Source organism: Vanacampus margaritifer, chromosome 20 (assembly GCF_051991255.1).
Source record: "Vanacampus margaritifer isolate UIUO_Vmar chromosome 20, RoL_Vmar_1.0, whole genome shotgun sequence".
NCBI classification, from domain to species: Eukaryota; Metazoa; Chordata; class Actinopteri; order Syngnathiformes; family Syngnathidae; genus Vanacampus; species Vanacampus margaritifer.
In genome coordinates, this window is record NC_135451.1 from 13,972,657 (window position 1) to 14,043,446 (window position 70,790).

The following is a 70,790-nucleotide window of genomic DNA, read 5'->3' on the forward strand; positions in this document are numbered from 1 at the left end:
GGTCAACGCCGCCGTGTGACGCAAACATACACACACACACAGGGAGGGGGGGGGGGGGTTGTGGGTGGGGGTCTGTATGTGCTACTTTACTTTTTCCTGTCACATCAATTTGAGGCATTACGGTAAAAACGTGTATCGTGTACCTTTAAATTGTGGTCCACTCTGTATGCAAATGTGAAGTGGCGAGGTTGGTAAAGCGGAATGTTTAATAGGGTGATGATGATGATGATGATGATGATGATGAATATGGCGCTTTTTCTGGGAGACGACGTAGACGGACGGCGGCCAAGGTGTGAGGAGCGACTATAGTTGGAAGCTTTTCAACTGTAAATGTGAATGAATAAATGCCTCAATCAAATAAATGGGGGAGCTGTTGGGGGTGGAGGTGGGGGGGGGGTCATCAGGTGGCTGAACTGGGTTGAAAATCCTGACGAGATGGCGTCGTTTAACTCATTCACTGCCATTGACAGATACAGACTTAAAAAAAATTTCATTTGAACTATTAATTAACTATTAACATTTTTCCCCCCATTTTTGTTAACAAGAGTATGAAAACCGAGATTTTTTTTTTGTACATTTAGAACATTTAAAATTTGCGAGTTAACTAGTGAAGTCATGCGATTAATTGCCTGACGCCCCTAATTTTTTAAAATCCTTTTATATATATATATATATATATATATATATATATATATATACACAATATATATATATATATATATATATATATATATATATATATATATATATATATACAATATATATATATATATATAGTAATTTTTTAATTATTTAAAAAATATATATTTTTTATTTTTTAATGAATTGGTCTGTCCAAAGAATTTAACTCATTCACTGCCATTGACGGCTATAGACGTCAAAAATTCATTTGAACTATTTCTATTCGTTTTAACATTTTTTCCACACTTTTGTTAACAAGAGTATAAAAACCTAGATTTTCTTTTTAATTGTATTAGAACAGATATAAAATTTGTGATTAACTGTGAGTTAACTAGTGAAGTCATGCGATTAATTATGATTTTTAATCGTCTATTTTTAATAATCTTTATTTAGAATTTTTTTTTTTTAAAAATTTAAAAAATGATTAAACATATTTTATTTATATATATATATATATATATATATATACTGTATATATATATACTGTATATATATACAGTATATATATATATATATATATACTGTATATATATATACTGTATATATATACAGTATATATATATATATATATATACTGTATATATATATACTGTATATATATACAGTATATATATATATATATATATATATATATATATATATAAATAAAATATGTTTAATCATTTTTTAAATTTTTAAAAAAAAAAAAATTCTAAATAAAGATTATTAAAAATAGACGATTAAAAATCATAATTAATCGCATGACTTCACTAGTTAACTCACAGTTAATCACAAATTTTATATCTGTTCTAATACAATTAAAAAGAAAATCTAGGTTTTTATACTCTTGTTAACAAAAGTGTGGAAAAAATGTTAAAACGAATAGAAATAGTTCAAATGAATTTTTGACGTCTATAGCCGTCAATGGCAGTGAATGAGTTAAATTCTTTGGACAGACCAATTCATTAAAAAATAAAAAATATATATTTTTTAAATAATTAAAAATAAAATTGAAATAAATAATAATATAAAATATTAAAAAAAAAATGCATTAAAAATAAAATAAACTAAAATAATAATAAACAGAATTTCATCAGAAAATGCGTAGAAATGCTGATAGCTGAATGCTTATGAGGTAAATTGACAATTACAAAGTATTAAATGTAGTTGAAAGATAAATGATTAAAAAGAACACTTGAACCCGGGAGGCGTGAAGTTTTGAAGCAAGTTGAAATTGATATAAAAAAAATAAAAAATCTCAACGTACCCTCCATTCATTTAGATGGAAAAGTGGAAGGAATGACATCCAATGGAAAAAATGCGCACACACACAGCAAAAAAATAAATAAAAAATCACTCTATAGCGCCACCTAGGCATGCAGTACCTTCCCGATTCTAAAAATTACACAAGCAGCGATCGAACCCGAGGCAAACAGTCCAAGGTTGTTTGAAAGACAGGAAGTGAGATAGAAAAGTCGTTTTTTTTTTTTTTTTTTTGGGGAGGGAGTCTTCCTCCTGCGTCGCCGTTTGTCACTGTGATAACCGCTAAACGTGATAATTAATACCCTCATTTTTGCTAGCGAGCCACTCGGTGAGGGTCCTAATTAAAACTGATGTAGCTACTTAGCGCAGCCAGCATCACAGGTGGGCCCAAATTAATCAGCAAATAGAACTAAATTGCTCTCACTCTGCATTTTTTTTACTCTTTTTATTTTTTATTTTTATAGGGCTGGTTAAAAAACTTCTTTTTTTTTTAAATCGAATAATAATAAGAAATAATAATAACAATTCTGCCACACTTGATTAGCGCTATCAACTTGTGTGGTTTCTCAATTATTGCCAGTCGACAAAACGTTCAAAAAAATCAAAAGATCCACAATTGATGACGAGAGTGGAATCAAAGAAGTCACCGCGTGCGTTTATGAATGTTTCATGCGGTCACGGCGAATAAGGCGAGTTAATTGCGAGTTTCCATAAATTAGCAAATTGTTATTTCATGTTAATCAGCGTTCTTCGGCTGCTTCCTTCTTCATGAATAATTTAACAACACGCACATCAAAAGTTTGTTTGGGGAAAGAATGACGACAAGAATTGTTTTGTTCACTAGCAACTCGGATTGTCTGAACGAGAGGCCAAATGTGTTGTTGATTAATTATTCAATTGATTAATCAGATTAATTTAGATTTCGCATTTAAGTGCATTACAAATTTTTATTTATCATTATATTTTATTTATTTATTGATTTCCAAAGTAACAATCAGTCGTCTTTCATGAACGACTACAGAAATCAGTAAATAAATACTGTTGATATGCTGAAATAAGAGGATTAGGACCATTTCAAATTGAAAAAAAAATGTCTCCAAACGATTTCCCGATTATGAAAATAGTTGTCGATTAATTTGATAATCGATTACTTGCAGATTAATTGATTCATTTTGATAGCTCTAATTTCAATTAAATAATAACTTTTGACATGCTGAAATCAGAGGATTAGGACAATTTCAAATTTAAAAAAATGGCTCCAAACGATTTATCGATTATGAAAATAGTTGTCGGTTAATTTGATAATCGATTACTTGCAGATTAATTAATTTTGACAGCTCTAATTTCAATGGATTTGGACAATTTTAAATAGAAAAATGTCTCCAAACAATGACTTTATTATTAAAATAGTTGTCGATTAATATGATAATCAATTAATCGAGTAACTTTGACGGCTCTAATTTCAATGGATTTGGACAATTTTAAATAAAAAAAACGTCTCCAGGCGATTACTTGATCATTTAAATAGTTGTCGATTAATATGATAATCGATTACTTGTCGATTTAATCAAGTCATTTTGACAGCTCTAAAATTTTCAATTCAACAATTACTGTTGACATGCTGAAATCAGAGGATTAGGACAATTTCAAAATTAAAAAAAATGGCTCCAAACGATTTATCGATTATGAAAATAGTTGTCGGTTAATTTGATAATCGATTACTTGCAGATTAATTAATTTTGACAGCTCTAATTTCAATGGATTTGGACAATTTTAAATTGAAAAATGTCTCCAAACAATGACTTTATTATTAAAATAGTTGTCGATTAATATGATAATCAATTAATCGAGTAACTTTGACGGCTCTAATTTCAATGGATTTGGACAATTTTAAATAAAAAAAAACGTCTCCAGGCGATTACTTGATCATTTAAATAGTTGTCGATTAATATGATAATCGATTACTTGTCGATTTAATCAAGTCATTTTGACAGCTCTAAAATTTTCAATTCAACAATTACTGTTGACATGCTGAAATCAGAGGATTTGGACAATTTCAAATTGAAAAAAATGGCTCCAAACGACTTCTCGATTATGAAAATAGTTGTCGATTAATTTGATAATCGATTACTTGCACATTAATTAATTTTGACAGCTCTAATTTCAATGGATTTAGACAATTTTAAATAAAAAAATGTCTCCAAGAGATTACTTAATAATTTAAATAGTTATCGATTAATATGCTAATCGATTACTTGTCGATTTAATCAAGTCATTTTGACAGCTCTAAAATTTTCAATTCAACAAATACTGTTGACATGCTGAAATCAGAGGATTTGGACAATTTCAAATTGAAAAAAAATGGCTCCAAACGACTTCTCGATTATGAAAATAGTTGTCGATTAATTTGATAATCGATTACTTGCACATCAATTAATTTTGACAGCTCTAATTTCAATGGATTTGGACAATTCTTATAAAAAAAAATGTCTCCAAGCGATTACTTGATAAAGTGTCGGTCTTCACTCAAGGGGTTAATGTGGAGGCGGAGGAGGGCATCCAGTCAGAAAACAAGCGCTAAACAAATCTGCGATGTGGAACATGGAAGTGAGCGAAGAGAGAGAGAGAGAGAGAGGAGGGTTTAATGAGAAGTGGGGGGGGGTGCAATGATGTGGCCTTTGAGTGGAGAGAATGGCCCTAGTCGAGCATGGCCCCTGAAATGAGGTGAGACCAGCGTCACCTGATCCACAATTATCATGGCTGACAAGGGGGGTGGTGGGTGCGAGGGGGGGGGGGGGGGGTCGACAGAAATGGAAAAAGAAAAAGAAAAAAAAAAATCACAATTCACTTTATGGCAAATTGTCAGCGCCCTTGCGGGACTCAATAAAAGCTTGTTAGAAAGATTGATACTTTATAAGGGCAGCCCAGACACATGCTGGGGAACCGTTCTCAAAAATATCATTTAAAATTTGATGATGTCATTATTTGTCATTTTACTTGGGTCATTTCTTTGCGGAAAGAGGGATTTATTTATTTATTTATTTATTTATTTTATACACTTTTTGTTGTTGTTTTTTTTGTTTGTCATTGGAAGCTTAAAAATGAGAAACGTCCACGTCGAAATTTAGCAGTAATAAATAATAATAATAATGCATATATTTGTGGAGATCAAGTTGTATTTTACAATTTTAAAAAGGTTACTCCAGGTTAAAGATTAGATAGCTCTTAATATGAAAGGAAACGCCACCAACGTCTTATGAAAGCAATTATGCCATCTAGTGGCAGAAAAATTATCTCAACACAAATCAATGTCACACTCTTTTTTTTTTCTTTTTTTTTTTCAGTACAGTACATCTTTTTCATTTTAACTCAATTTTATGAATTATTATAAAATGACTGCATCAATGATTAAAAAATGCAGCCATATTTCTTTTGGTTAAAATTTTCCCCACTTTTATGTTAACAAGAGCATGAAAACGTTGAAAAAATACTTTATTGTACATTTTGAACAGATATCAAATTTTTGATTAATCGCAAGTGAAGCAATGCGATTAATTACGATTAAAAAAATATTTTCCTGACACTAATAGTTTAACCTTCCCCCCCCACTTTTATGTTAAGAGTATGAAAACTTTGGAAAAAAAATACTTTGTTCATTTTGAACAGATATAAAATTTGTGATTAATTGTGAGTTAATTATTGAAGTCATGTGATTAATTACAATGAAATTTTTGATTCAACTAATGTGATTTAAAACAAAAAAAGAAAAGATTATAAAAAAATTAGGGGCGTCAGGCGCTTAAAATGTTAGTTGTTAGTTGTAATTAATCGCATGAATTCACTACTTAACTCACGATTAATCACAATTTTTTTCATCTGTTCTAAATGTACAATAAAAAATCTAGGTTTTCACACTCTTGTTAACAAAAGTGGAAAAAAATGTTAAACAGAAGTGGTTCAAATTAATTTTTGGTGTCAATGGCAGTGAACGAGTTAATCGTGAGTTAACTATTGAAGTAATTGTCTGACGCACCTAGAAAAAAAATTATATTAGTTTAACATTTTTCCCCCACTTTTATGTTAACAAGAGCATAAAAACTTTGAAAAAATATTTTACGGTACATTTAGAATATATAAAATGTGTGATTAATCGTGAGTTAATTATTGAAGTCCTGTGATTAATTACAATGAAAATTTTGATTCAACTGATGTGATTTAAAAAGAAAAAAGAAAAGATTATAAAAAAATTAGGGGCGTCCGGCGCTTAAAATGTTAATTGTAATTAATCGCATGAATTCACGAGTTAACTCACGATTAATCACAATTTTTTTTTCATCTGTTCTAAATGTACAATAAAAAAAAAATCTAGGTTTTCACACTCTTGTGAACAAAAGCGGAAAAAAATGTTAAACTAATAGAAGTAGTTCAAATGAATTTTTGCCGTCAATGGCAGTGAACGAGTTAATCGTGAGTTAACTATTGAAGTAATTGTCCGACGCGCCTAGAAAAAAAAAATTGTATTAGTTTAACATTTTTCCCCCACTTTTATGTTAACAAGAGCATAAAAACTTTGAAAAAATATTTTACGGTAGATATAGAACAGATATAAAATTTGTGATTAATCGTGAGTTAATTATTGAACTCATGTGATTAATTACAATGAAAATTTTGATTCAACTGATGTGATTCAAAAAGAAAAAATTATAAAAAAATTAGGAGCGTCCGGCGCTTAAAATGTTAATTGTAATTAATCGCATGAATTCACGAGTTAACTCACGATTAATCACAATTTTTTTTTTCATCTGTTCTAAATGTACAATAAAAAAATAATCTAGGTTTTCAGACTCTTGTGAACAAAAGTGGAAAAAAAATGTTAAGTAGAAGTAGTTCAAATGAATTTTCACGGGAAGCGCGCGAAAGGTGGAAACAACTTGATTGCGCTCGGGAGCGGCTGCGCGGCGCAATAACAGGAGCGCCGATGATTAAGTGGTGTTAGGGAGCGGCAACGCTTGTTTGCAAGGACAATCTTTGTGTGCTTTTGCCACGCGCCGGCCGCCTCCATCTTTGTGCAAGCATGAAATGTGTTTAAAGAGATGAATCGGGATCGGACGAGCCGTCCTGACATGATTATGAGGGATTCATCTGCAGCCATCTGCCACCGTTATGAAGGAGGGGGGGTGAGGAGTGGGGGGGGGGGACCTTCTGTTCAGCGAGTGTGCCACAAAGGCAACGCTACACAGGCCTCGCTGCTCCACTATTTAACATCAACACGTCGTTATGTGAAGGTGCGCTTTGGATCCTGTCAATTCAAATACACTCTTTTTCAATTTTTTTTTTTTTTACACATTTCTGGAGACTATTGCTTCAAATTATATTCCATTTCTCAGGTGTTATCATATTCACACACCATGTGGACAAAAGTGGGGGCACAGCAGATGGGCCTCGCTGCTTAAAACAACGTCCACTTGTCTTAAGTTGTGTAATAGCCAGCGCAAATTTTAACTCACACCTTACTTCTTTTTTTATTTTTTATTACCCTCGCTCGGATTTTCACACGGCAGCACATGAACAACATTTGGACAATGCGGAATAATACCAAAGGAAAAATTCAGAGAATTATCAACTCAACGTGCGAAGAAACATTTAAGTCATAAAATGCTGTTTTTTTAGATGAATAATTAATCAAATATATAATGAATAATATAACCTTTTTTTGTACCTCAATAGAAAATAATATATCAGCAAAAATCAGTAAAAAAAAAAAAAAAACGTTAAAATGTTTACCGATTTTTAATAAAACTAATATCGGCCGATTAATCGGTTGGACCCATGAAAAGAAAAAACAAATCCTCTCATATAATTATCAACTCAACATGCGGTGTGTTATATGTGACATTTCAACATTTCGGTCATACAACAGTTTAAAAAAAAACAAAAAAACATGGTAGATTAATTTATAAAAAAATATTATGAATAAAATTGCTTATTTTTTGGTACCTAAATCCCAAATAAAATATCAGCAAAAATCGGTAAATAAAACAATTTTTTTTACCGATTTTAATAAAACTAATATCGTCCAATGAATCGGTCGGACCCAAGAAAAAAAAAAAACATCCTCTCATATAAATTATCAACTCAACATGCAATGTGTTATATGTAACATTTCGGTCATACAACAGTTAAAACCCATGGGAGATTCATTTATAAAATATATAATGAATAAAATAGCTTATTTTTTTGGTACCTTAATCAAAAATAAAATATCAGCAAAAATCGGTCAATAAAACACAATTTTTACCGATTTTAATAAAACTTAATATTGTCCGATTAATCGGTCGGACCCAAGAAAAAAAAAACACATCCTCTCATATAATTATCATATAATTATCAACTCAACATGCAATGTGTTATACAGGTATGTGACATTTCGGTCATACAACAGTTAAAAAAAACAAAAACATGGTCGATTAATTTATAAAACATAATGAATAAAAAAGCTTCTTTTTTGGTACCTTAATCAAAAATAAAATATCAGCAAAAATCGGTAAATAAAACACAATTTTTACCGATTTTAATAAAACTAATATCGTCCGATTAATCGGTCGGACCCAAGAAAAAAAACACATCCTCTCACTGCTAACTTTAATGGTAGCACCGCAAAGACAAAAATAAATAAATAAATAAAGCAAAGAAAAAGCAAAAAATACTTACCAATCTCAAGTGTCACGTGACATGAACTCAAAATCCACTTTTACACCTGGCTGTAAAAAAATCCACATCATTCATGTATTTATGATTGAAATCGTGCATGTGTGTGTGTTTTATTTTTGAAACAATCCTACGGCAGGATAGTGAGCTTAATTACGGCGCTCTAATAACCTGTCACAGAGGCAAATGCGAATGTCACAGCATATTGCCGGCCGCTAATGGCGGCAGGCACATCCGTTGATGAGCAGTTTTGGGACAATTACGCTCAAATCTCAGGTTGGGTGTGTGCGTGTATGTATGTGTGTGTGTCCAGCACACACACGTGCTGACTGACGGGGCCTGTACGTGCACGCACTTGTTGGACCTTGAACACCCCCCAACCCCCCCGCCGCCGCCGCTTTTATTATCTTCCTAATCCACATATCCGTCCAGATATGCATAATATCGTGAATTATTTTGACACCGGGGACCTTTTAATTCTCAACAGCCATAATTCATCCCACCAATCGAGTGCGCCTGGCGGAAGTGGTCGTGTCACGGAAAGGGGGGGGGGGGCGCCACCCCCACCCAAGTCGTCCTTGCCTTCCTTCACTGGTTGAAGCCTAATCATCCAAGGGGGGGTCAATAATGAGCTATGACCACAATGATGAACTTTGTTAGTCAATCTCATCAACAGTCACATGCCAGCAGCTGCTTCAACACATTTGCAGCCTTGTTGCTAACCAAAACAGCAGCTCCTAGTGAAGCCAGGTGTGAAGACAAAAACTGGGGAACAATCTCAGCGACCCATAAAAGAAGTCGGCCATTTTGGTTTGAAGCTGTCATTTTGATCAAATTCCAGGGCGCCATCTTAGCCTTTAGTGTGCGAGCTAAATGCTATTGCTAACGCATACATACGGCAAGCCTTTAAGCACCTGATATTTAAACACAAATGCAGTAACACAAGTCAAAATGAGAGTACTCACGGTCACGTGTTCTTTATCCTCTGCAAAGAGCTGAGGTTAAGCATCATTTGCAAAATGTACACAATACTATTATTAATGTGGAGTATCGGGGCACTCGCTTTTATGATCAGGGGCCGTTATTAATGCAACAATCGGACAAATGTTTATTAGATATTTTGGGTGCTTTTTAATCAGGGCTGATGAAAAAAAAAAAAAAGTCCCCAAAATATTTGATTTAGTTGTAATTTTTTAAATAAATGTCATTATAATTAATGAAGCCAAAAAATGAAAATAAAAACTACATTATATTCAAATTAAAATAAGCCCCTGGTAAAAAAAAATAAAAATCTTTTTTTTTTTTAATTAAAAAAAAATAAATGAAATGAAACCGAAAATATATTCTAATTTTAACTCCATTTATTTTACTTTTAAGTGTTGTTAAAAAAAAATTGTTTAGCGGCTAGAACGGATTAATAGCATTTCCATTCATTCCTATGAGTAAAGACGATTTGAGACTATATTTCTCCAACAGGGTCCGAAGCCTTCCGTCTAGCCGACCATGTTGCGTCTTAAGCGGGGCCACTCAAACAGTCGGCGTGACCTTCGCTCGGGCGCGATAAAGAGCGAGCTACATGACATCTCAACAACACAGATCAAGAGAAACGTCTCAATTAAACCTCCCGGGGAAGCAAGAAGAAGAAGAGTTATCGCTCCCGCCGCGCTCGCCACGTCCTCAAAAGTTATTTGACATCAATTGCCAGAGTCACATCATTTCCTGCCATGCCGACCGCCGCCGCCGCCGGGATTTACGGCCGATAGCGTCGACTCGGCCCGCCATCTCGCCCTCGCCGCATGCAAATCGTCGCAGGCGGCGCAGCCATCGCAGGACGCTGATTGGCTTTAATCCGACACGAAGGCCAAGTGTCCTATGTGGACGTGTTCTGGCTAATATCATATATAATGTGATTATACGGAAGCATACGAAGCCCCCCACAACGTCATTTAATGCACTATAAAGCGCTTCGCTTTCTGTATTCACCAGTAAAAGCAAGCTTACGGCTGCATGGATCCTGACGATGATGATTGCGAGGAAGTCAGGCCGATCATTTATTGTAGATTGAAATGCGGGTTCAGCAAGTGCAGCTCCATTTGCTTTTAAAACATACTCAGTTAATACGTTATGGATTTTTTGTTTATGATAACTTGGCGTAGTGGAGTGACAGTAATTGTATTTTTTTTTTTTTATCATATATTCTTACAATTTATTTTTCGCCATAAATTTTACACCTTTATAATCAGAGGTGGCAAAACTCTGCCACAGTTAAGTTTTAGCCCCAGGTGCTAGCTAGCAAGCTCCTGAGCTAGCTCGTTTACCTGCTAGGGAGCTCACTAGCTAGCACAAGGGGCTAAAGCCAAAATGTGGCAGGGTTTTTAGGTGCTAGCTAGCGAGCTCCCTAGCTAGCTCATTTACCTGCTAGGGAGCTAGCTATATAGCACAAGGGGCTAAAGCCAGACTGTGACAGGGTTTTTAGTTGCTAGCTAGCAAACTCCAGAGCTAGCTCGTTTACCTGCTAGGGAGCTAGCTATATAGCACAAGGGGCTAAAGCCAAAATGTGGCAGGGTTTTTAGGTGCTAGCTAGCAAACTCCAGAGCTATCTCGTTTACCTGCTAGGGAGTTGGCTATATAGCACAAGGGGCTAAAGCCAAACTGTGGCAGGGTTTTTAGGTGCTAGCTGGCGAGCTCCCGAGCTAGCTTGTTTACAAACAAGGGAGCTAGCTAGCTAGCTAGCACAAAGGGCTAAGGCCAAACTGTGGCAGGGTTTTTACTTTCTAGGCATGGATTTGCCGCCACTGTTTATAATAATAGTTTATATTCATTTGTATTTATTTTAGAATTTGTAAATGACTACTATATTTTTTGTACCCATAAAATGTTAAAATACATTTTGTCGACAAGTACTAAAAAGTTAAATTAGTTTATAGTGTTTTGTTTTTAGTGGAGGGTTTGCCGGCGCTACGTCATTGTATTTTGTTCCACATTTATTTTTAAAATGACTTTTTAATCAACAATGGTGCATTTTTATGTATTTATTCTATATTTGTTTATGATTTTTTTAAAATATTGCGGCAGCCACTTCCAAAACAAAAGTCTGTTTTTTGTTTTGTTTTTTACAAATTTTGTATTGCATCAAAATACTTCATTACAAATATTTATTCAAAGGTAATGTTTTTTTTTATTTTTTTGTAATGTTTTTTTTTATTTTTTTAAGTGTGTTGTATTAATTTTTCCCCCAATTTTATATTTCAGTGCAACTAAAAAAAATTAAAATAATTGTATAAAAAGTCATCATTCTCCGATTTTTGTGGGGGATTAGACGGCGGCGTGTGTACCTAATGAAGTGCCGCAGCAGGAAGTGACATCACTACTCCTCTTGCGGTCCACCAGTGTCGCTCCAGGGCCTGCATCTGGCCTCAGCTGCTGCCTGCTGCCTGGCCACCAGCACCATGCAAAAGCTGGGGCTGCTGGATTGCCTCCCCTCACTACCCTAAGGCACCGCTCATTTAAAAAAAAAAAAAGAATTAGCTCTAAGAAGAAGGGAAAAAAAAAAAACTCACACAAAAACATTGAATTTGAAGTTTATGGTCATTTGATGGGAATGAGCAATACAGTATATTACACAGGTGGGACGTTCGGATCTAATATGAGGACAAAACCCGAGGACGACTACTAGCAAGTCAAGCAAATACGGATCCTAATAACGCAATGTTAAAAAAATATAGATTATTGCTTTACCAGGAAGTAGCCGCCCACCGCTAGATTTAGGTCACGCCGCCGCATTCCGACCTCAACTAACAAGAGACGAGACAAGTGGCCTAGTCAGCAGTGCGCTGCGTAGCGTTGTTGTGTACAGGACGTTAATTATGCGAGACATAATGCCGGGAAGATAACGGGTCAACCTGGGATGTGAGGTAAGCACTTTCGGCAACAGAGATCTCGTTTTTGTGGAGCAAAAACAAAACAAACTAAACTGACAAAATGTTTCAAGATTACTCGGGTGGGAGGGGTTAAGCACCATTTACAAAATGTACACCATACTACTATTAATGTGGAGTGTCGGGGCACTCACTTTTCTGATCAGGGGCCATTATTAATTCCACGGACGAACAAATGTCTATTAGATATTTTGGGTGTTTTTTGTTTTGTTTTTTTATTTAGAGGGACTGACATAAATGCCCCCAAAATATTTAATTTAGTTGTAATATTAGATTTGTTTTTAAATAAATTTTATTATAATTAACTCATTCACTGCCATTGACGGCTATAGACGTCAAAAATTCATTTGAACTATTTCTATAAAAAAAAAAATGTTTTCTACTTTTGTTAACAAGAGTATGAAAACCTTTTTTTAATTGTACATTAAAAACAGATAGAAAAATTGTGATTACTTGGGAGTTAACTAATGAAGTAATTCAATTAATTACGATCAAAAAAGGCGATTAAAATTTTCAATTGTAATTAATCGCATGACTTCAATAGTTAACTCATGATTAATCACACATTTGATATCTGCTCTAAATGTACAATGTTTTTTTTCCAGGTTTTCATACTCTTGTTAACAAAAGTGGGAAAAAAAGTTAAACTAATAGAAATAGTTCAAATGAATTTTTGACGTCTATAGCCGTCAATGGCAGTGAATGAGTTAATGAAAACAAAATGTTCTACTATATATTTTTTTCATTTAATTTTTTTGAAAATAAAAACTAAATTACATTCAAATTAAAATAAGCCCCCTGGAAATTTTTTTTTTTTTAACTGTCTTTATTTTTTAAATTAAAAAAATTAATGAAATTAAATTAAACGCAATAAGGTGTTCTAATTTTTCTTTACTTTCATTTGTATTTTAATTATTCTTTAGCACAATTATACAAACAAAAAAAATCAGAAATTATTTACATTTTCTAAATGTAGTTTTAATTGTTTAATTTTTTTTCTTTCTTAAATAAAATAAGCCCAAAATAAACATTTGTTCGCGCCGATTTTTTTTAAATTATTATGGCCCTAAGAGGACTAAAATGGCCGCCAAAGCAAAAAGCCACGTGTTCTGCGCTCTCTAAGGACGCTCCAGCAATGAATAAATAATAATTACAGAGAAATGTCCCAAAAAAAAATAAAGGCACGCAAAAGAATTAGGGGGGCAAGATAGGCACTAATACATGCTTAAAAAAAATTTAAAAAAATGACATAAATTGTGAAAATATTAGTATGATAAATATTCTAGAAATGGTGAGGGCGGTTGAAATCATGCACAAAAAAAAAATCATCTCCCAACGTAACAGAACGAGCGTCCTTGGTGTCAGCTGATTTCAAGTCCTCTAGTTTGGGGATATACAGTAGCGAGCGTACTCTTAATATACACACACACGCTTGTAGCTCTGTGTGTGCGTTTGTGTGTGTTGGTCAGTCCAGGCTAAGCCCACCCAGCATGGTGGTATAATGTGGTGGTTGTGGGGGGGGTCACCAATAGAAAGAACGAGTCAGGAAATTGGCGGCCGTGTTGAGCCAGCCCATTCCGTCCGTGACGGAGCCCACGCGTGTCACCGCCTTGTCGGGATCCTGCGACGGACTCTCCTCCTCGGGCAGGTAGTCCGGGATGTCCGTGTTCTCCTCCACCGCCGCCGCCGCCGCCGCGCCCTCGCCCTCCTCCTGGAATGGCATGATCAGCTGCGGGCGACACAAACAAGACATAGTGGGTTGGATGTTTGGCACAAGGATTCCAACATGGCACATTTACATTGATTCCAAAACACCAAATCTGGATCGTATTTGGATTAAACCGTACTTCCTTGTAACTATTAACTCTTTGACTGCCAGACGTTTTCAGAAACGGGATGTCGCCAGTGCCAGCCGATTTAAGCGTTTTGACTGATCTTTCAAGGTCCACAGAAAATGTTGTGTTTGGACTATGGAAACACACATACTACCAAATGAAAGATTGAACTCTCATCTTTTCTCAGAAAAAAAAGTTTGTTTCTACCTTATTCCGTTCTTCAGTAATCAACAATAGAAAATGGTTACTTTCACCGAAATTCTCTGTTTTGAAACAAAAAACGGAGAAAAAGAGCTTTTTGTGAAACAATGTTATTTCATGCACTCTAGTGAATTGTACACTTTTTTTTGTCCATGAATGATGCCACAAACACCTAAACAGTGCTTTACTTCTGTAAAACGCTTTCACCAACAATGAAAAAGTGTTTTCTGGTTGCAAAATACGTTTATTTCCATTCAACAGTGTAACAATTTGACAAAACAATTTCGCAAACTATTTACAAATGTGTGCAACTGTGGTACTATTTACAATTATGTGGATGTTTCAAATACAGTTTTTCTTTTTGTAACACTCCCCTGCGTGCAAGGAGAGGGAGCAGGATTTGCACAACAGAGTAGTTTCACTGCGATTGTCCGTTTCGCGTGCAGACGTTACACTTTCTTGGCGGCCTTTTTTTCCGGGGAATAGCAAGTAGCAGACTGTACCCAATGAATATGCATTGGACTCGGGGCACTCTTCGTCGTCCGATTGAACGTCCGCCTGAGCGTGCTCGGTTGTGCTCCGCGTTTTCCGGTGTTAGCATCGCTAGCCGGTGAACCTTATTGACGTTGTCATAGCCGCCGCGTCAGCGCTTCCAACTTCGAGTCACCATCATCATCATCGATGATGATCATCGTCGTCATCAATGTGCTCTTTAGCGTTGGTCGATGCTTTTCATCTTTGAAAAATACTGCTCGAGCATGAGATGCTTGCAACCGGTCGCCATGTTCTCTTCCCTTCCCCAGCCATTGTCCCCTCTAGCTCCGCCTCACGTCTTCTACTGACGCCTACCCAATCTTGTCAAAAGAGAGTCATTGCTGCCATCTAGGGGCCAAAAATAGTCATTAGGCTAACTAGATCTGCTTGAAACTTTCACCACAGCTGGCCAAGGCTTTCCTCCACTCGTTTAAAAAAATAAATAAAAATTGGATGACGTCTTTTAATGTCATTGGCGGCCCTCCGTAGGTTTTTACTTGACGTCTTTTAACGTCCATGGCAGTCAAAGAGTTAAGATGGTTAATAGTCTGTTGACAACTAACCGAAGCGTTCGAACTTGAGTGGGGTTTTTCTAAATTAGATTTACGCTGAACTCAAAATGCCTAATCTGGATCAGATCTGGAATAAACCCGTACTTGCTTTTGGCTTTTAAAATTCTGCAAAACAAGCTGCTCCGATGACGCTTGATAGCTACGAGCGTTCTAACTCTTTAAGTGAAATTTTTCCATGTTGAAGTTACCCAATCTGGATTTGAACTTATTTTTTTTTTTTCAAAGGGAGCATCCTAACCATCATTTAAAAAAAAAGGCATATTAATACATCAACCAGTAGTTGACAAAAAAAACAAGTAGACAAAAACATGAGCGCCTTGCTTGAAGTCATGACTGAGCCAAGCCTGACACCTGCTGGTCAGACCGGGTACTGACATGTAGCAGACACCAAATACTGTTAAATACAGTCAAAAGCTGCGTTAATATAATATATATGATCAATTTTCAGAATCCTTAGACGTGCTTAAAAGGATGTGAAATCCCCAGCTGGCCCTCACCTCTCCTCCGTCCTCCGTCCTCAACACCTGCTGGGCTTTCATCACTTTCGTGGAGTTGATGGCTGTGCCCAACGCCTGTCACACATTCAACATTTTTTTTTTGTTAACATACAATATTGTATTTTTGTTAATAATAACAATAACAAGTGAAGATCCTGAAAGGTGGCCAGCATGCAGTGACAGGTTTCATTCCTGAGGTAATAAAAAGCTATTTGAATGACACTCAGTCTGTTTCCTTTAATGATATTAACTCATTCACTGCCATTGACGGCTATAAACGTCAAAAATTCATTTGAACTATTTCTATTAGTTTAACGTTTTTTCCTTACTTTTGTTAACAAGAGTTTGAAAACCTAAATCTTTGTTAGTGTACATTATAACAGAGCAATTTTTTTTTTTGATTAATCGTGAGTTAACTAGAAATCATGCGATTAATTACAATTAAAAAAATAATGACGCCCAGAATTTTTAAGAATCTTTTCTTTTTCTTTTTAAACAAAAGAATGCAATTTTTTTTTTATGATGGCTACAAAGGCAAAAAAAAATGCATTAAACATATTTGAAGTGAATTAAAATTATGATGAAACCATTTTTCACTTACATTTTAAAACACAAAAATAAAATTGAAATCACAGTAACATACATTAAAATGTATACTTTAAATACACAAACAAGCCAATAAAATTATTGAAATAATGACAAAATATTTTTTAGATATTTTCTGTTTTACAAAAAGATTAAAATTAAAACCTTGCAAACATTAATATATATATTACTACAAAATATTGAAAATAAACAAAAATATATTATAATAATTTATTATAAAAATAAAATAAAATAAAATACAGCAGTAAATGCAAAACACCATGATATAAAAAAAATCTGTCCCTTGGAAGATTTTCGTAACTAAAATGGCCCCTGCTAGGAAAAACTTGCGTGTGAGTCACTTGCTTACGTCAGCTTTAAGGTCGGAGCGGATCCTCACAACACATCTTTTGACGGCCATCTGGAAAGTGAAGCTGATGACGCCTCGGATCTTCAGCAAGGCCTCCTCGCATAGGCTCCTGCGAGTCTGCACGCCAAACAGCATTGCAAGACGGGATCAATGTGTAAAGATTTGAAAAGTCAAAATGCTTCAAGTTAAATACAACTGAACTGTACATCTTTGTTTTTTTATTTATTTATATTAAGCCAGTGTAACATGAAGCTAAGCTTGAACAATGAATTCAGTTATTCTTTCTTGTACCACTAGAGGGAGCCCAAACTTTGACTACGGACACCTACCGAGTCGTCAAGTCCGTCGATGTGCAGCACTACCGTCTTGGCCCTCTTGTTGTTGGAGCCCAGGAAGAACTGAGCCTTCCGCCGGCAGGAGGCCGCGGCCGCCTCGGCCTGCTCGGCTTCCTCTTTACCGGCCGACTGGAAGATCTCGTAGATTTCCGACGCCAGGAGTTTGGTTTCACCGGGCGACGTGCTCCTTAAAGGACGGACGGAGAAGACAGGTTATAAACCACCTCTATTTCTACATTATTACTTTGTAAATGATGCTCTGCTCCACAGTGTCAAGTTTAAAAAAAAAAGCCTTCTATTGAAAATTATAAAGAGGAATTTATTTTAAAAATCACAATGACTTTAAATTAAATTTATATATATTCATCATTTTCATTTATTTGTATATACTTTTTTTTAAATCATTTATTATACCAGTTTCATATTTTATTATTTAAGTACATTTACTAAATGTTGATTTATTATTATTAACAGCTACGTTAATATTTAAAAGATTGTACTGAATTTAATAACCTAATTAAAAGTATTTCATTTGCAGAACTAAATTAACTCATTCACTGCCATTGATGACTACAGAGGTAAAAAAAAATAATAATCATTTTAACTATTTCTATTTGTTTAACATTTTTTCCCACTTCTGTTAACAAGAGTATGAAAAATGTATTGTACATTTCGAAGATATAAAATTTGTGATTAATCGTGAATTAACTAGTGTAGTCATGCGATTAATTACAATTTAAAAAAAATAATAATCGATTGACGCCCCTAATTTTTAACTCTTTGACTGCCAGACGTTTTCAGAAAAGGGATGCCGTGGGTGCCAGCCGATTTTGACTGATCTTTCAAGGTCCACAGAAAATGATGTGTTTGGACTATGGAAACACACGTACTACCAAATGAAAGATTGGACTCTCATCTTTCATCAGAAAAAAAAAGTTTGTTTCTACCTTATTCCGTTTTTCAGTAATCAACAATAGAAAATGGTTAGCTTCACCTCTGTTTTGAAACAAACGTCTTTTAACGTCTTTGGCACTCCTCCCTAGGATTTTACTAAACGCTATTTAACGTTTTTGGCAGTCAAAGAGTTAATAATCTTTAATTGATTGATTTATTTTTAAAAGAAAAGATCATTAAAAATTAGGGGCATCGGGCGATTAAATTTTGTAATCGTAATTAATCGCATGACTTCACTTGTTAACTCACGATTAATCACAAATTTTATATCTGTTCTATATGTACAATAAAAAAAACTCTAGGTTTTTATACTCTTGTTAACAAAAGTGGGAAAAAATGTTAAACTAATAGAAATAGTTCAAATGAATGTTGACATCTGTAGCAGTCAATGGCAGTGATTAATAATTTAAAAAAAATACTTTATTTTGTATGATAATTTGGGGGGTTAAAATCTTGTGAGCCCAACAGGACGTTACTAAAGAAAAAAAAAAATGCGGCCCATCTTAAATGGTTTGATGCGGTGTGTGAGAGTGCCACTTGCTTCTGCATGACATTTTGCAAACTCAGCATCATGCCCAGCTCGCCCTTCATCTTCTCCCTGTTGGCTCGACATTCTGCCAGGTAGCGCACGGCCTAAGAACACACACACGCACAATGATCAGACACTTACAGTAGGTAGCCATTTTGTGGCGTTATAAAACACATACTGGTGTTATGTAAGCAACCAGAAATGTGCATGTCGTGGCAGCGTGTTTAGTTACGCTTCGCAGGCTTTTGTCGAGCAATTGTTATTCCATAAAACACTTCAAAGTGTGTTAACAATGCTCAAGTTAAATAGACAAGAACACAATCAATCCCTCAGGGTAGTTTTGGCTTCACTGGATTTGAAGAACCCCAGGAAATGGCGGAAAAAGACAGTAAAATGGCCACTTCTAACCTAATTGGTTGGTTTCATGACAGAATTGCTAGGTTGGTAGCAAGGTTTCCCGTTTCATCAATCTGAAGTTCTTTGAACAAAAAAAACAACAACTTTAAAACACCTACCAGCAGTGCAGAGTAGACCACCTGCGGGTTCGGGTGGTCCAGGAAAAGGATGAGTCCCGGTAAGCATCCATGATCCTCTACGATGGCCCTGCGGTTGAGGGGGTCTGCGGCGAGGTCCCGCAGCTGGTTCACCACCGCCAGCGCATCCAACTCCGCACTCATGGCGCCTCCCGTCCGGCGGCCACACGCATCCAACCAACCTGCACTTGGCTGCAACAAAAAACACATTTATAGTCAATTAGTTTGGCTGACTTTTTCAGATAACTTTTTTTTTTTTTTTTTAAACGACATTAGCATGTGGGGTGCAGGTATTATTGTCGTCATCTTTGGGGTCCCCTTAATATTTGTGAATTTGAATGTATGTGACTTTTCAAAACAATACTTGGCCTGGTGAGTGACGTGGGAGTCAGAAAGAAAGTGTGGAGCTGGCTGTCAGGTTAGCCGCGAGATTTTAGCTGGCTAACTGTTAGCCATTGTAAATGTGCTATTTGTTCTGTTTTGCAGTAGACACTGTGCTTTGTTAAATTGTTATCTTCATTTTTTTTTCAATGTCAAAGCATCTGTGAGCCATTTATTTGAAGGGTAATGATAGTTTAAACTATTAATATAAGAATTTAGAAACATTTCGGGTGGAGCATCTATTATTTGCAAAGTTTTGCCTTTTACGAAACTGAATCATGATCAATTTATGTTTTTCAATTTTCTACTACGTTAATATGAAATAAATAGTGTCCTGTTTTTGATAAAGGGATGGAAATGACACTTTTTTGTAAATCATCAAGCAATCAAAAAAATAATTGACACAATCATTTATTTTTCTTTAAACAATCTTTAGTTCCGGTCCTAGTTTACTGTAAATAAATATTTTTTATACATATTCTATGTCCCTCAGAGAATAATGAAAGCTTTTAATAGTAACAAAGCGAAGCTTTTGAGTTTTAAAGTAACAAAATGGTGTAACAAGAGATTAGGAACTAACCAGAAAAAGGTATTTAAGAAGCTTAAAGCAGCAATTGGTTGACCTATTTATCATAAGAGCACTTGTATAACACAATAGGCCGCCATGAATACCGCTAATAAAGTAATAAGTAAATTTCGTAGCCCTTCAAAACAAACGAACAGCTCATATTTCATATTTATCCCACCTGACAAGCTGTTATGCTTCATTGAATGTCTTTTGCAGCGTTAAACACGTCACGACGTCCATACATGTCAATTTGAAAGGACACACAGCATTTGAATGTATTCAAATGTGGATCTCTCATGACGTTTTGTTCGACCCTGAGCGCCTCACCTCAAATCTCGCCCTGTTAAAAAGACCGAGACGCTTCGCTGCTGGCTAGGCTAGGCTAAGGCTAAGGCTAACACAAGTCAACCTCACCTTTCAGTCAGTATTCGGCGAAACCATCAAACAGCCGCGGGCGAACCTTGGTGACACAAGACGCAGAGGTGTCGCACCGAGAGGCAAAGTGTCGCAGTTGTAAAAACAACCTTTTATATCATAAGTTAATTAGCGATGGGCCCTCCGCCTTTTCTTCTACTATGCTCGTTCAAGCTAGCAGCTGTGCACACTGTTTTGGCTTTTGGGGCACGTCAGTGGGTACGGTAGTTTAAACGCCTACACCTACCGGTTCCAGTGGTTCCCAGCTGTTAAAACACGATAAGTTCCACCGGGACATGAAGATAAAGAATCAAACGCACACTAAAAATTCCGCTACATGATTGGACAGTCTTCTTTGAGCGACTAGAACGAAACCCAATCGCAAGATAACCTTGTTAAAATGCCAACATTTTATTGGCTACAATAGGTGACAATCAATACTATTGTCCAATGGTGGTGGTGTATTGCCACAGCGTGACGATTATAATTCCCATAATCCAATTGGTTCAATGATTTTAATGACTACCTCCACATCAGTCACCTCTTTGCGGGACATGTCCGACGACTAGACAAGGTGGAAACATTCGGAAAGTTGTCAGAAAACCTTCCAGTTAGACTTCCCAAGGTATCCGAACACATATTTGACATTTATGCACTTTTATATGTTTTACGAGACAGGGAACAGATGCGTCAAAGCGTTCCTTTTCCTCGATCTACACCGTTGACGTTTTCGTAGCCCCAAAAAGTTGGTTCAATCCGGTTAGCCACGCCGGCTAACTACTAGTTAGCATTAGGTAGCCACAATGTACGATTAAAAACGAGCTGATAATGATTTTCAACTCTATTGGTGTTTTTTAGTGTACCTAAACGTGGCGATATAAGATTATTTATTAGTTTTCATAGTGTCATGTTGAAAACGGCAACCAGGTGATGACCACAAACGTTTTATTATTATAATTTTCAAGCGTAAAATTTCACATCGGGTTGAGCCGATATTGTTTAATGTAAAGAGTTTGCACTGCGATAGCTTTAGTGTTATAAATTAGACGTTTTTGTTGTGGATTGTTGTTGTTTTTGCAAATTTGCGAAGTCATTCATATCCATGATGTTTGACATGATGCAAGTGCGCCTTTGAAACAGTTCTTTAAAATAAATAAAATCAATTAACACGGTAACATTCTGTCATTTCGTAGACGTCATTCAACAAACAAACTCCATTTTTACAAATGCAACAATTAATAAAAGTGAATATGATTGTAACCGCAATATTGTTTCTAGCGGTATTTAAAAAAAAAATAAAATAAATGTCTTTGTCCTTTAGATTCCTGTTCGGTGATGACGTCATCCCCATTCGGGCATGTGTCAATCAGCCCGTTTTCAGTGCCGCAGGAGCAATGAATAAACACTATGAACGCATCGAAATGGACCTGGTAGGTAAACGGGCAAATTTGAGTTTTCTTTGTATGTGATGGAATTGTAATTGGAAAAAAACAAACTCTTTTTAGTCTTTTGGATCAGCCAAGCCCTACGGGTCCACGAGGAGTATCGTGAGGAGGATAGCGAGCAATCTGCCTCTCAAACCATGCCCAAGGGTTCACTTTCAGGTAAGACAATGGCCGCCGTAGGTGTCTGATATCAAGGGTTTCTATAATCTGATATTGCTTGGTGTAATAGATAAATGTATTGCTTGCTTGTTTGTTGTAGGACCTTGAAAAAAAAATTACCGAACAAAGAAACTGTAAACATTTGCCGCGTCAACAAATGCTGGCGTCTTTTCCAAGCGCTGTGAAACTGTCATGTGACTTTCGCCTGCGTGTCAACTTGTTGACATCACAGTTCTGTTGACATGAACTTGTGCGCGCGACCGCTGTCCTTTTCCAACCATAAACAGTTGCCGAGGAGCGCTACAAGAGCTCTTTTGAAAATGTTGGCATGTTGCTTTTGCATCTTTCAACATGCCTTTTCTCTCTCTCTTTTTTTTCCCCCCCTCTTCTCCTTTCCAGCGAACCCACCCTATGCTATGCGGAATGCAGTATGTCTGCTTTAGGTCAGTTTGTTCGCGATGAGACTCGACTGTCATCATGAATCCTTTCCTCTTTCTTACTTCGTGTGTGTGTGTAAATACTAGGAAAGGCATTTGGAGCAAGAGTTCACAACATTCATCGTATATTTAAAAAAAGAAAAAATGTGCTCAGGCAAATTGATAAGCACATTGTGTTGCAAATAAGAATAGCTCAAATGCTAACATGCTGACAAACATGTAGCACTAATATGTTTATGTGATTTAATGCCTTGGCTACCATTTCATATGGGTCAAATGCTAACATGCTAACAGAGGCTGTGCTAACATGTCGCAAGCTAGCAACCCGATTAGAAAAAAAAAATGCTAATGCAGGTTTATTAGGATTTCACATCAATCCCCTCTAATTGGTAAGGATGGGACACTGCGACGGTCTGACATGCTAGCATGTAGCAAGATGGAAACCTTAGAAGATTGCTCAGGATTTTCACATTTGATAGTTGGTTGCCATTTCAAACGACAATGGGTGAAATGCTAACACGCTAACAGTTGCCATGCTAACAATATGGCGGATGTACCAAACATGGCTTTTTTTTTCTTTTTGTACCAGCTGTATCCATTTGGCGAGGATGCCGACGTCCTCAGGAAGAAGGAGCACGCCGTGGCCTCACTCGCCGACGTCTCCTGGATCGACCAGGAAGAGGACGAGGATGACGAGGAGGAGCAGGAAGATGAAAGCAGACCTCGGTGAGAAATTCATAATCCTACAGCGGCCACAGCAGTCATCAAAGCCTTACGTTTACGAAGACTGTCGCTAACATTTACAGAATCTCAACATTGCCCCAAAAATAACTAACTCACTATTTCCTAGCAAATCGCGGCCTCCCCGAGGCCTGGCGTTCCGGGGTCGCCTGCCTCGGCCCCGGAGAGTCCGCCTTACCCGGCGACGCTCGCTCCCCAGCCTCCCTCAGAACCCCCCAGACCCTCAGGGTCCGGCGGCCGCCAACGACGAGGCCATCCAGAAAATCGGCGCGCTGGAGATGGAGCTGGCCAAGCTGCGGGCGCAGATAGCCCAGATCGTGCTGGCCCAGGAGAAGAGCGCCCAGTCAGGTAGGAAAATTCCCCCTCTTGTCGTCATGATGTAAATTGTCCACTAGATGGCGGCAGATTGCCACAATTTGAGCATTCTGCTTCCACTGGCCTCAGACGCATCCACTGGGTCAAGCACTTGCCCGCCACCATGTAGCGTTGGGCCTCCTCCACCCCCACCTCCACCTCCTCCCCCACCCCCGGGAATGCAGCGCACCTTTTCCGCCATGGACCTGATAAAGGAGCGGCGCGGGAAAAAGACGCAAGGCCAGACGGAGACAAAGACGCAGGTGGAAATGCCAAGCATGCTGGATGTCCTCAAGGACATGAGCAAAGTCAAGCTGAGATCCGTCAAGAGGTAAGTACCACGGATACGTCGTCATGAAACGGCGAGGACGGGAGTTGAAATGCAACTTTGACGTTTCGACTTCACACTCACCAAATTTCAACCCGATCCCCGTTCATCTCGTTTGTGAGCAGCCAGCCGGCGAACGCGGGGCAGGGCGACAATCTGAAGGAGCCGACGGACGCCGCCGCGCTCATCGCGCAGGCTCTCAAGAGGAAGTTTGCGCACACGTATCCGCAACACAATCAGCAAGGGGACCAAGGGGACCGCGTCAAACATCCGGCGGAGAGCCCTCTGGTAACGATACACAACACTGATTTCACTGCTACTAACAGGGATGTGATTTGACCAAAGTGAAATTATCTGAAAATTTAGCCGGGGGTCTGGGGGCCGCTGGCACCCAGCTAGGTCCAGGGCAGTGCCCTGGTGGGGGGACAAGGGGGGGCTTCCCGGAGCTCATGGGTTTTCCGTGTTTTTAAGTACTTTCAATGCACTCACATGACAAAGAAATAGACAAAACAACAGCATAAATTTTCAATGTATATTGAACTATCCCATATAAAATGGCAGTTTTAGTCAACTCAAAATCAGTCACATTCAAAAACATTGGACTGCCTTTGCTTTTAAAAACTATCACTGAGAATATCATCATATCTAACTCATGTGATTACTAAGTTAACACATAAATAATGTTGAAGAGTTCAAATTTCATGAACAAATAATTGTATCATGACCAAATGAAAAGTAACTCATATTAGAGCATACCACAAATGTCTTTGTTATAGCAGAAGATGTTAACTGTCGGAGTCATGTGCATACACAATGAACTACTAAAAAAAAAAAAAAAAAAAAAAAAAATCGATTTTTTTTTGGGGGGGGGGGGGGGGGGGATAATAAAAGCGGAATTCCGCGAATTAGCGGAAAAATCACATCCCTGTACTAAGTCAAAATAGCAACAGATGAAGTTGGGGGGATAACGGGGACAAATTGCTTTTTCTTTTTTTTTTTTTTCTTTTTTTTACAAGGATAAATTTTTTTTTTTTAATTGGCAATAAAAATCGAGTCTTGTGAAATGAAAGATCCATTTTTTTCCTTAATATTCCAAGTTCCATCCAACCTTTTCTTGCAATATTCTAACCTCGTCATATTGTGTCTTTGAAAATGTGCCGTTATTCTCATTCTCCATTTTGTGTGTCTTTTTTTTTTTTTTTTTGGCAGTTTGGTCAGCACATGTTGAGATCAACCGGGAAGCTCAAGCTCGTCTAAAGGAAAGAATTGCAGCTTACTGACGAAGACGTGGAGGAGAATGTTCCAAATGGACGCTATGACTTTGTATTTGTGGACGCACAAAAGGGATATTCCGCTCAATTCTGTCCCCGTGTTGACAGTTTGGTGCACTTTAAGTTATACAAAGCATATTTGTTTGTTTTTATATATATAAATATATATATATATATGTCAGTATAGCCATTCTAAAATGTATAGTGACACTCAACTGGTCATAGGTAAATTATTTTTTTAATTTTGTAGTAAAGTGCTTTAACAGTATAGTTTTTTTGTCCTAAATGTGTACCAATTGTTGCTTTAAGACGAAACACTAACTTGCCAAAATTACAAGTAAAATGTGATTTTTTTATTTCTTTTCAATGAATACCTCATTTGATGGTCAAATGTCATCTTGATTTTATTATAAACAAGTGTTACATTTTAAATTGTGGTACAATCATTACTGACATGATTTGTTTTATTAATTGTTAGTTTTTGCAAGGAAAGAGGGACCATTGTGATTTGTTGAAAATCTTTTGCAGCGGAATTGTGTTCCGTTAGGATACTGTCCAGTTGTAACTTATTAAATAAAACGATCAAGTCTGGACAAGTGTGTGTGTCAGTGATTTCAAAAGAGGAAATAGCGTAAGGACAACGTGGAAGTTATCACACAAAAAAACAGTATTTGAAAAACAAGAAGTGGAAAAAGTCAAACATTGTGATATCGGGGGGGGGGGGGGAATAATATTCCAATAAAACTTGTAATTTCTTAAGGCTATAGTGAGTATTTTACAAGAAATATCATTGCATAAGCAAAGTTGAAATATTAAAAGAAAATATTGCAAAAATAGTTGAAGTCAAAAAGTTTTAAAACTAGTTAATATTTGATTTTTATTTTTTTTTTACCAAAACAGTCACATTATGACAAGTCATTAAAAAAATATTTTAATTTAATAAAAATAACTTTCTAAAATGACTGCAATAAAATTAATTAAAAGCTTTTTTCCCCTTGCAATGCAATGTTTTCCCCTCAACTTTTTTTTTTTCAAAATACAAAGCATGTATTGTTTTTTGTAAGATTATTATTATTTTGCGTGCTTTAAAAAAAAAATAGACTACAGTGATAATTTAAGAAGAATAAAGTCGAGGTGTTCCCGGGAAGAATATAATTTGAAAAACTCAATTTAAGTAAAAATAAATAATTGTGCAAATAAACTTTTTTAGTACACAAGAGGTTTTCTTTTTATTCTTCCAAAAACAACTGCAATGGGCACGTATCAAAAAGTGGAAAAAGAGCGCGAAAAGCCTTTACAAAAAAACTCCAGTCTTGCCCCTCCCTCCCCCTTTTCCCGACAAAACAAAATGGCTGTCGCGACAGAATTGTAAACAGTTTGCCAAACAAAAAAACAACAGTCTTACAGCACTTTTTCAACAGCGAGGGAGGGGGGGAAGGGGGGGGGGAAACAAACACCTGCGATCTTCACGGGAGGGTTTCACACCGTGGAATGTGGTTGTCATCTTCATCGTCATGGCGAGTTTGGTCACTTAGCTTGTCGCTTGTGCATAGTCGTAAGGCATTTGTCTGTACAGCTTGCGTGTGTGAGAGCGAGTTTGTGATTGTGTGTGTGGCCCTTTAAGACAGAGGATCATCATCCTCCGTTTTCTTCTATGACAACCCTGAGAGGCTCAGAGCGGAAGAGTTCAATGTGTGTGTGTGTGCGGGTTTATATCACATCATGGGGACCGTTTTCTGGGTTTTTACTATCATTGTGGGGTCCAGGAGTCCAAACCCCTTTTTGAGGGTCAAAACTTGGGTTTTAGAGTTTAGGTTTGAATTGGGTTTTAGTTGGGGTTAGGGTAAGGCAGTCAGTTGTGATGGTTAAGGTTCGGGTAAGGGTTAAGGAAATGCATTGCGTCAATGAGATGTCCCCACTAGTAATGTAAACCCAACACGTGTGTGTGTGTGTGTATGGCTTCAGCTGCTTTGTGCTTCCCAAAAAAAAAAAGTACGTGAACAAGCGCATGTTTATGGCTTCAACAGCTTTGCTTCCAAAAAAAGTGTGTGAATGAGTGAGTGTGTGAACGAGTATGGCTTCAACTGTGTTGTGCTTCCCAAAAAAAAAAAAAAAGTGTATGTACATGCGGCTTTCCGCTGGTTTGTGCTTCCAATTGTGTGAGCGTGTGTATGCGTGGAAAGAAGATGTAGTAAACAGTCTGGGTTGGTCGAGAGGCAGCAAACGACTGGGCTTGTCACTTTTTGAGGAAGAATCAATACAGACGTGACGCACGCACGCACGCGCACGTAACCGTGCGTGTGAATACTCGTCATCAAATGGCACTTCAAATGTCTTCTGGAGCGACAAATAAATAAAAAAAAAAAATTAAAAAGGGAAATTACAGCAGGCGCCAAATGAGGTATCTACGTATTGCTCTACGTCCAAAAACAATTCATATTAAATAAATTAAATAAAATCAGTGGTTTAGCGAGAGGAAAAAAAAAAATAAAATCAAACTTAATGGGATCAAGGCGCTCCCCCCAGTGTGTGCGCGCGCGGGTGTGTGTGCGTGTCAAGAGGCGTCAGGATACTCCCCTTCCCTGAGGTTTGTCTTTGGAGAGGCTTGCGCTAGTGGTGGAGGCGGTGGGTCTGGGCTCGGGCTCTGTTCTCGGCTGCCCCAGCTGGCCTTGTTGAGGCCCATGTGGCCCAGCATGGTCTGGGACAGACGCGTGTCCGAGAAGCGGGACCACTCGGCGAACAGGGGCTCCGCCACGTACGTCATGAAGCCTGACGAAAAACACAAACATTTAAGTACATATTTGCATATTTTAAAAAAAATAATAATAATAAAATAAAAAAAAGTAAAGTAAATATTAGTGAAAATTTACAAATAATGTAGTGGAAAATTAAGGTTGTCATTTTCGTCAAAACAAGACCAAATGTGAGGATAAAAGTTATAATTTACGCAAATAATGTAATTTTTGTTTTTTTAATTTACCGCATTAGTTTCAAATAAGAAAGAAAAAAATAAATCTCGGGGGGTGGCTTGTTCCAAAAGAAATTTATTTGGGGGAAAAAAATCATAATTTGTCACTAAATTAAGTCAGAATTTAGACTAAAGCAATAATTTTACAGTAAAAAAAAAAAAAAGTCCTTTCAAAATTTTATGGAGGGGAAAGATTTACAATATTGCCAGAATACATAAATAAATAAATAAAAATGTAAATATTAGTGAATACATTCAATCAGAAAATTTACAAATAATTAAGGTTGTCATTTTTGTCAAAACAAGACCAAATGTGAGGATAAAAATTCTTATTTACGCAAATAATGTAATTTTTGTTTTTTTAATTTACCGCATTAGTTTCAAATAAGAAAGAAAAAAATAAATCTCGGGGGGTGGCTTGTTCCAAAAGAAATTTATGGGGGAAAAAAAAAATCATAATTTGTCACTAAATTAAGTCAGAATTGAGACTAAAGCAATAATTTTACAGTAAAAAAAAAAAGTCCTTTCAAAATTTTATGGAGGGGAAAAATTTACAATATTGCCAGAATACATAAATAAATAAAAAAGTAAATATTAGTGAATACATTCAATAAGAAAATTTACAAATAATTAAGGTTGTCATTTTTGTCAAAACAAGACCAAATGTGAGGATAAAAGTTATTATTTACGCAAATAATGAATTTTTTTTTGTAAGGAAAAAGTTTTTTTTAAAAATCCTTAAAAAAATAATTTTACTTTTCACTTTTACTGCAGTAGTCCTAATTTTACAAAAATGAATTAAAAAAATAATAATAATAATAAAGGTAGTTGTAATATTCCAACACTGTGAGAAAAAAAAAAACATTACGAGAAAAGTCAGAACACCGTGAATGTGAAAAAAGAATTACAAAATAATTGTCCCAACTAATCATGCCACTAGGCTACAAAATGTAAAAAACTAACATTTGTTGTTGTTTTCTGAAGTGTTAAAAAAATGACTTAAGCAAGCAATTGCATCATTACGCTAAAGATTTTTTTTTTTTAATGTGTGAAGTATGTTGCATAATATTTCCGCCCTTCAAACAAACGGTGTTCAGAATTTTGATGAATCAGCGTCGGCGTACCTAATAAAGTGCCCCTCACCTATTTGAATGTTGCCCACTGTGTTATTGGCTCGGTCACAAAGTGGGCTGACTTCTAGTCTGTGCTTCTTCTCAACATCACCTGCGCGGGGGAATATTTAACGGAAAACTGGTGAAGGCGCCACAAAAAAAACGGAGGCTCTCAATGAAGAGTCTTTGAACGCGCTGTCGAACCTTGTTGGAAGAACTCATCGGTGACCTTGTCACTCCACTGCTTGCTCAGCTCCCACGGCCTGCACGGGTTACAGATGTCGGCGCACTTCAGCGCCATCTGCAACCAACAAAACAAGGGTCATCGATTTAGGAAATCAAAGTATCATGAGGTTAAAAAAAAAAAAAAAAAAAAAAAAAGCTTAATTGAAGAAATGTGACTTTATTGTGGTAAGAGGAAGGAAGTAGCACCTGTAGCACAAAGTGTCTGTGGCTGGCGTTACTCAAGCACAGGTTGCTCTGGTCCAGGTGCAGACGGAACCTGGACAGGTAGTCGTTCTGCCGGCTGATGTCCGTGGCCAGGATCAACGAGCCCAGATCCCTCTCCAGGCTCAAGCTGCGGGCGCGCGTGCAGGAACACACGCGTCAATCAAAATGCCCAACAGACTGTGATGTCATCGTCATAAGCGGAAGCGGGCGGACCTGTCTTCGGTAGGCAGGTGCGAGAAGAGGCCCGTCTCTCTCAGCAGACCCACGGCAGACTTCCAGTGGTGGTTCTCCAGGACTGAGGTATTCTGTGGAATAGGAATGATAAAAGTTATTATGAGAGTAAGATCATCATTGACAAGGCTAAAGTTGAAAAGGAAAACAGTGCAATCTGTGGGAAAATAATGACAAGCTATTTTGAAAAAAAAAGAAAAAAAAAAGTAGCTTTTACAAAAAGTTGCCATTTTACATGAAAAAAAAAAAATCATATTTCATAGAATCAAAAGCAAAAAATATTGAGTGCAAAGTAAACATTTCAATAAAAGTCGGTTGAGAATAAATTAGGAAAAAAATTATCAATGAGAGGAAAAACTAACAGGAGAAAATGTACAGTATTGTGAAAAGAAAAGTCGCAACTTACCGGTAATTTTTTAAAATTTTATTTCACCAGACTTAAGTCAAAATTTTAGAAGAAAATTATTTGAGAATAAAGTCCTACAAAAATAACAATAATAATTATAAAAATAAAAATAAAATAAAAAAAAATAATTACAAAAATAAATGCTAATTTGTCCAAAAAAAAAAAAAGGGGGAAAAAAGTTGCAAGAGAAAAAAATGTAACAATTCAAGCAAAGTCAATATGTACAGAAAGAAATTGTTGCAAGAAAACATTGTAATTTGGTGTAATTTATTGGAACACTACAAGAAGGAAAAAAAAGATAAAATAAAAAAACATTATTAAAAATTAGGGGCGTCAGGCAATTAAATTATTATTATTTTTTTTAAAGAGTATTGTAATTAATCGCATTACTTCACTAGTTATTTTTTTTTTAAAAAGAAAAGATTCAAAAGAAAACAATTTTTTTAAAATAAATTTTATTTAATCGTCAGGCAATTCAAATGTTTAATTGTAATTAATTGCATGACTTCACTAGTTATTTTTTTTTAAAAAGAAAAGATTCAAAAGAAAACAATTTTTTTTAAATTAATTTTATTTAATCGTCAGGCGATTCAAATGTTTAATTGTAATTAATTGCATGACTTCACTAGTTATTTTTTTTAAAAAGAAAAGATTCAAAAGAAAACATTTTTTTTAATTAATTTTATTTAATCGTCAGGCGATTCAAATGTTTAATTGTAATTAATTGCATGACTTCACTAGTTAATTCACGATTAATCACACATTTTCTATCTGTTCTAAATGTACAATAAAAACAATTCTAGGTTTTCATTCTCTTGTTAACAAAAGTGGAAAAATGTTTAAACTAATGAATTTATGGCAGTGAATGAGTTAAGTGAATAATTTTGTACTAAAATAAAGTGAAAAATAAAGAAACAAGGTCAATTTTTTGAGATAACGTCATTTTAGTCATCAAGTCTTAAACAACAACAAAAAAAAATGAAAGAATGATCAAATGTTCATTCGTATGTTTACGGCTACCTCCTAACTTCATTTGAGGGTAGCTAGTATCAGTGATGCCACGTCACCTTGTAGAGTGAAGCCAGATAGTGGTCAGTCTTGATGAGGAAGGGCTGGTTGACTCCAGGGTGGTCCAGGTCGTGAGTGGCGGCGGCCAGCAGGCCCAGCAAGATGTCGTAGGACGTCAGAGACTTGGACAGCTGCGTCGGACGCACGCGCGTTAGCATCGAGACCTCAAGATTCCAACAGCGCTACCATATACGGCACCAGAGTGCCGCGCGCCTCACCACGGGCTCCCGCAGGTAGCAGTACATGGCCTGCGTGACGTCGGCGGCGTGCACGGCGTTGTGGTAAGGGTTGTGGGTGTGATAGTCCTCCTGGACCAGGACCAGGAAGCGCCACAGCCGAACCACGTCCAGACGGAACAGCTCCACCAGGCCGTACTGGTCCAGCAGGTGGAACGTCAGCGTGATCAGGCTATTTCCTGCACGGATGGTGAACAAGTGCTTGTAGGTGATGCTGTTTTGGTTTGCAAAAGAGATTTGGCGTGATCATAACATCACAAAAAGAAATGCATTTGTGGTTGATTTCATGTTCTATTGCAACTGAGCTTCCATGCGATGCATTAGGCAACCTGTAGATGGCGCCATTGGGACATACATGAATCCTGTGACTTTGGTACATACCATTGGTCAACCTGTCGAAGAGGAAAATGTCAAAATTCCAGTTGCCCACTTTCTCCAGCATGCACTGCAAAACAAGAGAGCGCCTTGACCATGATGATGCAAAGAATATTTATAGTAAACATTGAGAGTGGTCACTGGAAGATGCCTCATTGAGCAGGTTACGTACGGCCTGTTGCTGTAATACGCCCGTGCGTCCGCCATGTTTAATGTGGCACATTCTGTCCCATACACTAACGCAAGTAAATCAGCTTCCCAAATACACAAACATACCGGTACACACGAATCAGGAAATAGATGGACAACAAAAACAACCAATTATATTTATGTTTGCCTTTTTCTGTCTCTAAAAACCAGATCCTGAAATGTAGATGTGACTTATGAGTTTTAATAAAGAGCACTAATGCTTGCATTTCATGGATTTTGTAACGGCAATCATTTGATAAATTCATTATTTACTATTTGTCATTGGCGTTGTTAATCATAAAGTCAGCAATACGGCCTGTTGCTGTAATACGCCTGTTCGTCCGCCATGTTTAATGTGGCAGATTCTGTCTCATACACTACCTACACAAGTACATCAGCTTCCCAAATACGCAAACATACACACTAATCAGTTTTCTGTTTCTAAAAACCAGATCCTGAAATGTAGATGTGACTTCTGAGTTTTAATAAAGAGCACTAATGCTTGCATTTCATGGATTTTGTAAAGGCAATCATTTGATAAATTCATTATTTACTATTTGTTCATGGTGTTAATCATAAAAGTCAGCAGTATGTTGAGTGTAAAATGGTTGTTACATCGCCAAACAGCAAATGAAAACGGCATTTTCACATATTGTACTTTGACACATCCAATATGGCAGCGACATAAATGTACGATTTGGCTTTCAATGAGGCATCTAGCTTTGCTCACAAAAAGTTTGGCATATTGGGCTTTGGGGTGAAATTGCAGGAAGAGTCTTAAGTGCACGCTAACTTTCACAGGTGAACCTACCAATTGAATTGTATTCATTTTTATTACCAAACAAAATAATGAGCATGTGAGGTGCAATTCTTATAGTCGTCCACTTGGGGTCGCTTCAAGCCAGATATTTAGTGTGAACTTTTTTTCCCCCCCTAACCAAACTATTGGGAGTTATTTGATGGATCATTTCCTCCCTCGCCTTGACTTGACTTGACTTTCTCGCGAGTCTCGCGCGTGTACGTGCCACGGGTGCGAGCCGATCTTACGCGGGCCTGTCCAGTGTAGTCCTCGTCGAGGATGGGGAGCGGGATCTGCTGGGCGGCCCCCCGCAGCAGACGGGACGAGTGCAGGTACCTCTGGAGGCTGAGCAGCCGGCGCACCCTTCTCTCGGGGGCCGAGCCCGCCGCCGCTTCCGACTCGCTGCCCAGGCGCGCTGCACGCACACGCACACACACACATACACACGTAATGGTTAAGTTAAGTCAAGACGACTGTTGCCGTTTTGTGAAGCGCAAGCTGGTCACATGACTTCCGCACTCGGCTCGGTGCTGACGAAGCCGCCCACCAGTAAGCCTTTTTGTCTGGCCTCGCACGGCAGACCTGCTTTGTCAGTGCTCTCGCTCTCGCTCTCTCTCTCTCTCTCTCACTCACACACATACACACACACACACACACAAAAGCAACATGACTGAATAAACCGCAACTGCAAGCTGGAAACACAGCAGCGTGAGGCACACAAACACACACACACAAATGAGTCTGTGTTGTGATGTCATTGAAAAGGTGTTGATGGGGAAGGGGGGGGGGGGGGGGGCTGGAAAACACACATATAACCAAATCGTACTCACTGTGAAGGTTTCGGAAGTCGATGCACAGATACGGATGGGCGCTTCGTCGTTCCGGTTCAAATCCAACCTGACTTCTTACTCTCACATCTCCTGGAAGAAATTTGCACTTATTTCCTCATGGCTCATGCAATTGCAGCACAAATGTGTGTGTAGTGTGTGTGTGTGTGAGTTGTTCATAAATTTGTGTAAATTATTTGTGCGTGAGGATGTGAGCCACAAAGATGTGTAAATTTTGTTTTGGATGCAAGTGAAAAATATTATATGAGAAAAATGGCGGTATCGTAATAATCATAGTTAAGAAAAGCCAATGGAACTTAAAAAAAAAAAATCTAAATAAAAAAATAAATAATAAATAAAAATAAAAATTAAAAACTTCAGACTTTTTTGCGAAAAAGTAATGGAGTACATAATGTGTTTCGAAGGCGCACGAGTAACAAGACAAAAAAATATATATATTTTTTAAAATGATAACAATTTTTAAAAAATATTATATGAGAAAAATGGCGATATCGTAATAATCATAGTTAAGAAAAGCCAATGGAACTTAAATGGGAAAAAATCTAAATAATTTTTTTTTTAAAAAGTTCAGACTTTTTTTTGCGAAAAAGTAATGGAGTACATAATGTGTTTCGAAGGCGCACGAGTAACAAGACAAAAAAAAAAAATATATTTTTTAAAATGATAACAATTTTTAAAAAATATATGAGAAAAATGGCGATATCGTAATAATCATAGTTAAGAAAAGCCAATGAAACTTAAATGGGGAAAAATCTAAATACAGTAAAAAAAAATAAAGTTCCGACTTTTTGGCGAAAAAGTAATGGAGTACATAATGCGTTTCGAAGGCGCACGAGTAACAAGACAAAAAATATTTATATATTTTTAAAATGATAACAATTTTTAAAAAATATTATATGAGAAAAATGGCGGTATCGTAATAATCATAGTTAAGAAAAGCCAATGGAACTTAAATGGGGAAAAATCTAAATAAAAATAAAAAAAAAACTTCAGACTTTTTTTGCGAAAAAGTAATGGAGTACATAATGTGTTTCGAAGGCGCACGAGTAACAAGACAAAAAATATATATATATTTTTAAAATGATAACAATTTTTAAAAAATATTATATGAGAAAAATGGCGGTATCGTAATAATCATAGTTAAGAAAAGCCAATGGAACTTAAATGGGAAAAAATCTAAATAAAAAAAAAATTAAAAAAAGTTCAGACTTTTTTTGCGAAAAAGTAATGGAGTACATAATGTGTTTCGAAGGCGCACGAGTAACAAGACAAAAAAAAAAATTTTTTAAATAAATGATAAAAAATCTTAGCAAATAAAAAGGCCTCCCTCTTTTGTGGATTTTTTTGTGTGCAATTTTGCATGCATTTTATTTTATTTTTTTACACTAATGTACCTATTTTATCAAATTTATGAAGGTTTGTACATTGAGATTTACAGAAACGTGCTATTCGTGTTTGAGGTTGTGGATACAGAGACCACACTAATCCATTATTTATAAAACTAAATTTTTTAAAATTTTATTAATTGATGGAGTTTTACCGCCTTAAAATATTATATAAAGCCCATCATGAAATTTTACCAGTTAATATACAAATTAAATTTATAAAAAGGGAAACAGACATTTTTTTTCTCCCCAAACCTTAATATAGAACAAAAACAAAAAGAAAGATGCGTTTCAACTCAAGGTGTAAAACAAAATCTTCTCAGTCTATTTGTATATTTAAAAAATGTATAAAAGCGCGCAAAAATATGTATAGCACAAGGACACGCAGTTGAAATTATTATTATTTTTTTATTATTTTGTAGTGCTTTTTACTCTGAAAGCATCTTGCATTTATTTAGTGTTTTTTTTTAGTTGATGAGGGGCAGACAAAACCAGTTTTACTTCTTTCTGTCCCCTTTCATTTCTTTTACTTTGAATTTGAATATTGCTTCATATTGTCTTTTTTTTCCCTTTTACAAATGAAGGAAATTAATGACTAGAGAGAAATGTGAGAAAATGTAAACGCCTCGATGGGAAAAGTGTATAAACTTTTAGCAGCAGGCAACATTTGTAGCAGTGTAAAAAAATTATTATTATTATTATTATATTTTTTTTAATATTGCATAAAAGAAAAACAAGGCATCTACTCAATTTGGAGCAGTTATTTCATGAAATGGACGACACGGTTGATTATTTAAGGCACGAGTCTGACAGATGACATAGGAAGATGACTCGTGATTATTGGCAAAGATATGGTTATGTTTCATTTTAAACCCCCCCCCCCCCCTTAGTAAAGACACCACGACCTCTCAGTCGTGTTCCAATTAAGAAAATAAACCCTCCGAAAAGCCGAAAAGCCGAGCGGTTAGGGGTTCGGTTGTGGTGAGAACCCACCATTGAGTGTGTATGGTGTTGAAAATGTGCAAACCACACACACACACACACACACACACACACACACACACACACAGGAGAAGAGGACAGACAAGGATGTCGGGCATGCGATGTCATCACAACACAGAACCTGTGAAGGTGATACTCAAGCCTATCTTTTGTAATCGGCTCCAGAACTTTAGCGGCAGCCGGACGGAGATGCCGAATCGTTTAACGCATTCACTGCCATTGGCGGCCATTTTGACCTCATCAAGGATCCGTTTCTACGGGGGCTGGCGGTGAATGTGTTAAAAAGGGGGTGTGTACAAGAGTGCAGTGTGTGTTTCCAGCATGGCGCTTCTAATTGCATTAAAATTCTCACACTCGCACCAACACACACGCGCGCACGCACACATACAAAGAAGCACCCGCAAAAAGACACACACACACACACAAAAAAAAAAAAGTTTCAAAAACACGTACCTGAAAAGACACAAAAGGTCATTTAGGTTCGAGGCGGCCATTTGCACACAGTTTCAACAACCCTTGCTTGAATAGATGCATTAAGTCTTCCATTTTGGTTTTGGAGCGGACATTTTTACCAGATACACAAAATAGTCAGCCATTCTAACGTCAAAGTTTAAAAAATATATATATTTTTTTTTTACCATGGGCCATTAATTTGATTTGGAAGTCTAAGTCTGACGAGTGGACCTACAAAAAGTCTCAAGACCCCAAGCTTGAATAGACACGTCAAAGTCCATCATTTTGGTTTGAAACGGCCATTTTAGGTTCAAATTTAGAAATAAATGACTTGTTTGAAAATCCAACCACAGAAAAGTTTCATTGAGCAACAAGAAATTGATCATGGAAATGATGTTGAACATGGAGTTGACCCGCCAAAAAGTCAGCCATTTTGGTTTGAGGCGGCCATTTTTTGAGTTCTTGACAGATGAACTACCGCGCAGGAATTTGCCTGTTTGCTACCAAACTTAAAGGGATACTTTTTTCTTCTTTTTTTCTCTCTGGAGAAAAAAAAAAAAGACTTAAAGGGATACTTTTTTTTCTCTCTGGAGAAAAAAAAAAAGACTTAAAGGGATACTTTTTCTTTTTTCTCTCTCTCTGGAGAAAGAAAAAAAAAGACTTAAAGGGATACTTTTTCTTTTTTCTCTCTCTCTGGAGAAAGAAAAAAAAAGACTTAAAGGGATACTTTATTTTTTTTTCTCTCTGGAGAAAAAAAAAAAGACTTAAAGGGATACTTTTTTTTCTCTCTCTCTCTGGAGAAAAAAAAAGACTTAAAGGGATACTTTTTCTTCTCTCTCTCTCTGGAGAAAAAAAAAGACTTAAAGGGATACTTTTTCTTTTTTCTCTCTCTCTGGAGAAAGAAAAAAAAAGACTTAAAGGGATACTTTTTTTTCTCTCTGGAGAAAGAAAAAAAAAAGACTTAAAGGGATACTTTATTTTTTTTTCTCTCTGGAGAAAAAAAAAAGACTTAAAGGGATACTTTTTTTTTTCTCTCTGGAGAAAAAAAAAAGACTTAAAGGGATACTTTTTTTTTCTCTCTGAAGAAAGAAAAAAAAAAGACTTAAAGGGATACTTGACTCATTGAGCCAATTTCAGTAGTCAAAAGATAATATTTTGTCCAGAATTTGAAATAATCATTACTTTTCATGTACAATTAATATTTTATTTTATTTTTTTAAAGCACTTGTTGTCGATTGACGATGACATCACCCGTGCTGAGGAAGTAGGTAACGAGTCACGACCAATCATGGCTGACCCGTTTTGATTGGTCGTTACCTACTTCCTCAGCACAGGTGATGTCATCTTCAGCCGACAGCAAGTGAATTTTTTATTTTTATTTTTTTTAAAGGTATTAATTGTACAGTACATGGAAAAATGTCACTCTCAGTGATGGCGGGATGACACCGGGCTGCTGTGTGAGCGTGCGGCGAATAGAATCCATCCACAAAGACAGATGCCGGCAGTGACGTAGGGGAGAAAGCGGCGTTGTACTCGGCTGAGTGAAAGGATTAAAAAGGAAAAAAAAAAAAAAAAAAAAGCTAAAGCGCTTTTACTCGGCTCAAACCAAAACACACACGGAGCATCTGTTGGCTCACAACATCAACAACTGGAAGCCGTTCAGGCTTCTGCACGTTTCTTCGATTTTGCAGCGGACACCAGATTTTCTCTAAATGGCGGCGCCCGCTTCACGCAAATAAATGTTTCCCTTTCCTCCTTTTGCGCCGCTATTTAACAGATGAAAGCATTTGAAACTCTGTTGCGAACCAAAAACGGCTTCGGGGTCGCGCGTCTGCCGCCGTTTGCGGGTCGAATTCCCGAGTTGAAATTTGTTAAAGGCCTGAAATGGCTGACTCAAATCAAAATGGCTGACTTCAAGCACGGGTCCTTTTTGCTTGCCTCTTTTTCGAGGATTTTGCCTGAAAATGTCTGCTTAAAATGAACAACTTCCTGTTTCAATGCAGGCAATGAACCATGGCCCACCCAATTTCTCGGGGTTCATTTTTTTCCTCGCATTTAGGCCTCTTTCAAAATGGCTGCCTCACACCAAAATGGCCGACTTCCTGTTCAATTTCAAGCATTGTTGCTCGACACTTTGGTACATCCTGTTACGATCAATTCCATGTCAATCAAGTGAAACAAACTGCGGAGGATGCTCAATATACAGTTTGGATTACCTCCACCAAGGCAAAACAAGCTTAGCCATCATGAGGATAACATTTTTTTGGATCGATGTAAACACTAATCAGATCATTAGCACTAGCAAAGCCAGAACGCATTTTAAAAGTCTTATGAGTCGAGAATCTTGTCATCCATTTTAATCCGGTTTGAAACCAGCTCCCAATATAAACACAATGGCACCAAAATGGACACGATCCCCCGTCAAGGAAACACTTACCTAGCATACGAATGTATAGCGCCGTCTGGTCCGAGCTGTCGTAGGAGATGGCCCCGCGTCTCTGTGTAAACGCACATAAAAAGAGATAATCATTAAGGGTTGTAAAGTAACACTTTGGCGAGTTTAGAGCGCAATAACCGAGGCGGGTGGCGCAATGTTGCGACACTCTGGCCTTTCATCTGACCCGCGTTTGTGCGTGTGTACATAAACACTTGATAAACGTGTCGCAACGCTGTATCATCCTGCAGATACGGCGCTCACGCCGCTATTATCAACCAAACGTGAGGTGTGTGTCAGCTGTGTACACGCACACACATTTTTTTTTTCTTCCCTCTGGCTTCTTTGTAATTCCTCCACAGAAGGCGCAAGGGAAAGTAGGCAAGGTTCACCCAAGACAGTTGGGTCAAAAGTAACCCAATTATGGATCAAAATAAATAAATACCCAGTAACCAATATTTACCAGTTGTTTTACACCAAAAGACCCATTTCTTAACTCAGTTGGGTCAAACAGACCCAAGTAGAGGATAGTTCCATTTTTGACCCATAGTTGGGTTATTTTTGACCCATGTGTGGCGTGTACACATCCTTAAGGATTGATATTTTGCACCCCCCCACCCCCGAACCTTTCGTAATCTCGTTATCGTATCTAGTGCTGTCACTATTGAATATTTTTAGAATCGATTAATCTATCGATTATTCAATCGATTAATCGGATTCATTTTAATTTTGCATTTAAGTGTATCACAAAAGCATTTTTTGGGGGGTGATTCCTGTTTATTAATGAGTGCTTGGTGTTTATTTCGTACTTTGTATTCGTATAGTGATTTAAAAAAAAAAAAAAAGTGGGATTGATGTTGTACTATGTTACTGGTTCGGGCCATTGTTTTGCAAAGCAAAAACATATGTTTGCAAATGTCTTATTTTGATTAAAGACAGAAGATAATCAGTCTTCTTTCATCAAGGACTACAGAATCAGTGAACAATCAGAGGATTTGGACCATTTTAAATAAAATTAAAAAAAATGGTTCCACACGATTACTCAATTGTGAAAATAGTTGTCGATCAATTTGATAATCGATTACTTGTTGATTAATCGAATTTTGATAGCTCTAATTGTGTCAGAGAGATCTGGCAAAAAATAGAGATATAAAATGTTGTCCATATCACACAGTCACTAAGTGGTTTATTTCTTTGCGTGTGTATGACATATAAGAATATTACGGTAAATGTTTTATGAGCCTGGAACTGACGTGTTAAACTTTGCATCACGGCATAACGGCATCGGCCAAAGACTCTATTCTTTTGGGTACTTTCCTCCCGAGTTTCTGTTCCCTTTCACAGCCGAAAGAACAGACGGTTTTCTTTTCGCCTCGGAGTCGCCGCGCTCCTGTTGACCTCGTCACAGGAACACGCCGCCCGACATGGACGGCTGCTGAGTCGCATGTGCGGCGTGGCTCGGCGGGGGGGAGGCTGAGTCACGGGCGCACTCGTAGCAGACGTAACTGTGGCGAGCGAGTGTGTGTTTGCTCTGTCAACACACACCTGCTGTGGGGATTGGGGGGGGGTTCTGCACTAGCTCGTCTCCGTGCTCTCAACACCCTACAGGCCGCCCCACCCCCCAACCCCGCCCCCCGCCCGAGGCTAGAGTTTCCCATTCCACAAAAAGCCCGTATTACTGGACGTCTACCTCGACGACGCTTGGCCGGACGGCTGATGACCGAGTTTGAGGGTCGGGTTTCGAAAAAAGCCCCATTCACATTTACAGCAACGGTCGCTACTGGCTGTTTGGCGTCAAAGGTATCGACAGTGCCGGGCGACCATTCGTTTTTTAATGCGTTTCAGAAGTGTGTAAAACGATTCAAATTGTAAATGGTTTCTCTATTTTCAACTCTGTTCTTCCCGCGATAAGCGGAGGTTTAATCTAGCGGAAAGCCAGTTTTGTGGTAACTGTTGGTAATAGACAGATTATCGGCGCCGATATTCAGCATTTTGGCTAATATCATCATCGGCCATTTTGAAGAATCATACGGCTGGAAAGAGATCCATTTTAAAAAAAATTCAGGGGAAAAAAAAAAATAATAATAATTTTTTAAATTTTCATAGATTCTTCTGACCCAGGGAACTCTCTGCACCTTCTGTTTTTGTTTGAAGTAGAAAATAAGGAACATTTTAATACTTCAGATATTTTGAAATGTTAAAATCTTTATTTACTGTAGCAAACAATAGGGAGCTCGATGCTTTAAGTTTTTATTTAACTTTTGAAGACATGCTGCTTGTCCCGGGGAAGATCCCTAAACTTTGTTAGATTTTTAAAACAAAGATGTCTATTGATTAAGATGTTTGGGTTTTTTTTTAACTCCAGTAATTTATGAACCCTAATTGTTGTTCAATAAACATATGCTTAAAAATAAATAATAGCTAGCATTTGTATTTTTTTTTTTTATTCCAATATTTTCCACTTTGTGAAAAACGAATATGAGCTCCAAATATCGTTATATAATATATCGTAATATAATAATCGTTACTTGGAAAAACCACATCGGTCTATCTCTAGTTTTGGGTCTTTACACCCAAAAGCCAACCATTTTAAAACGTTAACATTTAACAATGGGTTGAGAAAAAAAAAAAAAGTGGAAGTTTTTGAAAAGAACAGCACTTGCCACTTACAACCACAAATCATACTTCCTGTATGCGTTTAACTAAGAAGTTGTTTTGCATTTTTTTGCTTTCGGAATTTCCTCCGTTTCAAAACAAAAAGTAACCATAAACTGGTTAAAAAAAATTAAATAAAAATAAAAATGGTGTTTTGGATATGCGCTTGCATGTTCTTGTATTGATATTGTGTCATAGCTTTTTTTTGCATGAAAATGCTAACATTAGCAAACAGGTCTCAACAGGTACATAAAACTAAAATGGACTTTATGCAAGCGCGAACATGCGTCTGTCTAAATTTTGGTAGCGTTTGATGGTTCCTACCAACGCAAACGCACTTTTTCCCCGTACACTTATGACCTCACGTCTTGAGGACTACCGAAAGTGTCTTTCACACACACACACACACACACACACACACACACACACACACACACCGACTGGACAGCGCGTGTCCTCTGAGGTCATACCGCCAGTCAATACAAAGCTAATATTTCACCAGCGAGCAAACATCTCGACACAGGGTTGGGTCATCTGCACAAAAAAAAAAAAAAAGGGGAAAAAAAAAGCTGTATTTTAGTGTCAACAGGCAGCAGTGTTTACACACCGCAACGGCCCTCGGTGTGAATTAGTAGATTGTGTCCAAGCATGCGCTGACTACACAATGTGTGTTTATCGGATTTTTTTTTTTTTTTTCTCGGCTCACTGTTGTCAGGATATACACATTAAATGAACAAACTTAGCCATACATAGCGTGCTTCAAAAAAAAAAAAAGGCTGTGCACATGGAGCACAGGCTGCTTTGAAGTGACGCGGACGTTTGGCTAATACCAAACAACCACGTGGGAAGCGTTTCGGCATTCAGAGCCCCTTTTGGTGGATTCTGGATTGGTCAACAAATAACGCCGTGACGGTGTTGGAGACCGCATGAGTGGCGCTCGCGTGCCTTTCACTTTGTTTGGCGTCAATACCGTTTGTCCTACAGCCTCTGGCGTGGAACGAGGCGGGATTAACATTTCTCCCCATCTGCCGGGCCAATGACCTCCTTTCACTTGGAGAGGGGGGAGTGGGTAGGAGTGAAAGGTGGGGGGGGGAGGGGGTGAGGGTCCAGGGGATCGAATGGAAAAGATAATTCGCCGGACTACACTGGAATGAGGTCATTATAAATATCACCGCGCCCGACGCTGATCGATTAGATGACGACGTTTTGGAAAGACAAGCGAGCCTTTGAGCAATCATTTTCTGCTTCGCTTGCTCGAACCTTTTAAAAGGTTTTTAACGGTTCTAGGTGAAAATCTTTGGTTTTATTGTAAACTTTTCTACCATGTTAACGTACGCTTCTTGCGACTGGTTCTCGGGATTAATAAGCATTCCCTCGCACCGTGGAAAATAACCATGGTTTGATATGTCCTCATGTAACCTCTTATATAAGGATATGTTGTTGTCCTGAACTGTTGTACGAATCCAGGTGCCCGACAATTTGTAAATAGAGCGCGGAATCAACCTGGGAACTCTTCCTTGTTTATATTATAGTCCTCCCTGCTTCGAAAACACTTTTTCGAGGGTGCCTGGGAGTGGGCTTGGCAAGCCCGGTTTCTCACGCGCACAACTTTTCGTTAACGAATAAAAGACGGAGCGGCGCACGGTGTGGGTAGAGTCAGCTGTGGGATACGTACGATCGTTTTACCCGGACCGTCGGCTCTCCCGTCTCGTGTCGAGGTAAGCGCTGATGATGATTCTATTCTGCTGCTTAGCGTTGAAGTGTGTTGATTGCTGTTTGCGGGGAATAAAAGGCACATTTGTTCTAGCACAGTATATCAGTCTCTGTGTATTCGTTGTTACCGCCGATCACTCACGATCCTGCATATAAATATAAAAGTGAAGTAGTGTTTTCCACAAAACACCACTCTTAAAGGAGACACCTTATTGATGCTTTTGCGTGAAAATGGTCCAAGGTTCAAGAATGACAACCCCGCCTCCCTCTTACAGCGGCGCCAACAGAGCACAGTTTTCGCAACAAGCTGACAGATCGGCCTGACCACACGAGGAAGTCGTCCGGCTGAACACTGTGTTCAACTTAATTTTTATCAACATCTTTTAGCGCGCTTTCTACATTTGTTGAACCACCTGGCGTTGCGGACAGATGGTCCGGTCCGCGCTGGCAGCAGTCTTGAGAACGGACTAATCTCGCCGTATCGTTTGCGGTGCGCTCTTAACATAATAAGCGTGTCCATTGTCCCCCCCCCCTGCGCAATTCCACAAAAACCTCATTTAATCGTGGCTCTGTTTCTCATCTCGTTCTCAGCCTCCTCCGCCTGGGGTTGCGATACTCTGGGGGGGGGGGGGGGGGGTGTTCAGGGTCACGTGACGAACAAACCTCTGACTGCGTAAGTCGCCCCGGGGGGGCTTCTCGTTTCGCAAATGTCTGACTGCTACATTTTAACAGAGGGGTAACGTTATCCTGGTTCTGTTTAGTATTTGCCAGAGAGACCTCCGCCAAGGCTTAAAAAAAATAATACAATATGAGTTACCGAAAAGGGATCTTTGAATTTTATGCTCCACAAAAGCATGGCAAATGACGACCAGATCTGCCAGACGAGCTTAACTCGATCTTCCATTCAAATCGGAAGCAGATCCGGATAAAATTGGATTTGATGCTATTGCATAGACCGGAAGATACGAGATACACAGCGTGGTGAGGCAAGTGGTTTATACATTTGCCTCGCAGTTCTAGAGTTAGGGGTTCGAATCTCAGCTGCGGCCTTCCTGCCACATTCCCGGAACGTGCCTATTAGGTTTGACTCTGGATTGTCTTTCGGTGTCAATCTGAGAGTGATTGGTTGATTATCTGAATGTCCAGAGTGCGGTCTGATGAGAACACATCTGGGAAATTTGTCAAAAAAAAAAAAAAGTACCTGAAGGAAACCGAAGTAGGCCCCGCGAGGCAGACGTGCTAACCCAGAGGTGGGCAAACTCGGTCCTCGAGGGCCGGAGTCCTGCAGGTTTTTGGAAGTTTCCCTTTTCCGGGATAACAGGATCGTTATCAGGGTTGTGCAGAGCTTGCTGATGAGCTGATCATATATCAGCTGTGTTGGAGAAGGGAAACATCCAAAACCTGCAGGACTCTGGCCCTCGAGGACCGAGTGCGCCCACCCCTGCGCTAACCACTAATTAACTGTGCTGCCAGAACAGCCAACTTATGGTTGATGTATTACAAAATGGAGGCCAAACATAAGCTCTTTTTGGCAGAGGCCAATATCAGATTAACGAGTTGCGCCACAACCAGAACCGCTTCATGGCCTTTTTTTTACGAACAAACTTCCTGCCATCACAACATTGCGACACAATGCCTTCTGATGCCCTTTTTCAGCGCCAGTCGACCGTTACGCCGGCGGCCCGCGTTGCGGAATTCTCGCACTTCCTTCAAGAGGACAGGTGCTTCTCGCGCTGAGTCAACAAACAGAACAAGACGGCGGTTATTCCCTTTTGACGGATACCGAAAGCGGCGGTTGAAAGTCACTTTCATGAACCCAAAGCTTACGACCTCTTTGCAGCAACATTCCAGTAACTGCGTGCTAAGCCTCAACTGAGGGTCGAATCGGACCGGGGCCGGCGTGTGTGCATGTTACACACACATAAAAAAAAAAAAAAGAGGGGGAAAAAAAAGCCCTGGTTGGAATCTACTTGTTGCGTGAGTGCTTTACGAGATCGGCTCGCTCAGTTTGAGAGACGGCTGCCGGCTGGAGAGGAGCTGAATTGGTCCCCGTGCTCGAGATAAGGAGCGACCTATCCGCAACCTTTTTTTTTTTCTCCAACATAGTGCCATAAACTGCCTTTTATGTGGTGCTTTTACCAGCAGTCTATGAAGACATCCGGTTAAGTCATTTTTTTTTGGGGGGGGGGGGTTGACTACTCTGCAAAGGAATTTCATTCATTTCAAACAATCATCCCCAGGCTCTAATTGCTTCCCTGAGTCAACTTTGTCTTAGCCTCCAAAAAGGAGGCCCGGCAACTATTTGGGGGTTAAATCCACACACACACACACACACAAAAAAAGAAGGTAAATAAATATGATGGCGTCAGTCAGATCTGTGTTAATACGCGGAGGGGGCCTTCTCATGGCCGACTGCGCTCGGCAGCGCGGCACAAAAAAACAGAATGGTCATGTGATAAAGAGGGGGGCCCCTCGCAGAGGAAAACACAACAAGAAAGAAGGCCAGTGTCTTGCGTCCAAATGAAGGCAGGATGCGAGGGCTCACTCCCGTTTGTTTACCAAATACTACACGTCCCTGCTTGGGGACAAACAGGGCCCCCGCAGACCTGCGGGACCGTCCGGGGGGGGTGGGGGGGAATTTTCACAGAAATCCTCCAGTCGGTAGCGAGGGGGTTAAAAAAAAAAAAAAAAAAAACTTTGAGGCTTGTGAAACACTTCAGCATTCTTACCACATCCTGAACCGACGTCAATGCGAGGGCCCCGCGCAGACGCACACGGCCTTATCGCTGCAGTTTGAATCAACAAAGTATCCTCCCCCCTCCCCCCCCCCCCCACAGTGACGGCTTATCATATACACGCACAGAAAACGTCCACAGCTTGGCTGCGGAGTGAGCGGCGCTATCCGCGGCGGCTCTCGCGCACAAGCTTATCGCTCGGTGTGTCTAAACATCTCCCATGAGGAGGAGGAGGAGGAGGAGGAGTCATTTTTGGGCCGGGGACCAGCACGACTCCGATGACGACGATTCGGCCGGCCACGATACGGCAGATACCCGAAGGGCGTTTGCGCGGTTCCAAGCAACTGACCTCGATTATCTGCCAATGCCACGTGACCGCCATCTCATTATTATCTGTTCATTGATCTCTCTATCTGGCTGTGTCAGGAGTCAACATTGCGGTTCACAGGGGCAGAGAAGGTCCCCAACTAATAGTTTCCAAGAGTAGGAATCGTCCCCAGCACAACACAGAATGTATAAGAATGAGTAAAGTTGTACTTAATTTGTACTGTATGTGTTAAGAGTACAGTTACAGTTATTGCTGGTGGGGCCTTAAACATAAACTTGTCGAGACATTTTTGTTTGGTAGCCTGCCATGAGATTTTCAAATGATGTGGCTTGGCTCGGGGGGGCCGTGAAACACCGAGCTGCAGAAACGGACGACCACAACACAGAGACGGCTCAAAGCGTTTTCGAGTAATGTCAGCAGACTATTTTGGTAGCTGATGCAGCTATTGGCATCCCGCCTACACCGCGCCCGCTGGTGGAAACGCCGGCCAGGTCGGGGGTTCAGCGTTCCGTGTCGTACCGCGGGCCGGGCCGAGCTCAACTCAACTGCGGTGCTTGGCATGCTAAACAGGGCTTTTGTGTTTTCTGGAAGCCAAACTATGAAAAGGAAGCCACACGGTGGTGAGATCGCGGCTACGTGGAACCCGCAAGGATACGAAGGCAGTCAAATTATCTGCTAAAAAATCTATGAATGTGTGAGATGGGAAGCGCGTGACTCCTTGCGGCACACTTCTGCTCCTTTTATTTCAGTCTCCATTCCAGAAAGTGACCAGCACAACTTGAGTCATCAAAGCAAGACCTTTCAGCAATAACGGATAAACGAGGCCTTTTGTGACGCCGCCCCTCCTCCTCCTCCGCTGCATTTTTCCTTACGAACCGTTGCAAGCATTCCCACAGAGCGACATATTTACTCGCGTCTTTAACCCGCCTTGGCCCCGTGTTTACAAGAGGGATTGTCGTCATCAGCGGAGGCAAAGAGAAGAAGAAGGTGGTGGCGGAGAGAGAGAGAGAGAGAGAGAGAGAGAGAGAGAGAGAGTAGCAAACAGAGAGCTTGTGTGTGAGCGGAACAAACTAGCCGAAAGAGAGGGAGAAAAAAAAAAAAAAAAAAAGAGACTGAAGAGAGTCTCGGGCCATCTGCGAGTCTGGCGGCGGGCCAAACCACTGCCCACAGTGCCGAGGCACATGCCTGACAGTCCTGGTTGTACCAGGCCAGTCCGGCCTCGCTTCCACAAACAACAGGCCCTGCGGGACCGCATGTAAAAAAACACAACAGTGGCCGCGAGAATACAGTACATACGCACCTCCCGTAGTCGTAAACATGGTACGAAACGTAGGATTTGTGGACGTGTAACCGCTAAAGGCTAATTGCTGAGCGTCTTTTGCTTTACTCGACGACAAGTGCACCGCGCCGATTCGGAATGGTAAACATTGATCTAGTTCACGACAGCGTAGCCCGCCATTGGACTTGGTAGACCAATAGAAGGTCAACAAAAAAATGTCAAGTTAACACAAATGGGTTCGGTTCAGATCTGGCGTGCATTGAGGACCTTTTGCAAATGGAGTGTAAAGTTCAGTTCAGCTTGCCGCTACACGGTTCCGAGCTTTAAAAATGTATTTGGCTTGCTTTCCCCGTCACCAGGTTAGAAGGATGCCCAAAAAAAAAAAAGAAGCCCCATTTCTACTAAGTGGTAACACTTTGAATAAGGACAAACCAATTTTCAGCCGGGCCGATTATCGGCGCCGACATTAAGCATTTTGACGAATATCTGCGGATCCATTTAAAAAAAAAAAAACGTGTTCAGGGGAGAGAAGAAGAAAAAAAAATTCAGAAATGCTGCTGACTCTCTGCACCTTTTGTTTTCGTTTGAAATTGAAACTAAGATAAGTAAAAAATTTAATACATCAGTACAACGGCCACGTATAAATATAAAGTTTTTTTTAGAGTGGGGGGGAATATTCCGAGAAAAAACTCACATATTTGAGACATTACAAAGTGGCAAATTTGTGGGGAAAAAACTCACAAATTTGCGAGAAATAAACTCACAAATTCATGACATTATAAAGTGGCAAATTTGAGAGAGAAAAATAAAATTAACTCGCAGAATACCTAATCATCTAAGTCAGAGGTCCCCAACCCTGGTCCTCAGGGACCGTTTTTCCATGCCTCCCACAGCCAACACAGGTGATTCATATCATCAGCTAATCAGCGAGCTCTGGAGAAGGCTGATAACGATCCCCCACCTGTGTTGGCTGTGGGAGACATGAAAAACAGGCTGGATACCGGTCCCTGAGGATCAGGGTTGGGGACCACTGATCTAAGTGAACCAAACTGCCTGGTTCAAATGATACGCGTGAATGAATTATCTTAGTTCCCTTGAACTTCCAACAGATTCAAACCTTACTATATTTCTCTTGATTCCAACCCAATTGCTCTAAAGCACCAAGAAGGCCCAACAACAGTGAGGTCCATTGATAGCCCGGACTATAGACTTAAAGAAGGCCCCCCCTGTGACAGCGGGCTAGCTTCAAAGCAGACACACATGGATGCGTATGTAGGGCAGGGTCGTGCACAAAGCGCTAATAGCCGGCTTGGGGGCGAAGAGGGTGCTCAAGGGGTCAAGGCGGTGACTTCATGCTTCGTAAATATGTCCGACAAGCGAAATGCACCAATAGCAAGAGAGTCGACTCTTGTAGTAAGCGAAGGCAAGTGAGCCGAACTGTGAAAAAGAAAACCACGGGAAGAACTATAAACATTGGCCTGTAACGACTAAGCATTTTATGGACCAGGGCATATTTTAGGAGCCCCCCCCCCCGAACACACAACCAGCCTCCTGACCCCCAAATAGCTCCGAACACAAGTTTCACTGACTAGCATGGAATTCAGTGGACAAGTCAACCATAACATTACAGGACACATAAAAAAAAAAAAAAGTGTCCAAAATTGTATAGGCAGTCTTGGACAAATGGCTTTTATTGCCTATGCCATTGAATGTGGGCGGAGCAAAGCGACAAAGTTTGGTGGTCATTTGGAAAATTTGTAATGAAAAAGTTTCACTGATCAATGTTAAAATTCAGTAGACTTGTCCAGCATAAAAAAATATGCAGGAAAATGACTCAAGGACCAATTTGCTGATATTGAAAAATCAAAAAAAAAAAAAAAAAAAGAAGCCGGACATTTTTTGTTTGAGCCAAATTCCACTCGTACTTTAAATAAATCCTCCACTGGATGAGCGCCAAATTAGAACCAGGTGACTGACAGAAGAGACTAAATTATGAAGCACTTTTTGCCTACACCACTTATTCACCCAAAAAAAAAAGGAGGTCAAGGGGTTGATTTTTTTTTTTTTGTGTTCTGGCCTATCGGAGGCAGATTTCCACGAGTGACAAAGCAGGAAGTTCAAGCGTGACTTATGTTGTTTTTACTAATGTGTCAAAGAGATGTTGACATGAATAACAGTGCGGTGGTGTCGACGTGTTCCCATTGACGGATGTAGCAAAATGGCAAAACGAGGCCTTTATCTACAACTAACACGCACGCGTGGAAAAAAAAAAAAAAAAAGAAAAACTTGGAGTGTGGTCAAAAAGCCACAAAAAAAAGATAAGACAAATGTGAGACCCTCGCAGGTGTTTGTCTTGGGCCGAGACACCCGGCAACCACCTGCAAGATTCCTACGGACTTATTTGGTAAATACTGCTTTTTAAAGGCCTCAGGAATGAGCGCAAACAATTGGAGGGGTGGCTATGCAATGAAGGAAAAAGGAGGTGGAGCTACACAAGTGGAAAAGAGTGTTTACCTGTGATGGCTTTGGAGCCCTGAACAACGAGAAGTTGGATGCCATTTTCAAGGCCTTGTGAATGAGCGTAATCATTTGGGGGGGGGGGGGGTGTAGGCTACACAATGACTGAATAGTGCTGGCTACACATTGAGTGGAAAAAAAGAAAAGAGCATGATTACCTGTTAAGGCGATCAGGGATTTGGGATCCCCAGACAATTTTAATTAAAGCTGTTCATAAGGACACTGGAATGGGTGCATCCATTTGAGGGGTGGCTACACAATGAGTGTTGGGCTGCATAATGAGTGGAAAAAAAGTGTATTAACCTGTGACACCTGTCTGGGATCTGAAAAGCAAAGGAGGTACTCCTACTTTTTTTTTTTTAGGTATAGGGATCAAGAGCAACCATTTTGGGGGGGGGGGCTACACAATGAGTGAAAAGTGTGAGGCTACACAATGAGTGGGAAAGAGTGTTGGGCTGAATAATGAGTGGGGGGGGGGGAAGTGTATTAACCTGTGACACCTGTTTGGGATCTGAAAACCAAAGGAGGTAGTCCTACTTTTTTTTTAGGTATAGGGAACAAGAGCAACCATTTTGGGGAGGGGGGGGGGGTGGCTACACAATGAGTGAAAAGTGTGAGGCTACACAATGAGAGGGGGGAAAAAGCACCAGTTTACCTGCTACAACTATTTGGTATCAGGGAGCGTTGGATGCTTATTTGCAATGCAACACCTCTAAAATTAATCCAAAAAAAAACGGGAGGCTGGCTACACAATGAGCAAAAAAAAAGGAGTGTGAGGCAATACAATGAATGCATTTACCCGCAGACAGCTGTCTGAAAAGCTGTCTGGGTGTTGCTTTTTAAGGCCTCGGAAATGAGTGCAAGCATTTGGGGGTTGGCTACACAATGAGTGCGTGGCTACACAATGAGTGTGTTACCTGTGAAAGCTGTCTGGGGTCCGGGGCCCCAAAGAGCGAAGAACTGGAGCTGAAACTGATGGCTCCCCTGCGACTCAGGACGTGCTTGGGAACCGGCCTGTCCAGAGGCAACACCGGTAGCTGATAGCATACTTCCATTTGAATAGTCAGGGAGATAACAAAGAAATACTTGGAAAATAAAGCAAGAAAAAAATGTCAATATTACGATCTGGTATCCAAGTTTAAAGTGTTTCTGTTCATTGTGGGCCACTCTGGCACAACTTGCAGAGGTGGGCGAAACACCGTTTGAGCTCCTTTGGTGTCATTGTGATGCCAATAAAGGCATGAATTTCAAACAAAACCACAAGGGGATCCTTTCCTCCTGGTTCTGCTCAAATCCAGGCCTGAGGACCAAACAGACAACGAGACCTTCTTGTCATTTTCGGGGTCCTTATGAAGAAGCTTCCTCATTTTTTTTCGTCCTCCCCCCGTTTTCCTCCTCCCTCCTTCTCAAAACAAAAACCAACGTCCGCTGCTTTTTGGGCTCCGCATGTTCACGACTAACCACCACCAAAAAAAAAAAAAAAAAGCTCACTTCCACCTCCCCAACAAAAATGGAGCTTCGACGTCTCACGTCGACATATCGCCGCCGAGGGGGAGAGCACCAACTCCGGGGGATGGGAGCTCGACAAGCCGCCGCGGCGTGGTGGTGCTGGTCGTCGGGAGGAGGGGTTGGGGGTCTTCTTTCTATTCCCCTCGCCTCACTCGCCCGTTCCTGGTTCCGCACGGGTTCAACGCGTCGTTGGCTTCTTTTTACCACAAAAGTGGCAGCCAGCCTCGAAGAAGCGGAAGGGGGGAACCCCGACGTTCTCGCCCCTAGCTCGTCCGCCGCGTTCCGCGTGGCTTGCCGAGACACATCACGGCCTTGGATACATAAAATAAACTCGCTTTTAAATTAAAAAAAAAAACAACCAGGGGGAAAATAGAGGTTATCTCGCGCTAAACGCTCAAAAAAACGACATTAGAGGTCGCCCGGCTGCCGTTTCCTTAAAGAGCGACACCACCTGCCAGAGATGGTGCTGTTGTGGGGGAGCCACACACTCTCATAAGGGAAAAAAAAGGAAAACGCCTTCGATTTACACACGACCAATAGGAGAGCGGTGTCAGTTGTAAGCGCTGCGCCGATTGGTTGCTTCTTCCGGGGACGAATGAACGCCGCGTTCCCATTGGCTGCAATCCCAAGACCTATTCCAAGTGGTGATTTTCTCAAGGGTATTCCTCCACACAACGGGGCTTGCCCTGCAGCGGTCTCCACAAACACGCACACACACACACACGCATCATTGCCTGTGATTACCTTCCTCTCATGACTCATACTACTCAGGAGCTCAGCAGCAGTGACTCAAGATATTACAAATGTAAAGGCACACTCAGCAAATGTTTTTTTTTTTTTTCCATTGTGTGTTTATCTGGCATCCAAACATACTATTGATTTTGCTGTGTGTTTACTGTGTGTGTGTATGATAAGGTGCAGCTGAATACACACAGTGGATGAGTGGATCACGCCCCCCACCCCACCCACAACCCCCTTCCAAAGATAAACACCAAACATTAATGGAGCAGAATAAGGAGATTTTATTTGGGGAGTTCCATGCACGGAGAGGGGGGGACAATGGATGTGTCATGGCAACAGTCAGGCACTGTGCCCAGTGGAGGCATAATAACCCCCCCCCCCACCCCCCCTCTCAATTTCCATGGCTTCCCCTTACTACTGTGCCCCCCTTCTCCCACCCTACCCCAACCACACACAAAAGCATCCCACATCATTTCCAGGCGTCCGAGACGACAAGAGTGATAAAATGCCATTTGAATATGTTTTTAAGACCTGATGGGAAGGAAAGTGTGTGTTTTGAGTGACATTTTTATTTAAAAAATAAATAAATAAATAAATAAAACAGTCAGCTTTAATAAATGACAGAGGCGTGTCAAACGCAATAAATTATTCCAAACGATAACTGTGGACTGTCTGAATTGCTTTTAGACCTTTAGATCTTCTCATAAAAGTAATCAAAGGCCCAATTGTTGGATGCCACGCCAAGATTAATCTAAGAGATTATTTTGTGCTGCGGTGTGTGTTTAGAGAGATATTTCTAGTCATAAATGTTGAACTTGCTCAGTATTTTATGCGGCGTACACACATACCGTTACGATAATCGGCTAAATTTTAAGCATTTTTCCTACGACTGCTATATATTTCATTATGATACGATTAGTGCGCTTGGCGGAAGTAGGCTTTTGGAGGAAGTAGGCTGTCGAAGCAACGGGAGCAACGACTAATTGATATACACACACCTGAGCGGAGTAAGGCTAGGGAGCTTTTCTTGCTCCGCCAGGTGAGCAGCGTACCTGCTGATTGCCCTCAAGGGGTGCGAGGGAAGTATCCCGTGAGGTCCCGTCGCTCCATCAACTGCGGAAATTGATTCGGCTATTACCTCATTTAGCGTTGCCCGGTTGCAATTTTATACAGTTAGTGGCGCATGTAATGTATTTCTCTACAAGGGTTGGTCAGCTGTGGGGTGTTTATTTACTCAACTGCAGATGGGAGGGGCATCGATGAGGGTTGTGGGAGTGGGCTGATATTAAAAGTCTAATCTAGAAGAAAGAGAATGTACTATCTTTATTATTATAATGCATAGTTAGTTTTGTTTACGACATGTGGTAACACTTTTCATTTATATATCTAAAATAAATCATACGTATTTTGGTTAATATACCAGTACAATTAAAAATATATATACATAATTACAAAAAAGAAAACTCATAATTAAAACAAAAAAACTTGGGCCTGCATTTCAACTGAACTGGTTATGTTGCGCCATCTTGTGGCACAATAGCGTTGAACAAGAAGAGGCCACCCTTTTTTGATCAACATCTGGAAAGCTCTATTATGCCAGAGTTAAATGAATGACTACACAACATGGATTGATGAATTAATTAAAATATAAATTACTGTATGTCCGTGAATAAATGTAAATGTGTGAACTGGAATGTAAATTATTTGATGATGAAAACATGAGCAAACTGATGAATTTATATATTTTTGACGAAAAAGCTATTCATTTAATTATGAAAAATAAATACAATATATCAAATAATCGTAAAAACAACTAATATATAAATATTGAATACTTTAATCATTAAAGTAATTAATTAATCAAAACATGTATGTAATTTTATAAGGAAATTAATAATGTAAATTCAATATAAACAATAATAAAAATGCACAACGATAGAAATGAAAAATATACATATTTTTTAAAAATACTTACCTCACAACAAGCAGCAATTTGGAACAAACCTTCCAAAAATGAGGATTCATGCTGGTCACTGCCATTTCCAGTGGAAGATTGCTGTCAAATACAAACATAATAAACATAAAACAAAGTTGTTTATGGCCCCCGCTAGCGTAATGCTAACACATGATCGAAAACGCCATAGAAGGCTAACGATTAGCATCGATAGTTGGAGCAATGCATGTTGATAGACAATATAACTACTAATACTCACAGGCATATATTATTTTTTCCTCTGAGAAACACGATTGGTGTCCAAAGCGGGAACACCAGAAGTGCACAAAAGTTAGTTAGTTCGTTAGTTAGTTAGTTCGGGTCGGAATGGATTATGTATAGTAGAGTAGAAAATTATCAAAAAAGTACAAACCTTCTACCACCACTAGATAGCACTAGTTGACTGTATTTCTCGGCCGGTTCTTCTTTTCAGTGATAGAACCTCATGTGACGCTGTATTTGAGAATATTTTATGGTATATGAAAGCACATTCACATTGACGTGCACATAAACTAGTGTATGGTACTTATCTGCTACTAGATAATGTGATTACTGCACACGACAGGCTGAATTTAATTCCGGCCGATTATGTGACATCCATGCACTGATGCAAATAGCACTTACGTGAGCGGCTTTTACTCAAATACACTCATGAGACGCATTTGAATTGGTTGAAAAATGTGGCTGGAGGAGTCATTTTGGAATGTAGACAGGATAATGTGGAGTCGTGAAAAATTTGGGAATTTGGGGATTGTATAAATTATTGAATTAACTCTTCGACGTGTGCGTGTCACTGATCTGATATTCCTGGATAGCCGATAGGCCAAGATTTTTGAAGCCGCGAGGCCGCCATATTACCACTTCCATGAAACGTTTCTCGGCATACGATCCCATACATTTACAGTATCAAAATCGGATAACTTTTGAGAAAGTACTTAGTAAAAACTACATTATTTATATACTAGTGCCTACGAGCTGTGTATGTCTAATATGTACGTATAGGCTAACGTATATTTTATATAGTAGTCTGCTCGCGAGATGGGAGGGGTAAGATGGCCGCCCTGTGGCTAACGCCTTTTGATTGGCAAACGACAATGGAGCACATTGGAAATAAAGATTTGGTTGGCTAATGACAATGGAACGAGGAGGCAGTTTGATTGGCTAATGGCACTGGAACAAATGGAAAGAAGGCAGTTTGATTGGCTAATGACAATTGTATAGATCCAGTTGAACTCTTGGTTTTGCTGTCCCGTTGCGCCGTCCATGGCCGATCAGGCACCGCGCATCACACAATGGAACAAAATGGATCTAATTGGCTGACCATAGACAATCTTGCGGCGGACAATGAACAATGACATGGTAATAAAAAATATGGGAATTTGGGGAATGTATACATTACTGAGTGAACTGAACTGGGATGGTTTGAGACGGTCGAAAAATGTGGAAGGAATGTAAAACAAAACCAAAGAAATTGTCCAATATTAAAAATAAGGACTTCAGTACCGTTAAAAAGATTACAAAAAAATATTTTTTTTTCAAAAAAAATTCCTTCGAGCCGGATTTGAACCAGCGACCTAAGGATCACTGTTACACCACTACAGTCCTCCGCTCTACCAACTGAGCTATCGAAGGTGCTGAACCCAGAATGCCACAGTTAGCTTTTTGAGCAGGCATGAGGGGTTGCGCAACTGAATTATGAATTTTTAATTACTTTAAAGTGCGCTAACGTAGATAAACACTACAACACTGACATAATTGGCTAAAATGTTAAGATTTGCACTTAACTATTTATTCAAAGTACTGAATAGTCGCGATTCTGCGACGTTGCGTTACCCGAAAGCAGGAAATAGCGTCCTAGTTTAGAAAACCTAAATGGAACGACTTAATGTGTTTTAAAAAGGCTGTCAAACGTTGTGTTCTCATTTTGGTGTATTTTTATATTTCTTAGTTTAAGACCCCTGGCAATTTCCCCTCTTTTGTATTATGTTATTGTGAGATTGTTGTGAATAATGACTTGTAAGTTTACTATGCTGCGTAATGTTTACCATGTTTTATCTCTTGATTTCAGAAAAAAACCCGACTTAATGTGTTTTTTCTTCTTTTTTTTTAAGTTCACAACACTTAGTAACGTCCTTTATGAGTAGTGTGTCCAATTTGCTAGTCTTTCAAACTTGGTTTAATTTAAAATTAACACACGAGCTCTACATAAGACGTAATGGTCTTTTGTGGTGTATGTGTGTCACTTTTTCCCATATATAAATGTTTACAACTTCTCATGTCTAGTTTCAGGGTTCCAGTTAAGTGCTAAATCTAAAAGCAACACAAAGCTATGAATATAATTATCTTTGGAAGCCAACGCTAGCAGCAGTGCTAATTTAAACCGTTAATTGAACCAGACTTCACAAATTAATTTCTTTGTAGTTTGTTATTTTTGTGAAAACTTCAAGCAATCAAGTATGATATGTTATTATCAGAAACTAATGCTAACCTTTTAGTTTTCACCCAGCCTAGTTGCCAAGTCATTGATGGAGAATCTTGCGTTAGCAATAATGGCTAGCATCACAATTCAGTCATAAGGAGAATGTCAACTGTCCACCTTTGGGATTATTACGCTGCCCATTATTATTTGTGGCAGTGTGATTACTGATGGCTATAGCTAGAGGCACTGCACAAAGCCTTTACCGTGTAAATAAAGGGGAAGAGTGTTGGCAACCAGCAGCTGTCAGCCACTTCCCTTCTCAGTTTCAAATATGGGCAAGGTATAAATGGCATTGACGTGAGTGCAGTAGCTTCTAAAAACAGACGTGATACCAGCAGCAAGAGAGAGAGGAGCGACACAACGCGGCCTTGTACTTTTGGGTCTAATGTTATTTTCATAAAACAATCTTTTCCTGGCGTTAACCAGCTCTCGTTTTTGTCAGGCCCGGAAGCGTAATGAACACCATGCAGAACCTGGAGAAGCAGCTCATTTGCCCGATATGCCTGGAGATGTTTACGAAGCCTGTGGTCATCCTGCCCTGCCAGCACAACCTCTGCAGGAAATGCGCCAACGACGTTTTCCAGGTAAGAAACAAGGCACTCGACAAATATTTGTAATCGACGCCATCCGTTGGGACCATCCGGAGTAGTGCTACTTGACGTTAGCACCTCAAGCTAACCTCGTGTCATTGGAACATTTGACATTTGTGTGAACGTAAATAGCACATGATGACATCTGAAAGGATGCATCTTATCTATACAGGTATGTGGTGTTTGTTTGAATGCCAGAAGCTTGTGGATTTTTGGCTGGACGTGCGCCAAGAATCATTTTTGAGGCTAACAATTTTGTCAGGCCGTGGATGGGGAATAGCTTGATATAAAAAGTCTACACACCCCTATTTACGATTTATGATTACGTTTCTGTGATATAACAAATGAGAGCAAGTTAGATATTCATTTATATTTCATATATTTTTATATAGATATATATAGATATATATTAGGGAGCAAAGGCAAAGTAAACAACTGAGAAAATGTGGTTGCGCAAGAGTGTATCATGTGAGTCAGCACACTCCTGCCACTGATTAACCCTAAATATATTGGTCACATTATTGGATTTATCTAGGTTTCTTTTTTTTTTTTTTTTTTTTAGATCTCACAAATCACAAATCAGATTGTACTCCACTGTCAACCATTCACAGGCCTCCAACCCGTACCTGCCGACCACCCGGAGCGGCTCGTTAGCGTCCGGCGGCCGCTTCCGGTGTCCGTCCTGCAGGCACGAGGTGGTCCTGGACCGCCACGGCGTCTACGGGCTGCAGCGGAACCTGCTGGTGGAGAACATCATCGACATGTTCAAGCAGGAGTCCAGCAGGTCATACTCAAATTTTCGGTCTTTAGCAACAACATACACCAGCTGTTCCATAACATTTTTGGGAGGGGCCATATTTGTGATTGATGTGTTACACCCCTGCATGCATAGTTGGCATTTTGCCCCTCGCATTCCACGCACGGCCGAGACCTGACGACTCGTCGATACACTTACGGCGAGGCGAAACTCGTGACATTATCAAAGTGACATCGCTCTCCCCCGTCGGTTAACAACAGCGGCGGCACGCCGGCGCCCGAGCGCAAGGAGGCGGAGGCGCCCATGTGCGACGTTCACAAGGATGAGAAGATCAACATCTACTGCGTCAGCCACAACGCGCCCACGTGCTCCATGTGCAAAGTGTTCGGCGCGCACAAGGACTGCGAGGTGCAGCCCATCAACAGCATTTACCAGACCAAGAAGGTAAGGTTCGACCTCAAAAAAAAGAAAAAAAAAAAAAAGTGTAAAAAAATACCAAACCCCAAAAATTAATCTCACACAGACGGAGCTGAACGACGGCATCGCCATGATGCTGGGCAACAACGACAGGTTGCAAGGAATCATCAGTCAGCTGGAGGAGGCCTGTCGAGTCATAGAGGTCAGTTTCCCTCAGACAGCAACCACCAAATTGTAAAAAAAACCAAAAAAAAAACCACCTTGAAATCATGTAAACTCATAAAAAATATTAGAGCGCAAAACAAAAATATTGTGTAAACAAGTGCAACATTTCTTTTTTTTTTTTCAAACAAACTTATCATCTCACAATATACATCATTTATCATGCCCAAAAAAATTAACCTACAGTTGTTGCTTTCTGTAGGTGTAAAACGCAGGATGGAAGAGGATCAAGGTTATTTTAGTTAACTAAAACTAACGAAACTAAAACTAAAATTCCAAAACATTTTTCGTTAACAAAATAAAACAATTAAAAAATGCTTTTTAAAGAAACTGAAACTAACTGAACCTACATTTTACATTTAACAAACTAAAAATATCCTTAGTTTTCGTCTTTCGTAATTAATTAAATACATGAGCCTTTGGGGTTGATTTTAAATGCGATTTAAGTATGTTTATTTCGATATTATTAACCGGAATAAGGACGTTTGAAAGTGTGTCGCATTCAAGTGACGTCATCTAGCAGCAGCCAATAGAAAAACACCTTCAGTTGACGTCGCTCATAGCTGACAAATATGCGCGTTTGATTTTTGGCTAGCAGGTAAACGAGCACCATGGGAGCTAGCTAGGGAGCTAGCTAGCTATCACCTGAAAGTAAAAACACTACCACAGTTTGGCTTTCGGCCCTGATGCTAGCTAGCTCCTTAGTAGCTCCCTAGGAGCTAGCTAGCTAAACCCTGATGCTAGCTAGCTAGCTCCCTAAGAACTGTGGCAGGGTTTTTACTTTCTGGACCCGGATTTGCCATCTCTGGAGAGGACTGAGTCATTCAATAATTAATTTCTAATGTCCTCAGCAAGAATGAGGCGGATCTTGAAATACTTCCTGTTTTCACTCTTTCAAATTTACACAATGAACCGTGTGGATGTCTTTTTTTAGACAAAAACGAGCAAAAATTGTTTATATACATTTCAGTGAGCCTGTCCTGTATAATTGTCATAATATTTATTCGTCTAATGTGATTCCATTTTCTTTATTAATTGTGTATTTGGGTGTACACATTTTCGATATATCGGTGTGTGGTATTTTATTTTGACAGGGGAAAAAAAAGCTTTCCTCAGCATTCCACTCTCAGATTTTCATCTGGCCGACAGGCAAATATTCACATTGTGGCTTGCCTCCTTCAATTTTCATATCCGTTGTTACACCTTACACGCTCGTACTACGTGTTATTCTGCCTCCAGCCCAGTGATGGTCATTCAAGTCAAGTCATTCATGCGTTACGTGCGTCACTTCCTGCTGAATTGAAAACATTGCCGCTCCAGTTTTAAAAGCTAGTGTTCTCGGAGGCTAATATGTTTTCGTGAAGCGATTGAATCGTTTCCTCACGACGTCTCCACTCATGAAAAGGAGAACAGTCGGCGTCAGAAGAACCTGGTGTGCGAGAAGTTTGACCTGCTGTACACCATTTTGGAGGACAAGAAGCGCGACATGAGTGTCAAGGTGACGGCTGAGCAGGAGGAGAAGGTCAGCTACATCAGGGGCCTGAGCAGGAAGTACGGAGACCACCTGGAGGAGAGCTGCAAGATTGTCGAGAAGGGGCTGGAGATCATGGAGGAGCAGGAGATGGCCGTCTTCCTGCAGGTCCGACTAAAAAAAGGAGGTCGCCGTGGTCTGTTTTCACTGGTGGCTGACTCCATTTTATTTCTCTCTTCCAGAACACAAAACCTCTCCTCAAACAGTAAGTATGCCTGCAACATGGAGTCCAAAAGTACTTCATCGTGCAACTATCGAATTTTGACCTACGAGGAACTTTACGTTGGAATTCAGAAGTCTTGAACGTTAGCTCAGACTAATAGATTTAACCCAGGACTAGGAACTTTACCTTTAGCCAGAACTTAAAAATAACTTTACGCCCAAAACAAAATATGACATAGTTTAGTCCAGAACTAGGAAGGAACTTTAGTCCAGTATTCGGGACTAAGAACCTTCCCTAGACTACAAATGTTATCCTGGCACTAGGTAGCAACTTGATTCCAGTATTAGAGTAGGAACGTCAGCTGGACGATGGTAGGAGTTTTAGCACACAACTAGAAACTTTACCCAAGAACGAGGAACTTTAGTGCGGAGGAAGAACTTTAGTCCAGGATTAGGTAGGAATTTTAGTCCAGAACTACCTTTCGGCAGAACTAATGTAGGTACAACTGTAGTGAAACAAGGTAGGAATTTTAGCCCAGAACTAGAGACTTTAATCTCGAACTGGGTCGGACGTTAAGACCATAATCAAGAAGGAGCTCTAAGACAGAAACCAGAAAGGAACTTGAACCCAGACCAGGTAGAAGCTTTTACTTAAACAAGGTAGGAATATTAGCCCAGAACTAGAGACTTTAATCCCGAAGTGGGTCGGACGTTAAGACCATAATCAAGAAGGAGCTCTAAGACAGAAACCACAAAGCAACTTGAACCCAGACCAGGTAGAAGCTTTTACTTAAACAAGGTAAGAATTTTAGCCCAGAACTAGAAACTTTAATCCCGAACTGGGTCGGACGTTAAGACCATAATCAAGAAGGAGATCTAAGACAGAAACCAGAAAGGAACTTGAACCCAGACAAGGTAGAAGCTTTTACTAAAACAAGGTAGGAATTTTAGCCCAGAACTAGAGACTTTAATCCCGAACTGGGTCGGACGTTAAGACCATAATCAAGAAGGAGATCTAAGACAGAAACCAGAAAGGAACTTGAAGCCAGACCAGGTAGAAGCTTTTACTTAAGCAAGGTCGGAATTTTAGCCCAGAACTAGAGACTTTAATCCCGAACTGGGTCGGACGTTAAGACCATAATCAAGAAGGAGCTCTAAGACAGAAACCAGAAAGGAACTTGAACCCAGACCAGGTAGAAGCTTTTACTTAAACAAGGTAGGAATATTAGCCCAGAACTAGAGACTTTAATCCCGAAGTGGGTCGGACGTTAAGACCATAATCAAGAAGGAGCTCTAAGACAGAAACCACAAAGCAACTTGAACCCAGACCAGGTAGAAGCTTTTACTTAAACAAGGTAAGAATTTTAGCCCAGAACTAGAAACTTTAATCCCGAACTGGGTCGGACGTTAAGACCATAATCAAGAAGGAGATCTAAGACAGAAACCAGAAAGGAACTTGAACCCAGACAAGGTAGAAGCTTTTACTAAAACAAGGTAGGAATTTTAGCCCAGAACTAGAGACTTTAATCCCGAACTGGGTCGGACGTTAAGACCATAATCAAGAAGGAGATCTAAGACAGAAACCAGAAAGGAACTTGAACCCAGACCAGGTAGAAGCTTTTACTTAAACAAGGTAGGAATTTGAGCCCAGAACTAGAGACTTTAATCCCGAACTGGGTCGGACGTTAAGACCATAATCAAGAAGGAGCTCTAAGCCAGAAACCAGAAAGCAACTTGAACCCAGACCAGGTAGAAGCTTTTACTTAAACAAGGTAAGAATTTGAGCCCAGAACTACAGACTTTAATCCCGAACTGGGTCGGACGTTAAGACCATAATCAAGAAGGAGCTCTAAAACAGAAACCAGAAAGGAACTTGAACCCAGACCAGGTAGAAGCTTTTACTTAAACAAGGTAGGAATTTGAGCCCAGAACTAGAGACTTTAATTCCGAACTAGGTTGGACGTTAAGACCATAATCAAGAAGGAGATCTAAGACAGAAACCAGAAAGGAACTTGAAGCCAGACCAGGTAGAAGCTTTTACTTAAGCAAGGTCGGAATTTTAGCCCAGAACTAGAGACTTTAATCCTGAACTGGGTCGGACGTTAAGACCATAATCAAGAAGGAGCTCTAAGACAGAAACCAGAAAGGAACTTGAACCCAGACCAGGTAGAAGCTTTTACTTAAACAAGGTAGGAATATTAGCCCAGAACTAGAGACTTTAATCCCGAAGTGGGTCGGACGTTAAGACCATAATCAAGAAGGAGCTCTAAGACAGAAACCACAAAGCAACTTGAACCCAGACAAGGTAGAAGCTTTTACTAAAACAAGGTAGGAATTTTAGCCCAGAACTAGAGACTTTAATCCCGAACTGGGTCGGACGTTAAGACCATAATCAAGAAGGAGCTCTAAGACAGAAACCACAAAGCAACTTGAACCCAGACCAGGTAGAAGCTTTTACTTAAACAAGGTAAGAATTTTAGCCCAGAACTAGAAACTTTAATCCCGAACTGGGTCGGACGTTAAGACCATAATCAAGAAGGAGATCTAAGCCAGAAACCAGAAAGGAACTTGAACCCAGACCAGGTAGAAGCTTTTACTTAAACAAGGTAGGAATTTTGGCTCAGAACTCGTTAGAAACTTTGGCCCGGAACTAGAAGCTTTGCATCTGAACTAGGAACTTAGCCTGGAACTAAGTTGGAACTTCACCTCGGAGCTAGAAACGTTGCCTTGTAACGAACCAGGCAACCACCAACGAACCAGGACCTTAAAACCCCGAAAACCCTGCAGCTCCAGGAACCATATCCGATTGTCACTGAAAAGTGAAATGTAACGTAAGCGATGAGTGTCCTCTTTTTTTTTACTCGTAGACTCGCAGAAGCGTGTAGCACATCCCACCTGGACAAAGTAGAGCGAGGCTACGAAAACATGGATCACTTCACCGCCGACTTCCGGCGCGAGCGCAAGGTGTTGGGCAGCATCGACTTCCTCCAAGGTGACGAGCACGACGACATCACATGACCACGCGTCTCGCCCTGACAACTTTTCTTCTTCTTCTTCTTCTTCTCCAGACGACGACGATGACGAGGATGAGGACGAAGATGAAGCGGCGGGAGTGCCGCAAGTAGAGGCAGCGGCGCCCGCGACCTCCACGGCTAGCACGCCCGCCGTCTCTTCCGCACCGCCGCTTCCCGCCGCAACAAATCCCGTCGCCGCCGTAGCTAAAAGCGCGGCGTCCACTTAGTGTTGTCCCCGTGAGACAGGATACTTTGGGGGCAAAAGGTAAACCCTGGAGAAAGCACAACGACTGAACTTTTTACCCGTGTTTTCTGTGCGTCTTTCTCTTGATTGTGGAACTTTTATTAATATTTTTACTACTTTAGCGCAACAACTTTAGAAACCACGCAACTATGTACTTTTTGAGTTGGCAATAACTAGAGCTGCAACCAGCGATTATTTTAATAATCGACTCATTTGTCAATAATTTTTTACAATACTGTCATTTATAAAAGTATACACTAATGACATCATTAAATAGAATTTAAAGAATTAAACATTTTTTGCTGCACTTTTTGCTTCGCTTCACTGGACATTTTGCTGCTCCTGCTGATGTGCACACTTTGGCCACGTGGGGGCAGTATAACACAAAAATAAATAAGACTCCTCATTTCCCAGTAAGATGTTATTCGCAGAGGATAAAAAGTAGATGCCTATGAGAATTTTTATGTACATTTTTTTTTTTTGCTACCACATAGCCCATATGTGGAGTTTCTTATTCTGTGTTAGCATTAAGCTAAAAACAATGTTTAATTGTCTTTGTTTTGTGTTTAGTTTCACAGTAAATATCAACTGGGAGTGGCATGTTGAATAAATTGCTGAAAATCGAAATTGAAGCAAAAAAAAAAAAAATCGTCCTAATGATCGTTGGTATGTCGAAAAAAGTTGTAAATCGGGTCACTTGTATCTCAAGTCAGTGCTGTATTGTATATATGACATGAATGGTCGTTTTGACGTGGGCACAAAGTGTTTTGGGAACATATGGTAGGGGGTCACTTTTTTTTTTTTTGCACACTTAAAAAATTAGGGACAAAGTTTTTGTGGTCTAATTTTCTAAATTTGCCAGGGGGGGGCATGGATTTTTTTTTTTTTTTTTTTTTTTTTACATCACATTTCAGATAGGGGGGATGTGGTGCTGGGTACTTTATTGGCACAAAAATTATTCTTATTATATTTATTTTTTCAGACTATTTTTTAAAAAAAAATTGCAATATTTTTCCAGTCCCCGGGTTCAATAACCGCCTATATGTTGCGCTCAGTGCCACTCATTGAGGGCTTTCAATGCAGCACTGAGCCACAAGTAGGAGAAGGAGGATGACTCACAGCCTTTTTTGTTTAGTCTGCGCGGACAGTGTCGCTCAAGGATCAGCACACACACACACACACATATATATATATATATATATATATATATATATATATATATATGTAGACCTATTCAATTAAGACCCTCATTAACAGTCCATTCGAGCTTCTTGTCACTTTAATTGCATCTGGAGGAAGCGGGAAATGTTTCGACGAACGCATGACAACCCTGTTAATGTTTGGTTGTTGTGAAAGTGAATCCGCATGCAACGTTAAAACCCACGACTCGGCTTCTATATGAATCAATATCTGTGTAGGCAAGACTCGGGAAAAGATGCAGCTCTGCTTGCTTCGCAGCTCGCCGCTCCATATTGACCGTTACATGTGTGCAAATCCATCCCATTTTTTTTTTTTTTTTAATTTTGTTTTTTAATTCATGTTAGCCAGCGAGCGGGATTTTGCCTTTTAATTCCACATGGGAATGAGAAATGTGATTGAGGTGATGTTCCGGATATACGAGTAGCGTTACAGCCATTTTCGTGCATCGTTTTACTTTTTATTTCACATTTTCATTTCATTTATTTCGCCTTTGTTTCACATTGGAATTTATCAATATGGAATCAGAGTGTAGATTTTCAAAAGGGGTTTCAAGGCCGGTTGAATAAAGTCGTATTTGTGATATTCAAGTCATTTTAGGGATTTTTTTTGGAAATGATTATTACCAAACAGACAGATTTTGTATTTATACAAGAAAATGTTTGCGGCGTTAATTAAAGATGAGTGTATTAGAATTGTCTCAAAAGTATTTGGACAGTGACTTGACCGTCTTACCACACCAATTAGTGCTATTTATTTATCGGCAACTCCATATTGACCATATCTGAGAATTGAAGCCTTTTTAATGTGTTTTTTTTTTTTTAGTGAGAAAGAGAAAATGTAAAAATCGTGCTTTGAGTAGTTGTTTATTAGAAAATATAGGCTATGCTTATACTGTATATACGATGTTCTGCTGCACGTGACTCATGTTTGCACATCAGTTTATTAACAAACAAAAAATGTCATATGTACAGAAAAAAAGCAACTTGTTTTCTGGGATACAAAGTTTTTTTTTTCATATTTTTAACATCCACTTTGAGCTGTAAATCATAGGGTGTTAAAAGCAGCAAAATAAATAAATAAATATAGTTTTTTTTTTTAAGGGTGGATTTAAGGGTCTTTGGTCTTCACTTCCCGAAAAGCTCCATCATTCTTCTGTTGTTCTGGGCTTGCTGAGCCAGCTGCTCCGCCTTGGACATCTCCATCATCTCCCTCAGGAGGTGGAAGGTGAGGTCCAGAGAGATGGGCGGGTCTTCGGACCGGCGGCCCCGCTCCACCGAGTCCCCCTCGTCGTCATTCTTGAAGCCGCCTCGAATGGTGCCCACTTTGCCTTGCTGCAAAAGCCTCCGAGTCAGCTGCAGCTGCAGCGCCCGGTTCAAGAGCCCACCGGCTCCCAGGGGGTACATGGACGAAGGGGGGGAAAAGTTTGAGTCGCCGTTGCCCAGCCGGATGAAGTACTCCTCCCCGAGGCGCTCCAGGATGGGACCCGAGGGCGACCTGTGTTGCTGTCGTTGCTGCTGCTGCTGCTGCTGCTCCACCTGCTGGGGGTCGGGGCTTTGCGCGGCCGGGAGGCGCGGGGCTCCACCGGGGCTCTCAATGGCCCGACATTCGCGACGCGGGAGGAAGGCAACGAGCAGAATCACGACGGTCGCAAGAAAATTGAGCTTCATGTCAGGACGTGAGCAAAAAATCTGCAGATGGGGAAAATGGGAAGAAAAGTCGTTTTGGTTGCGTCATGCGCAATTACGCACTATTTACGCATCGCTTTTGATTTATATATATATATATTTTAAAACTAGTTTGAGATTGTTTTTTTCAAGTGCTCATCTTGTGTCATTCCAAACGACGCAAATTTATGGTCATACCTTCACTGTGTACAGGAGATCCAATGCGGTGGCGGTTGTTGTTGGTTGTCGGGTATGCTTGGCGCGATGCCCGCCGTCTTCCTTTTTTTTTTTTTTCCTCCCCCCACGAGTGCAGTTATGTGGTGTTAGTGCTGGTTACTTTTAAATGGGAACGATGTGGAGTGGACTTGTATTTATAGTGCGCGCCTGGTTGGTTATACGAGTCGAGGCGCATTGAGTCTGCGCGGTTTTCGCCGTGGCTGCAACGTGAATGGACGACCCCCCCCGCCCCCCTCCATCCCTCCCTCCCTCCCTCCCTCCTTCCAACTCACCATCCCTGACAAAGTGCTTTAGTTTAGACGGGATGACTCATTTGAGTGTGTGCGTATGTGTGCCTATAGATACCACACCTGCTGGCATTTTTACCCGTACAAAAAATGAGCTATTGTATTTTAAGTCACTCTTTCAAAGTTAGGAATTCGTTAGCTAACTAGAGAAGCTAGCTCTTCAAAAAAAGAAAAAGAAAAAAAAGATTGCCACTTCTAGTTGAAGTTTACTTTCAAACTAAATATGAAAGAAAGTGAATTGCGTGTAAACCAGGAAGTGTGCACGGGAACGCCCCTTGATTCACGACGGACTACAAGTGACGTCACTCTACAATGGCGACCCCTTTGGAAACAGACCGTGAATGGTAAAACATAATTTACTCGAGTAAGCTAGATAGCTTTCTTCCAACGAAACATGACAGTATGCCGCTATCTCCCTGCGTTAAATCATACGGTGAACTACTGAACTGTCTGGGATGCTTATGAAATAAGATATAAACATTAAATAAAGCAAAATTGCGAGAAGGTAAGTTTGCTGGAGGTCAAAATGAGTTTTCAGGACCAGAATAATAATTAAAAAAAAAACAATTTGTCTCTATCCGCCATTTTGGTTGTTTACTTTTGCCTCAAACGCTTTCAGGTCGGAACTGGGAAAAAACAACTGATATATCAGACTTCCGACCGTCCTCGAATGCAGCATAGCTTGGGCTTTAAATCAGCTAGCTTAACGCTACAGCTAACAAAACAACCATTCAAGCAAGAAAATATGACGGCACTGACAGTCATATATATTCTTTACTTGCCGCACAGAACGACTCATAAATGCTGTAACATTTTATTATCATTATTATTATGATTTTGCATTTATAGTGGCTGTCAATTACACATGGATGTTTGTTAAACACGGGTTGACCAACGAATGGCTTAAACTGCCCCCAGTGGGCACACCAGCACAAAAAAAGTATATTTTTAATTCTATTAAAAAATATATCCATGACTGCATCTTTATATAACGTACAATATTATAGAGCGCGATTTTTGTCATAAAAACAAACACATTAAACATTTTTTTTGTATTTTGGCCATAATATGACTGAAAAGTGTTATGTCCCCTGCGTAAGTGTACCTAATGTTCTGGCCGTCGCAGTGACGTCCCTAATACTTGACCCGCTCCGTGTTGCACTTAATGAATGAATCGGCATCTGCATCCAAGTCAGGACGGGATGGTGGGGGAGATGCGACGTTGATTCATTGCCGCACGTATATACGCGCGTCACCAGCCTCTCTGGCCACTCGCCTCCCAGCGAGGGCCCCGCGCCAAATCACACTCACAAGATGGAACGCTTCATCCCGGATGAGACGAGCCATTAGAATCTCAAGCAGCGTGACGATAATAATAAAATTAAATGAAAAAGTGGCTGTTTTCACACTTAAAGTGCAAAGCAATTAAAGGGGAGGGGGGCAATTGAAGGAATCACTTAACTTTCTGTTCTGTTAATGATGACACTTTTTTTTTTTCCCTTCTTCACACTGCATATTTGTCACAATGGGGTTAAGCACATCCTTGTGATCTGCTGCCGTATTTCCATTCCAGCTGGCTGCGGAGGGATATTAGCTTTAAGTCTTGTATTACATAGCGGGGGTCAATCGGCCAATCTGGGTAGATTGGTGGTGGGATGGCAACCGTGTTAAATGAATGCTGCGGATGAGGATGTGTTGGGTTTTCTTTATAGGAAAGACATGAATAACACAGGGGATTGTTGTCACATGCAGGACGCAGCCAGTACTTCAGAAATGAAGCTTATGGAAGATTGTTGTCACATGTAAGACACAGTCAGTACGTACCAGAAATTGCTGGAATCACGTCATGGTCACTTGTAGGCCTTTTCTTAGCCTCTCTGACCAGTTTTCGTACCATCATTTTTAAAACTGCCCAGACAATGAATAATACAGAAGATTGGTGTTTCATGTAGGACACAGACATTATTTGCCAGAAACCACTGAAACCCCTTTAAAGTCACTGTGGGCTTCTTTGCAGCCTCCCTGACCTTTTTTTAAATTTTTATCATAGCCCAGGTACGTGAAGAATACGGCAGATTGTTGTTGCATGAAGGACATAGACAATACTTGCCAGAAATCCCTGCAACTGTTTTAGTGTTGATTTTCAGCCTCCCGAACCCCTCTCTTCAGTTTCAGAGGGATATCCAGTTCTTCGTAATACCACCATGCTTTTGAAGATTTTGTGCGGCTTGGCCAGACCTATGATGAAAAACAGGAGATTGCTGTCACATGTAGGACACTTCCAGTACTTGCCAACAATTCCTGCATATCTATTGATGTTGCTGCAGGTCTGAGCTTGAATGTTTGCTTCCTTCTCGCCATTCTACCCCACAGCCCAGACATAGGAGGCACACAGGCGATTGCTGTCACATGTAGACAGACGTTACTTGCCAGAAATCCCTCAAACCCCTTTAAAGTCGCTGTAGGCTTCTTTGCAGCCTCCCTGAATTTTTTTCTATATTTGACATCACAGCCCAGGCATATTAAGAATACGGAAGATTGTTGTTGTTTGTACGAAGGCCATAGACAATACTTGCCAGAAATCCCCGCAACTGTTTTAGTGTTGATTTTCAGCCTCCCGAACCCCTCTCTTCAGTTTCGGAGGGATATCCAGTTCTTTGTAATATCACCATGCTTTTGAAGATTTTGTGGGGCTAGGCCAGACCTATGATGAAAAACAGGAGATTGCTGTCACATGTAGGACACTTCCAGTACTTGCCAACAATTCCTGCATATCTATTGATGTTGCTGCAGGTCTGAGCTTGAATGTTTGCTTCCTACTCGCCATTCTACCCCGCAGCCCAGACATAGAAGGCACACGGGCGATTGTTGTCACACGTAGGACACACTGGATGCTAGTTTTAGCCAATTTAGCCAGCATGGAATGATTTTCTCTATATTCAAGCTAC

The 70,790-nt window shown here is 39.7% G+C and overlaps 5 protein-coding genes and 1 non-coding gene across 8 annotated transcripts; 2 read left to right on the forward strand and 4 right to left on the reverse strand.

Annotated features, from left to right (window-relative positions):
- Positions 1-12,200: 12,200 nt before the first annotated feature.
- On the reverse strand, positions 12,201-21,097 carry armc1 (armadillo repeat containing 1). The gene is made up of 7 exons (XM_077554570.1): positions 20,878-21,097; positions 19,497-19,706; positions 18,994-19,085; positions 17,493-17,685; positions 17,164-17,280; positions 16,209-16,283; positions 12,201-14,298 (listed from the first exon to the last, which is right to left on the reverse strand). The coding sequence occupies exons 2-7, from the start codon at positions 19,656-19,658 to the stop codon at positions 14,092-14,094; spliced, it is 846 nt and encodes a 281-aa protein (XP_077410696.1). The 5' UTR covers positions 19,659-19,706; positions 20,878-21,097; the 3' UTR covers positions 12,201-14,091.
- Positions 21,098-21,390: 293 nt separating this feature from the next.
- Positions 21,391-26,202, forward strand: mtfr1 (mitochondrial fission regulator 1). The gene is made up of 8 exons (XM_077555071.1): positions 21,391-21,502; positions 22,199-22,307; positions 22,383-22,481; positions 23,508-23,644; positions 23,769-24,007; positions 24,104-24,344; positions 24,467-24,629; positions 25,551-26,202. The coding sequence occupies exons 2-8, from the start codon at positions 22,272-22,274 to the stop codon at positions 25,596-25,598; spliced, it is 963 nt and encodes a 320-aa protein (XP_077411197.1). The 5' UTR covers positions 21,391-21,502; positions 22,199-22,271; the 3' UTR covers positions 25,599-26,202.
- A 1,327-nt stretch (positions 26,203-27,529) lies between these two features.
- pde7a (phosphodiesterase 7A) lies at positions 27,530-52,783 on the reverse strand. Of its 3 annotated transcripts, none has more exons than XM_077554742.1 (12): positions 51,713-52,783; positions 39,572-39,632; positions 34,277-34,363; positions 33,695-33,861; positions 32,465-32,528; positions 32,066-32,262; positions 31,847-31,978; positions 30,356-30,447; positions 30,125-30,269; positions 29,897-29,993; positions 29,724-29,804; positions 27,530-28,381 (listed from the first exon to the last, which is right to left on the reverse strand). In XM_077554742.1, the coding sequence occupies exons 1-12, from the start codon at positions 51,848-51,850 to the stop codon at positions 28,167-28,169; spliced, it is 1,476 nt and encodes a 491-aa protein (XP_077410868.1). In that variant the 5' UTR covers positions 51,851-52,783; the 3' UTR covers positions 27,530-28,166. The 3 variants fall into 3 exon arrangements, with proteins under 3 accessions (XP_077410868.1, XP_077410867.1, XP_077410869.1); XM_077554741.1 differs by having other exon boundaries at positions 34,277-34,366; XM_077554743.1 differs by lacking the exon at positions 34,277-34,363.
- A 3,801-nt stretch (positions 52,784-56,584) lies between these two features.
- trnay-gua (transfer RNA tyrosine (anticodon GUA)) lies at positions 56,585-56,670 on the reverse strand. The gene is given in 2 exon segments: positions 56,585-56,620; positions 56,634-56,670. It is a non-coding gene; the product is annotated as a tRNA-Tyr (tRNA).
- A 1,097-nt stretch (positions 56,671-57,767) lies between these two features.
- Positions 57,768-64,897, forward strand: trim55b (tripartite motif containing 55b). The gene is made up of 9 exons (XM_077554475.1): positions 57,768-57,887; positions 57,960-58,101; positions 58,719-58,891; positions 59,125-59,308; positions 59,388-59,483; positions 60,909-61,142; positions 61,217-61,239; positions 64,064-64,188; positions 64,265-64,897. The coding sequence occupies exons 2-9, from the start codon at positions 57,973-57,975 to the stop codon at positions 64,435-64,437; spliced, it is 1,137 nt and encodes a 378-aa protein (XP_077410601.1). The 5' UTR covers positions 57,768-57,887; positions 57,960-57,972; the 3' UTR covers positions 64,438-64,897.
- A 1,604-nt stretch (positions 64,898-66,501) lies between these two features.
- crhb (corticotropin releasing hormone b) lies at positions 66,502-67,755 on the reverse strand. The gene is made up of 2 exons (XM_077554455.1): positions 67,517-67,755; positions 66,502-67,342 (listed from the first exon to the last, which is right to left on the reverse strand). The coding sequence occupies exon 2, from the start codon at positions 67,319-67,321 to the stop codon at positions 66,779-66,781; it is 543 nt and encodes a 180-aa protein (XP_077410581.1). The 5' UTR covers positions 67,322-67,342; positions 67,517-67,755; the 3' UTR covers positions 66,502-66,778.
- Between the last annotated feature and the right edge of the window lie 3,035 nt (positions 67,756-70,790).

Bases quoted from the DNA above. Each gene is read 5' to 3' on its own strand.
- trim55b (XM_077554475.1), top strand. From the start codon at position 57,973: ATGAACACCATGCAGAACCTGGAGAAGCAGCTCATTTGCCCGATATGC. The intron at 58,892-59,124 runs GTCATACTCAAA...GGTTAACAACAG, and splicing joins TTCAAGCAGGAGTCCAGCAG to CGGCGGCACGCCGGCGCCCG. The intron at 59,309-59,387 runs GTAAGGTTCGAC...AATCTCACACAG, and splicing joins GCATTTACCAGACCAAGAAG to ACGGAGCTGAACGACGGCAT.
- crhb (XM_077554455.1), bottom strand. From the start codon at position 67,321: ATGAAGCTCAATTTTCTTGCGACCGTCGTGATTCTGCTCGTTGCCTTC.
- armc1 (XM_077554570.1), bottom strand. From the start codon at position 19,658: ATGAGTGCGGAGTTGGATGCGCTGGCGGTGGTGAACCAGCTGCGGGAC. The intron at 16,284-17,163 runs GTAAGCAAGTGA...AATGTGTGACAG, and splicing joins GCTCCGACCTTAAAGCTGAC to GCGTTGGGCACAGCCATCAA. The intron at 14,299-16,208 runs GTGAGGGCCAGC...TGTCGCCCGCAG, and splicing joins GGACGGAGGACGGAGGAGAG to CTGATCATGCCATTCCAGGA.
- mtfr1 (XM_077555071.1), top strand. From the start codon at position 22,272: ATGAATAAACACTATGAACGCATCGAAATGGACCTG. The intron at 22,482-23,507 runs GTAAGACAATGG...TTTTTGTACCAG, and splicing joins GCCCAAGGGTTCACTTTCAG to CTGTATCCATTTGGCGAGGA. The intron at 23,645-23,768 runs GTGAGAAATTCA...ACTATTTCCTAG, and splicing joins GAAGATGAAAGCAGACCTCG to CAAATCGCGGCCTCCCCGAG.
- pde7a (XM_077554741.1), bottom strand. From the start codon at position 51,850: ATGGAAGTATGCTATCAGCTACCGGTGTTGCCTCTGGACAGGCCGGTT. The intron at 32,529-33,694 runs GTAAGATCGGCT...CTTGTTTTGCAG, and splicing joins ACTACACTGGACAGGCCCGC to TGCATGCTGGAGAAAGTGGG. The intron at 30,448-31,846 runs GTGACGTGGCAT...CCTATTCCACAG, and splicing joins ATCTGGCTTCACTCTACAAG to AATACCTCAGTCCTGGAGAA.